This window comes from Loxodonta africana, chromosome 10 (genome assembly GCF_030014295.1).
Source record: "Loxodonta africana isolate mLoxAfr1 chromosome 10, mLoxAfr1.hap2, whole genome shotgun sequence".
Taxonomy (NCBI): Eukaryota; Metazoa; Chordata; class Mammalia; order Proboscidea; family Elephantidae; genus Loxodonta; species Loxodonta africana.
The window spans coordinates 107,039,753-107,109,986 of record NC_087351.1 but is presented as its reverse complement, the minus strand read 5'-3'; the positions used below and the strand labels follow the sequence as shown (position 1 = coordinate 107,109,986).

Below are 70,234 nucleotides of genomic sequence, written 5' to 3'. Positions count from 1 at the left end.
GCATCATCCATCATACACAAACAGGCCAGGCATGGGTGCCTCCCGGGGCTGTACCCTCCTTCTCCTCCCTGGGCTTAGGGCCTATCAGGCATCCACAGTGACTTGATAATAATCACAATCAGTAACAGTAAGCATTTACTGAACACATCCTACCAGCCAGGCGCTGAGGCCAAGGGCTGGGGGTGATGGCTCTCGTTGACTCTCCTCAAGGGACCAGGAGTTCAGGTGATTGTTACTCCCATTCCAGATGTGGAAACTGAGGGCCATAGAGAGAGGAGGTATTGGAAGAATCAGCCCCCGGCCTCTTGGCCTCCGTGCCCACATTGGTAGCTCCCAGGGGATGGGCTGTGGTAAACAGAGCCACCCATGTACCTGGGACAAATGTCCCCGGCATAGCCAAGGCATCACAGGGTGCTGGTATATCGTGGAGGGGCTAGATACAAGATAGTTTTCCTGAAGGAGGCACCAAAATGTCTCTGGGCTGCCCGAGTGTCCCTCCATCTCTAGGTCAGGCAGTGGGGGAGGTGGCGTCCCAGGAGAGGTTCATATCCTTGGCTCCTTTCTTTTGGAATAATCAATAACCAGGAGTATAAACTAGGTTTTGAAGACTCTGTGGTTGAGGGGAACGTGCTGGGGAGATGGTGGGGACGTATATATGAGTGGATTCATCGCCTCCCTGAGATGTTTAGAGACAGGGACATTGAGGAGAGGAGAAAGGAGAGAAAGACAGGGCAGATGGAGAGGAAAAGAGAAAAATTCAAATAAAGGTGGGAGAGAGGAAAAGAAAACAAATCCAGAGGGAGAGGGGAAAAGGCGGCAGGGAAGTCCTAGATGAAGTTAGTACGACCTGTTGTTGTTAGTTACCTCTGAGTCCATTCTGACTCAAGGCTGTGACCTTTTGGAAGCAGATCACCAGGCGAGTCTTCTGAGGCACCTTTTGGTAGATTGGAACCACCCACCTTTCAGCCAGTAGTCATGTGCTTAACCGTTTGCACCCCTCAGGGACTCCTTGTTGTGACCTAGGTGACAGGACTTCCAGAGAGCACTGAGAGCTGGATTTGGAGGGGCTGTAGGAGCTAGGAGCCCTGGTGGCACAGTGGTTAAGAGCTCGGCTGCTAACCAAAAGGTCTGCAGTTCAAATCCACCAGCTGCTCCTTGGAAACCCTATGGGGCAGTTCTACTCTGTCCTATAGGGTCACCATAAGTCGGAATTGACTCGACGGCAACAGGTTTGGGTTTTTTTTGGGTCTAGGAGGGCACTCCCTCTACCACTTGTGCCCTCCAGCTCCACAGCCTAGGGCCAGAACTTCCATAACCCCCTCTGTGTGTCCTGCCACCCAGGGACCAAGGTGTCCATGGCCCAGACCAGGGCTGTGCTGCAGAGAGGGCTGGGGAGGGACCAGGCTGCAGCTGTTGGAGACTGAGACCTCTTCAGAGAGCCCTGCTCCCACCCCCTCCCAGGCTGCTGGCATGGAAGGCAGAGCCTGGTATCACGGAGTGCTGGGCAAAAACTGGGTTGGGACCTGGGGTCTTGTGCCCCACCTGAATCTGGACTGGTCTCACTGATGGGCCTGGCTGCAGTGGAAAGGGGGCAGGGAGGTGGGCAAGGAGGGGAGTGGGAGGGGGCTGGCTGGGAGGCTGAAGGGAAAGTGACCCACAAGCCTGGGGACTCAGTAGTTTCAGGACCTGAAGAAATAAGATGGAAACTTGGCATTCGTTGGTGCTTTTCTTATTTGGTGGTGCTCATGGCACCGCCTCGGATGGTGGGCCTTCGGGCCTCTGCAGAATTTATGCTTCTCCTTGGAGCGGAATATTTTCCACGAAAACCAGGAAAGAGATTTTTTTCTTTGTTCTTCCTTATTCCCTTTCTCCGTGTTTCTTTTTTTTTTTTTTTTTGGAGTGGCTTCCTCAAAGTGCCTCGTGGCACAAATGGTTTGCACTTGACCACTAACCTAAAGGTTGGCAGTTTGAACCCACCCAGAAGCACCACAGAAGAGAAGCCTGGGAAGCTTCTGTAAAGATTACAGCCATTGAAAACCCTGTGGATCAGCTCTGCTGCGTAACACGTGGGGTGGCCATGAGTTGGTATCGACTCAAGAGCAACTCAGCTACTAACCAAAACATTGGCGGTTCAAATCCACCTAGAGGCACCTGGGAAGAAAGGCCTGGTGATCTGCTTCTGAAAGACCCTAGCCTTTGAAAACTCTATGGAGCACAGTTCTACTCTGACACACACATAGTTGCCATGAGTAAGAATCAACTTGATGGCAGCTGGTTTGGTTTCACCAATAAATACACCAATAAATAAATAAACTACCAAGATTGTCATCAGGGTTTCAGAACACTGGAGAAAAAGAGCCTCACCCAGATTCAGGCCAGAGTGGGGTGCCCACTTCCATTTTGGAGCCTTGGTCTTCTCTTCCATACAGTGGGCACAGAGTGCCAAGTGTAGAGGGAACAGTGCCAGCTTTGGGCAGATTCAAATCCCTTGTTGTCACCTCCTACCTGGTGGCCTCTGGCTGGTCCCACCCCCCTCAGTTCTCAGTTTTTGCTCCATAAAATGGGGAAAAGGGCCCTGCATGGTGGGCTCTGCCGAGGCCTGCAGCCTGAGCAGATCCCCTCAGTAACCTCCAGCATCCCTGGCTCAGCCTCAGAAGCCCTGAGGCCCTGACACCTGAGGGCGGCCAGGAGCCTCCAACCAGCATCAAAGGCAGAGCTGCGAGGGGCTTTGCAGAATCTTTAGTCAGGACAAAACTCAAACTCCCAGCCCCATTGCCAAAGGCATACCTGAGGCTTCTACCTTGTCCTCTCTTATGCGACAAGGGCAAGATGGCCTGGATTCTACCCACCCCTAGGGCTGCTCACTCTGTAGCCAGCAGAAAACTTCCTCAGGGGCAAAGTTTAGGGCCACAGAGTAACTTGCAGCTGCCCTAAATACAGTGTCAGAGAGTCTGATGAAAAGGGGAGAGACAGCCCTGGGCTAAACATGCTCTGCTGCTCGATAACTGGGCCTTGGTCTCTCCATCTGCTCAATGGGAAGAATAATCCTCACAACACCCAAGACGTACTACCAAGAAAGTCAAATACTGCAGTGAGTAAAAGTGGTTAGGGAACAGTACAGGGGCCCACAGCCATCAGTTGTTTGTATTGCTTGGGTTCGAAAGCGTTCCTGGTAAATGCAAAGAGGACTCTGGAAGGCAGAGGATACTTTAATGCCTGCCTTACAGACATAGACCCTCCAGCTGCAAGTGGCTTATGGGATTGTCCAAGAATCATCTAGAATCTGGGGGAATGGCTAATCAGAATAAGTTTTGACACAAGAAGGAGCTAAAGAGGGCATTGCAAGGAGTGGGGTTAAGGGCCCTGGGGGCCAAGGATCAGCCTGGGTTAATTTCCGACTTCCTCTGTGGCCCCAGGCATGTGATATTTGGAAGATCTTGAAAGCTTTGGAATGTAGATAGATAGATGGATGATGGATGGTTGGATAGACGAGTGATGGATGGATGGATGGATGGATGGATGGATGGATGGATGGATGGATGGATGATGGATGGATGATGGATGGATGGATGGATGGATGACGGATGGGAGATGGATGGATGGATGGATGGATGGAGGGATGGAGGGATGGAGGGATGGAGGGATGAAGGGAAGGATGGATGATGGATGGATGACGGATGAATGGATGGGTGGATAGATAGATGGAGTATTCACACACATATAACATATATATATACACATGTATAGTCTTTTTGATTGAATATGTATATATGTACATATGTATATATGTGGAAAACCTGGTGGCGTAGAGGTTAAGTGCCACGGCTGCTAACCGAAAGGTCGGCAGTTTGAATCCAGCCGGCGCTCCTTGGAGCTCTATGGAGCAGTTCAACTCTGTCCTACAGGGTCGCTATGAGTCGGAATCAACTCGGCGGCAGTGCGTTTTTTTTTTTTTGAAGGTGTATATGTACATATATATGCGCACATGTATGTATATATATACGTGTATATATATCTATATATCTATATCTATATATATCTATATATATATCTATATCTATCTATCTATCTATATATATCTATATATATATATCTATATCTATATATCTCCAGTGAAACCTGTGAGAGCCAGAACTGCCTTGTTTTTCCAGGTCTCGAAAGATTTCCGCCTTTGACAGTGTGTAGTCTTACCACTTTTCTATTACATGTTTTAGTGGAAAATATTTGAGTTTTCCTTCCCTGACAGGTTTCCGCCTTACACAAGTTCCGGCTTTCACAGATTGAACTCAGTCTTCAGTTTAACTCAGGCCTTTACTCAAAACTTAGAAAACAACTGGGTTGCTGTTAGTTACGTGGAATAGGAACAAGGTGTGATGTCAGGAGACATGGCCTCTAGTCCCTGGCTTCTCACTTTCTTCCCGGACGAGCCTCAGTTTCACCATCTGTAGAATGGGAACAATACCTTTTTATCACGCGGCTCAAACTAAAATCTTATGTGGGGGCATACACTAACCCCAAGGGCAGACCCCATGGTTATGATGCTGTAGGGGGCAGCAGGGATCTGAGAGGGGTGGATGGGTCTGAATCACAGGACTTCACTCAGGAGCTAGATTGGACAGTCATATTCCATTTCCTGCACTTGTAAGGTACAAGTTAACCCAAACTGAAATCTTTAATGTAGCACTTACTAAGTGCCAGCACTCTTAGATGACTTAGGTGCTCACTAAACACCCACTGGGGGCAGTGGTGGGGCAGTGGTAGAATTCTCACCTTCCATGAAGGAGACCTGGGTTCATTTCCTGGCCAAGGCACCCACCGCACACCCAGCCACCACCCGTCGGTCAGTGGAGGCTTGCCTGCTGCTATGATGCTGGCCGGGTTTCAGTGGACCTTCCAGACTAAGACAAATTCAGAAGAAAGGCCTGGTGATCTATTTCTGAAAATCAGCCAGTGAAAACCCTGTGGATCAAAAGGATCCAATCTGCGACCGTTCACGGGGATGGTACAGGACCGGGAGGGTTTTGTTCCATTACGCGTGGGGTCACTGTGAGTTGGGGGCGACTCAGTGGCAACTAACAACAGCAACAAATACCCACGGCTGTCACTTGAAGGCGGTTGCTCCGAACAGAAATTCCGGGCAGGATTAAATGGAATGGAATGGAATGGGCTGCGGGTCCTTCCAAACTGCCTGGGATGGCAGCTCCATCCTGTGAGTGGGAAAGGAGGAGGGCAGCAGGGCCCTGGGAGAATCCTGGGAGAGTCAGCCCCAAGGCTGGCTTGGGGAGGGGGTGGAGCTCTCCCTCCTTCCCAAGCTCTGATCCCTTTTCTGCCCCGGAGAAAACTTGAGCCGGGTGCTTGCGGGGGGTGGGGGGGGTCCCCCACAGGGCTGACCAGGACAGCCTGGGGAGCCAACAGCCACGGCTTTACCTTCGCCCACAGCTGTAGAGAGAAGGCCAGGCTCCTTAACTTGCTTTAGTCTTCGCTCATGCTCTTCCTAATAGGGTACAGTGTGTGTGGGGGGTTCACACCCCCAGACTGAGCCTGGCGAAAACTGCAAATAGGAATGAGTCCCAACAAGGATCCTGCAGGCAGGGGTGGGTCTAGGCTCCCTCGCCCACACTCTGGGGTCAGAGCAGAGGATCTCAGCTTCTTGGGGACCACAAAACAAGACCAGCAAATCTTTCCCAGCCACTTGCTGCATGCCAGGGGCTGTTCTCCACACTTTATGCACATTAAAAACCAGTTGCCATCGAGTCGACTCCAACTCATGGTGACCCTTGTGTGCCAGAGTACAACTGTGCTCCATAGGTGTTTCAGTGGTTGATTTTTCAGAGTTGGTTTTCCAGGCCTCTCTTCCAAGGTGCTTCTGGGTAGACTTGAACCCCCAACCTTTTGGTTAGTGGCCAAGTGTATTAACTAACCACTTAAACCACCCAGGAGTCAAGGTTTTGGATATGGCAAAGAAGGTAAGAAAGGAGCTCCTGGAGACTCCAGGGTGGCCCCACCTGCTCCAGGTGAGCCTTGGCTTGGTCAGCCCTTGAACACCACTTTCTCTGACAGTGTTGCAGGGTGAGACCCACCAGACTGCTGCTGTCCCTGGGAAAGAGCTGTTTTTTATCTGAGTCAGCCTTCCCAAGACCTCTTGGGGCTGCTGGCCTCCCTCCAGGACTCAGGCCCAGAAGGCAGCCCCGCTCCAGGCAGAGGCCTCAGAAATCAGTATGAGCAGCCCAGAGTCGAGGGGAAACTAAGACCCAGTGAAGGACATGGCCTCACCCAGGGTCAACCCCCAACCTCTATGAAATACGTACTTTTTTATCATCCCATCTTGTTGTTGTGAGTGCCGTTGAGTCGGTTCTGACTCACAGCAATCCTATGTACAACAGAACGAAACATTGCTATGTTTGAGCCGATTGTTGCAGCCACTGGGTCAATCCGTCTTCCCCTTTTTCGCTGACCCTCTACTTTACCAAACATGGTGTCCTTCTTCAGGGACTGGTCCCTACAGATAACATGTCCCTACAGATGGAGAAATGGAGATTCTGAGAGGTCACACAGCTAATAATTGGCAAAGCTGTGATGAAGCCCAGTCATGCTGACACCACCAGCTGCTTCATCCTGGCCGCCACCCCCTCGAGATGCCCCCACAGATCCTGGCAGGTATCACCAGCCTGTCATCTCCTCTCCTGAAGCAGCCCCGTATCCCACACTTGCTAGCAGCCAGGCCCAGAGGTCGGTCTGCACGTGCTTGAGCCCTTTGGATTCTACCCCCGACCCTTAATAATTGCAGCACTACTTACTGTACTTCACACGGGAGGAAACTAAAGATGGGTAACTTCCCAGAACCCTCATAGGCTGAGAGGACCTCAAGGGAATGCAAGAGATGTCTGGGCCCACAGGGAGTGGGGGTCCCTTCAAGGTCAGCCCCCCCTCATCTGCATGTGCCCTCCTCTCAGTGGGCTGAGAGTTTAGCCCAGATACAGGCCACTGGGCACAGGGGCCAGTGGACAGCTGGCTACAGTGGGGTCAGAAGAGGTAACACAGCTTTCCCCCCTCAGCACCCACACACATGCCAGCTACTTGGAGCAACGTTTCCAGAATTCCCGGAAGGTTGGAAGATTGGGGTTCACATTCCAACCTACAGCTCACATAGGCCCTCATCCCCTGCCCCTGCCCAAATCTTAATTTTCTGGTCTGTAGTATGGGCACAATGTAGCTGGATTAAGCTCCTTTGGGAAGATAACTGGGGTGTAGAAGGGGCCCTAGGGGCACAGTGGTTAAGAGCTATGGCTGCTAACTAAAAAAGTCGGCAGTCCGAATCCACCAGCCACTTCCTGGAAACCCTATGGGGCAGTTTTACTCTGTCCTATGGGGTTGCTATGAGTTGGAATTGACTCAACGGCAATTGGCTTGATTTGTTTTTAAGGCATGGAAGACTTAAAAAGTTAATTCAATGGACAGGATTTGTACCTCTCATGGCTGTCGGGAGAGTGATTACACGAAGGAGCTGACAATGTCAACGTGACTAGGCCAGTGACTGACCCACAAGGGGGTTCAGTAAGAGCCTGGTGAGTCTGGAATTAGCTGCAGGAGACCCGTGATTCCAGGAGGCTGTCCTTGGCTACCTTTGCCTCCTGTAAGGTGTGTGGCCAGGGAAGGGGCCTGTAGCCAGGTCCTGTGGACAAGCCTCTGAAGGGCCTACCTCCAACTGCAGAGCCAGCAGCTGCCTAGAGGTGAGAGGCTGGAGGGGTCCCCATTAGATACTTGTTCTACCCCTTATGAACTGCTGACCCGTGCCCCACCACAGTTACCCAGCGATGAGATAGACTGTCTCGTTCAATTTTTGCTGATAAGAAAACTGAGGTCCAGGAAGGGGAAGTGAGTTGCCCAAGGTCACACAGCTAGGAAGCTGCAGAATTGAAACTAGACCTAGGGCTCCTGACATCCAGACCTGAGGGTCTGAGGCAGAGAATGGAGCATGGCTCCCAAACACCCTAACAGTGCCAACATGCTATCTTCAAGGCCTACAGCCTCCTCTCACTGTGCTGGGATTACCCAGCTTTGCTTAGGAATCACAACTATCATTTGATAGAGCTTTGCAGAGCGATTCTTCTATACCATCTCTTAAGGCTGTTATAGGGACTAAACCAAACGATTTCAATAAAGGGCCCAGCACAGGTCCCGCCCTCAGGCTCCTATGGGTGTCCCACCTCTCAGCCCTCCGCCCACCTCCTACAGGTGTTCCACCCCTCACTCCCCTACCCCCCATGAGTGTCCCACTTCTCGTCCCCATCTCCCCAAGTGTATTCCACCTCCCACGTGTGTCTCACCCCTCGCCACCCCTCGCCTCTCAGGGTGTCCCACCTCCCCCTCTGGCTTGTCTTTCCCCAAAGCAGTGATTCCCAACCACCTGGGGAGCTCTCAAAATAAGTTTGATACTGGGACACACCCCCAGGGATTCTGATTTAATTGGTCTGAGATGGGACCCAAGCGCTGATACTTTTTTAAAACAGATTTTATATACTTTTTATTTTCAGTAAATATGTTACTACTTAAAATCCTGTGCCAAGGATGACACGCAAACTTGTGAAGCGTTCCATATTTTTTTTGGAGCCCTGGTGACGCAGTGGTTAAGAGCTCGTCTGCTGATATAAAGATCAACAGTTCGAATCTACCAGGCGCCCCTTGGAAACCCTATGGGACAGTTCTACTCTGTCCTCTATGATCGCTGTGAGTCAGAATGGACTTGATGGCAACAGGTTTGGTTTTGTTATGTTACTACAGTATAACATACTCACAGAGAAGTGTATAGATTCTGAGTGGACAGTTCCAGGAATCCTTAAGAAGGGCTCCTCACCTGAGGAAACCCTCAGATCAAGAAATATAACACTCCTGGCTCTCTGGAAGCCTCCCGTGTGGCCGTTCCCAGTGAGTAACCCCTCAAAAAAAAAAAAATTAAAAAAAAATTTTGTACCCCCATTCTGACTTCTATCACCACAGATCAGTTTTGCCTGTTTTCTTATTGTTGTAAAAATATACATAACACACAACATTTGCCAATTTAGTGTTTTTCACATGTACAAGTTAGTGACACCTATTACGTTAATGACATTGTAAACCACCACCACCAATATCCATTGCCAAATTTTCTATCACGGTAAACAGAAACACAATGCTTCCTTAAGCAATGACTCCCTCTTTCCCCCTCCTTCCTGCCCTTGGCAGCCACTGATAAGCTTTGGTCTCTATACCTTTGCCTATTCTAGCTATTTCATATGAGTGAGATCATACAATATTTGTCTTTTTGTGATTGACTTACTTCACTCAGTGTAATGTTTTCAGGGGGCATCTATGTTGCAGTATACATCAGGGCTTCATTTCTCTTTATGGTTGACTATTCTTGAACTTCATATAAATTGGATCATGTATCAAATAAACCCATTGCCATCAAGTTGATTCTGACTCATGGCGACCCTCCAGGACAGAGTAGAACTGCCCCATAGGATTTCCAAGGAGTGGGTGCTGGATTCGAACTGCAGATCTTTTTGGTAAGAAGATGAACGCTTAACCACTGCGCCACCAGGGCTCCGAATCATCTATAACCAAAAACCAAACCCAGTGCCATCGAGTTGATTCCGACTCATAGTGACCCTATAGGACAGAGTAGAACTGCCCCCTAGAGTTTCCAAGGAGCGCCTGGTGGATTTGAACTGCCGACCTCTTGGTTAGCAGCTGTAGCACTTAACCACTACACCACCAAAAAAAAAAAAAAACACCAGGGTTTCCCCAAATCATCTATATGTGTTCTGTATTATCTGTGAGGTTCATCCTGCTGGTGTGTGTAGGCAGAGTTTGTCCACTTCACTGGTACATGCTATCTACCCTGGGAACGTATTACAGTGAAGTCGTTCATTCCACTGGACATTCAAATGGGCCTTTGGGTAGTTTCCAGTTGGATTTATTATGAATAGCACTGCTATGAATATTCTTGTGCTTGTCTTTTGGTACAGATGTATCTTGGGCATATAGCTAGGAGTGGAATTTCTAGGTCATAGGGCATGTGTATTTCCCCTTTAGCAAATATCATCAATTTTCCAAAGCGGTTTTACCAATTTTACACTCCCACCAGGGGTGGTGAGAATTCTGGTCGCACCACATCCTCCCCAGAGCTAGATATTTTCCATCTTTTATTTGAGCCATCTGAAAGGTATAGAGGCCTTGCATTGGTGTTTTCGTTTGAATTTCCCCAAACACTAATGAAGTTCAGCACTTTTGTGCTTGTTTTTTGGCCATTTGGAGGCCCTCTTTGTGAAGTACCCACTTTGTGAAGTACCTGGCTTAGTCCTTTGGGGATCAGTTAACTAGAGAATGCTGCATTAAAACAAACACCCTAAATAAGCATTGATTCTCATGGTCAGGTTGATTGGAGGCCGATTTCAGACCAGCTGGTCCAGGCCAGCCCTGGCTGGGACACTCACATCCAGGCTGCAGGCCCTGCTGGGCTGGGCTCCTTCAGGCAGGGTGGGCTCAAGTTGCCCCTCTTGGGTTCACTCTGGGGCCCAGGCTGAAGGGGTAGTGACTCCAGAAGGGGAGGCTCCTCTCTTGGTGACGGCAGCAGAGTGAGAGCAAGCCCCATCTCACAAGCCCATGTCAAGTTCTGCCTGCATCATGTCCACCAACATCCATGGGCCAGGGCAAGTCACATGGCCAAGTTCAACATCAAGGGGGAGGAGGGGATACATTGCCTCCAGGGGATGGGGGTGGGGTGAATATATGCTGAACTAACTGAATGATAGCACTGTATTTGGGGTACTTATAAAAGACTTCACATGACAGAACCACCAGCCAGCAGTCACACCGCACACCAGTCAGTCAAAGCAAAAACCAGGCTTAGTTGGTTTTACTTCCTTTCCTAAAAGTAGTCAACTCAGCCAAAGTTCAGTTCTCCCTTCAGGCATTTTTTTTTAGAAGAAAGTCCCGGGAATTAATGTGGCAAATTATTTTAATGATTGATTTTACCATCTCAAGTGGTGGGCCTGCCTAATTCATCTCTAGTATTCTCAGCCCTAGCACAATGCAGAGAAATGGAGAAATGCCCGGATAGGGTGGTGTTGGATGACAGGAAGAAAAGAATGCAAACATTGCTTCTAAGCTCAAGAGGGCAGGGGTTTTTATGTGTTGAGATCATTGTCATATTCCCAGTGCTTAGAAGAGTGCCTGGCACAGAATAGGTGCTCAGCAAATAATTACCCAGCTAGTGGATGTATGCACAGGTGGGTGCACAGGTGGCTGTCTGGAGTGGAAAGGTGAGTGGGTGGATGGTTGGCTGAATGAATGGTGGGTGGATGAATGGATGGATGAGAGGATGAATATATGGATGGGTGGGTGTGTGGAGAGATGGATAGACGACAGGATGTATAAGTAAATGGATGGGTAGAGGCTGGAAGTTTGGATGGTTGGACAGATGGATGAATTGGTAGGTGGATGGACGGATGGATGGAAGGATGGATGAGTGGATGGAGAGGATGGTTAGATGGGGAATGGACTGGTGAGTAGGTGAGTAAATGGATGGAGAGTAAATAGGCAGATGAATGGACAGATAGATGAATGGGTGGGTGTTTGGGTGGATCATATGACCAAATGGATGAATGAAAGAATGAGTGTGTGACTGCTAAATGTACAAAATCTTTAGTGACCAGGATGGTTTTGATCTCCTCACAGGGTTTTCTGACTGCTGCTTCCTCCCCCCACTGAGTATCTCAGCTGGAGGCCGGGGTGGGAGGTAGAGGAGGATGGCCACGGAAATCAGTGCCCGGAATAGACAGCGTGTCATTGGGAATGAGGAGTACAGCCTGTACAGCAGCCTGAGCGAGGATGAGCTGGTCCAGATGGCCATCGAGCAGAGCCTGGCTGACAAAACACGGGGCCCCACCACTGCTGAGCCCACCGTACCTGCTGGTGCCACCAACCACCCACCCGCCCATTCCTACCCGTGGACCAGGTGAGCAAGGGGATCAATGAGGTGAGCTGGGCATTCCATAAGGTACAGATCCCAACCTTTGTCAATCCCACAGTAAATTACCCCCGTATCCAGGACCTTCTAAGCACCTTCATGATTTACATTTATTATCTAACTTTATTGAGCCCTGAGTGTGCCAAGTGCTGTTAGGTGCTGTGCGCACTTCGTCTCATTTAATCTTCTTCAGGATCCTCGAGGCAGGCTCTATGCTATATTGTCATTTCACAGATGAGGAAACTGAAGCTCAAAGAGGCTAAGCAACGTGTCCCAGATCACACAGCTAGTAGGTAGGCCTGCAGAGATTGGAACTGTCTGGCTCTGAAGGCCATGTTCTCACCTTGCACCATGGTTTTAGGTTTGAATGAGGTGGGACTGATGTTTTCAGTCCTATCAGCACTTCCAACCCTATCCATGCAGTCTCCCTGGGAAAACATGCCTGGAAAGCAAAGGACATCTGCCTAGCAATCATCTTGCCCCTGGCCAGGCTTCCCTGTCTTAGCACCCCCTCATATCCCAGCCCCAGGACTAGCTACAGCAGTGCCAACCAATAGAAATGACCCAAGCCAGAACTGCAGTCTACTTATGCAATTTTAAATTTCCTAGTCTACCATCACCAGTTGTCGTGGGGTCGATTCTGACTCATGGCGTGTGTCAGCGTAGAGCTGTGTGCCGTAGGGTTTTCAATGGCTGATTTTTAAGAAGGGGATCACCAGGCCTTTCTTCTGAGGCATGTCTGGTTGGACTCAAACCTCCAACCTTTCAATTAGCAGCTAAGCATATTAATCATTTACACCACCCACGGGCTTCAAAATTTTCTATTAGCCACATTAAAAAAAGTAAAAGTTAACAAGTGGAGTTAATTTCAATCATATATTGTATTTACTCCAATATGTCCAAATATTATCATTTCCACATGTGATCAACATAAAAATTAGTAATGAGATTTTTACAATTTTTTTCACATCATGTCATTGAAATCCAGTGTGTATTTTATGCTCACCTGAAAAAAACCAAACCCATAGCCGAGTGACCCTGTAGGACAAAGCAGAACTGCCCTGGAGGGTTCCCAAGGCTGCAATCTTTACAGAAGCCGACTGCCACATCTTTCTCCCGTGGAGCAGCTGGTGGATTCAAACTGCCCACCTTTCAGTTAGCAGCTGAGTGCTTAACCACTGTGCCACCAAGGCTCCTTTTTGTACTCATAGCACATCTCGGTTTAGACCAGTCACATTTCAAATGCTCACTAGTCACATGTGGCCTGTGGGTACCGTGCTGGACAGCTCAGGTCTAAAGGACATTTTCTTTGTTAGAAGTGGGAGCCAGAGAGGTAATTAATGTTTTATTCTAAAATGCTTTTCGAAAAGAAAGGCACGCATTTTTAAAAAATGCTTTTGCTCATGATTGAGCCAAGGTCAAGTGTAATTGCTGTTGCCCTGGGGTGTGGGCCAAAAATCTCACTGTCCCCAGCAGCCAGTTGACTCCTGTGCGACTTTGGGCAAGTCACTGAACCTCTCTGAGCCTCAGCTTCCTTCTCTGGAAACAATAACATCAATAAACACACTGTTTCCAACATCCAGTTACAGTTGACAGGGGATGAAGGTGGGTGATGGTACAGCCCAGCCCTGTCCCCTGATGGAACCTACCAGGGTTCTTCCCAAACGACTTTGCCTCTTGGTGAGGCTGGACCACCTCTGCCAGGTAGGCTAGGAAAAGGCCCGGGCTGCCCAGAGCTGAGGAGGCTCTTTTTGATGGTGAGGCAGCAGCAGCATCTTTGGGCAGCTGGAAGGAAGATGAGGCTCCAGGACCCTGAGCTGCCCCTGAGGACGTTCCATTCTCCAACCTAATCAGAAACCAGAACCCAGAGCCAAGGACTTCGTTCATGGTGGCCTGAGCTGGAAAGGCCCTGGTTCGTGTTCTGGCTGGTTCAGCGGAAGTCAGACCACAGGTTCCTCTTTCTCAGGAGGGGATCAGGTTGGGGTAAAGGCATCCTCCCTGGGAAGACAGACAGCCAGCACATCCCCCGAGGCATCTGAAGTCTGCTCCCCTGTGGGGGAGCCCACCCAGAGTTCCCAGGACCCTTAAAATCACCAGAGCTGAGTGTCCCAGAGGCCCAGCCCCTGGCCTCCTCCTCCATTTAGTGGGCAGCACATAGGGACCCCAAGTGGGGCATTTATCCAGACTCCTGGGAACAAAGGTCTCACAGAGGAGTGAAATGGCTTATCCAAGGTCATATCGTCCTCACGTTTTTCCTTTTCTTTTAAGACCCAGGCACAAGGAATGTGGCGGGGCGGGGGGGGGGGGGGGAGGTGGGGGGAGGAGGATTCAGTGTGCATCTTCTCACTCTTCATGTGACCCGAATCCCCCGCCAAGTCCGGTTCTGCCCCTTCATCTCTGGAAGCTGGCGGTGCTTAGGCCCTGCTAGGCAAGCCAACCCTGTTAATGGGATTTCGAAATGCAATTCTCCTCCTTGTCCTTTCTCCTCCTCCCCCAAGAGCACACAGAGCGCTTCCCCTGGGCTGTTGTTGTTAGGTGCCATCGAGTCAGTTCTGACTCATAGCGACCCTATGTAGAATAGAATGAAGCACTGCCCAGCCCTGCTCCATCCACACAATGGTTGCTATGCTTGAGCCCATTGTTGCAGCCACTGTGTCAGTCCATCTCGTTGAGGGTCTTCCTCTTTTTCGCTGACCCTCTGCTTTACCAGGCATGATGTCCTTCTCCATGGACTGATCCCTCTCGGCAACATGTCCTAAGTATGTAAGACGCAGTCTTGCCATCCTTGCTTCTAAGAAGCATTCTGGTTGTACTTCTTCCAAGACAGATTTGTTCGTTCTTTTGGCAGTCCATGGTATATTCAATATTCTTCTCCAACACCACAGTTCGAAGGTGTCCGTTCTTCTTCGGTCTTCCTTATTTGTTGTCTGGTTTTTGCATGCGTATGAAGTGATTGCAAACACCTGGGCTGGCAATCATCCATTTACTTTATGCTTGTAAGAGCCTCCCATTGAGAATGCACCCATTTTACGGATGATGAACCGTGCTCAGCAGAGTCAGGAAGTCTGGCCTGCTGTGAAGTTCAGACACTTAGCCAGGCTCTGCTGCTCAGCAAAGGCCCCTTTCTGTTTCCTCCTTCCCCCTTTAAGCAGGGTTTTGGTCTCATTACATCCACCTCCCACCCATGGAGATTTGGGGTCCCTGAAGATGTGTGGCACACACACTTGAGCTCTCACCTGCCCAGACATCACAGGAAGGACGGGTTCCTGGTTCAGCTTTATCCCTGAGTATCGCAGTTCCCATCCAAAGAGACACAGAGGAGGTCTAAGAAAAGGGCATTTATTCATGTCCCCGGGGCTCCACCTGGCCACCTCCTCATCCTGCAGGGTCCTGCCAGCTCCTCACAGTCCTGCCGGATCACCCTCCAGGCTAGGTGGGTCACTCCTGACTCACTCTTGCCTTATTGTTTCCTTCATGGCCCTGAGCCTGACAGCTCAGAATTTTTTATTCATTTCCACCTGTTCCCATCCTTAGGAAGCTCCCTGAGGGCAGGGACCTCATCTTTCTGCCTCCCTGTGTAGCTCGGTACCTAGCCCAGGGCCTGACCCATGGCAAAACCCGTAGAGAAATCTGTGAGTGAATAAATGGGTGAACAAAGGAATGAATGAAGAGGCAGCAGAGTCAAAGTGGAAGGAGAAGTGGGTTTGGGGTTTAAATCTTTCCTCTATCATTTACTGGCTGTGCAACCTTAGGCAAGTTACTTAATCTCTCTGAGCCCCCACAGCCTCATCTCTGAAATGGCAATAACAGACACTTGCCTTGCTCACCTTTCAGTATTCTTATGGAACTCAAACAAGATGAGGTAGGTGCTGGAGCCTTCCTCACCCGCTGCAGCTTGAGTGGGCTTCCCCCACCTCCTCCCTTGTGCCCACCTTTGTGGTACTCTCTGCTTCCCAGACAAGCTTACTTGCAACCCTGGGCAGGCATGGTCTGGCCTCCTGACGGTGTCCCCAGCTACACTGTGATCTCCCTGGGGACAATGAGCAGATATTATTCATTATTGTACCCTTCACGCCCAGCAAAGAGCCCCGATCATTCTAGGTGCCCAGTAAATGCTTGTAGGCAAATAAGTGCACTTGGAAGGAAACCTGGTGGCACAGTGGTTAAGAGCTTGGCTGGTAACCAAAAGGTCAGCAGTTTGAACCCACCAGCCACTCTTTGGAAATTGTATGGGACAGTTCTACTCTGTCCTATAGGTCCACTATGAGTCAGAATCCACTCGACAGCAAGGGTTTTTAAGTGTATTTGAAAGCCAATACAATGCTTTAGAAATGTAATTGATTGCTTTCATCTTGTAACCAAGATGGTGACAGTGGATGTAAAGATTCAACTGAGTCTTTGGGGTCCTAGAAACAAAAGCCAGATCAGCATCCCAGAGAAAACAGGATGTTCCCTCTTAAAGCCATTTTGCAACTGCTCCTCTCTCGCCACAATGTAAGGGACAACCTTGGAAATACGCGTGAGGACCACTTGTCAACACTGGCCCGCTGAGGGCTTCTCAAGGTAGACCTGGTTTTGTGTTCCGTGGAGAAGTAGGGCCCATGCATCTGCGAAGCAGGGAGCCCCCAGCTACCCTGGCTGGACCAATCAGAGCAGGCTCAGGAAGCTGGGTCTTCTCATCCTTTAAACTTCTGCATTTTATTTATGGTTACATTTCTAAGAAGACAAAGCAGGAAAAGATGAAGCAGGCACTTGCTTAGGCTAATGTTTGCACAGCTGCGAATCACTCCACCCTCAACACTATGCACTTGTAATGTGCCAGGTGCCTTCCTGGCACTTGGATGTGAATCACCTGGGCCCTGCCCTCCCCAGGCTCGCCGTTAGTGGGGATAAAGGCCCAGAGGCACATCATGACCCTCAAGAACGCAGCAATGGGCTCGATCCAGTTTCAGAGGAGAGACTCAGAAAGGGTTGATTCCCTTGATTGAGGAGATGGGTTTTGCAGAACAAACAGGAGTTTGCCACAGACTAGAAGAAGCGAGCTTCTTTGAGCCTCCTTCCCAGAGTGGATGAGAGGCTTTGTGCAATGAGCCTGCCATGTGGCTTGGCCAGTAGCAAGCACCTAGTGAACTGCGGCACGGGTGGGAAGGCAGAAGTTGCCGCAGCGTGGGAGTTGCATTTTTCTCACCAGGTGATGCCTCTCTGCACAGGCCTGGGGGGATGGATTGGCCAGTGGGTGAGAGGAAAACTGAACTCTTGTGGGTGGGGGGCTGAGCCCGGAGACCCTGCAGGAATGGGGATCTAGGTTCGTTATAAACTGTCAGCCTTTTCCCTCTCTACCCAAGAGGACAGGGCGCTGGTTCTCCAGCAATTGAGATCTTGGCACAAAACCACACAACACCAAGATTACCACATAGGGTTTTACCCCTTTGGCGGTTGTCTTCATTACAATTTATAGAGTTCCCACTGTGGGCCAGTCACTGTGCTGGTGACACCTGTGCACATCACAGGGTTGGTGTGAGGCTAGTGGAAGGAGCAGAGGTAAGGGTGCTGGCACACGGCGCTTGGAGCTGACGCTCCATATTTGCTAACTCCCCTCTCTGTTAAGACGCTTACTGCCGTCTGCATTCAGGCCAACTCTGCCCGTCCTGGGCTGGCCTGGGCTCCCGGTGAGCTCTGATGAGCAGCCCATTTGCTGGCTCACCCAGGATCTGGGGGCAATGGCACCTCAGCCCTGCTCACCACCCTCACTGAGCCTGACCTGGCTCTGAAGTTGGGATCAGCAGACTCCAGGATTGGGGTGATGGTGACGCTGGGGTGGGCTGCAGTCCCACCTCCAGACCTGCCTGCCGACACGAACAGCCCAGAGGCCATGGGCCCTATGGGGGCTGCTTCCAGGTCATGACCTTTGTCCGCATCCCGCCCCAGCCAGGCCTTCTCACCTCTGATGACTCAGCCTGCGGTTTGCTCTGCTGGGAATTCCCCTGCTCTTGGCCTCCAGGGGAAGTGGGGCCTCTAGCTTTGATCGGAAAGATGTTGGAGCCTGGCTCCCCACTCAGCTCAGAGACTCACAACTCAGTAACTCTGAGCAGTCATCCCTCTGGCCCCCAAAACCAAGTTAGTGCACCCCAGTTTCCATGCTCCCGGGAGGAGCCCCCCTGCCTCCACCCCAGCTCCTCCTCTGCAGCTCTGTGGTTGTGTGTGTCCTTGCACCTACCCCACTGGCCTCTGAGCACCTAGAGGACCAACAGAGAGAAGTACCTTATGGAGCTTCAGCCCCGGCCCCTGGCACAGGGCCTGGCACCCAGCAGTAGCTGGGATGCCTTTGCTGAATTGAACTCAGGGTCTCTGTTTCCTTATCTGCAAAACGGGAACAATACATCCGCTGCCTCCATCAGACAGCGGGGAGGATGGAAACGAGGCGAGGCCTGGACGGGCTTTGTGAACGTTGGCCGTGTACAGTCGGGCAGGGATGTGGTCGCGGCATCATCTCACCACCTCTATCAGCCTCACTGTTGCTGCTGCCGCTGTTGTTGTTATTATACCATCAGAAACAGGTCCTGGTTTGGGGTGGTGTGGTGGTTTTCACCAGTCCTTATTACCTCACTGGGGCAGCGGAGGTTCAGTGATAGGATTCTTGCCTTCCATGGGGGAGACCTGAGTTCAATTCCTGGCCAATGCACCTCACTTAAAGCCACCACCAGTCTGTTAGTGGAGCTTATGTGATGCTATGATGCTGAACAGGATTCAGGGCAGCCCTTTGTATTAAGACAGACCAGGAAGAAAGGCCTGGTGATCTACTTCTAAAAATCAGCCATGGAAACCCTATGGATCACAACAGTCTGACCCACACCTGATCATGGGGATGGCGCAGGACCAGGCAGTGTTTTGTCCTGTTGTGCATGGGGTCACCATGAGTCGGGGTCCATTTGATGTCAACTGACCACAAAATTACCTTACTGAAACTTTCTAACCACAGTAAACGATTGGGTTCCATGCATGGACAGTGATGAGGGTGGCCAAGACCCAGGGACCACAGGGGAAAAAACACCAAGGGCCTTGTTAAGGCAGCAGGGCTGGAGAGCTTGGAGGGTGGCTGGCCAGGGCCTGCACTCCACTCACCCCTGCCCGGCTGTCCCCTTTACTTGGGTAGAGCGAGCTCGGAGAACACTGAATTCAGCACTTCCAGGGCCTGGGGGAGCTCTGGCAGCCAGGCTTGCACCCTCCAACCCCCGACCAGGACAGCCCCACGGGGCCAGCTTTACACGCTGAGTTTCCCATACAGCTCATTTCTGCTAAGGCTCCACAGCTACGAACGCAGCAAGGAGCCCTCTGGCCGGGTCTTGCCCCTGTTTAGCAAATGAGGAAACTGAGGCCTGGAGTCGCAGGTCTGTGAGTGTGGAGGCTGCAGACCTGGGGAGAGGAATCTGAAGGAACCGGGAAGGCAGGAAGGTCTGCACCTTTGGAGGAGGGAGCTCGGCCAGGGCTCTGGCAGAGGCCAGCTCTGACTCTCGCTCACCCACCAGCTGCCTGGGGCCCTGGGCAGTTCCTTGGCCTCTCGGTGCCTCGTCTGCAGGAGGGCAGTGACCTGAGCATCACCTCCGGGGTGGCTGTGAGGATTAAAGCATTAACACACCCAAGGGCTGATGGTGGCATCTTGTCCTCCCCCCCCGAACGCTCAGTAGAAGGTAGCAGCAATGAGAGCATGATGGTGGAGGCAGGCAGGCCTGGAGCCAGCCCTGAGATGAGCTGAAGCAAGGACTCAGTGTGTCCTGCCTTCTCTCTCTGCCTCCCCACCCTGACCCTCCAAGGATGTCCATAAATCTGAGCGTCCTGGCCTGTCCTGGGAGAGTATGGGTCCTTCCAGGATCACAATCCCAGCACCCAATGCCCCAGGGTGCCTGTTGCCAGCAGTGATGCCCTCCAATCCCACAGGGTCTGCCAGGCCCAAGACTGTCTGAGCCTGCTGGGGTGTAGACAGTCGGGGCCTGTCCCTGCTGGGCCACAAGCCGGGTCTCATTCCAGGTTCTCGGTGTGGCTGCTGCACCCCCTTTAACCCCTCCATCCTCACAACAGCCCAGTGGGGTGGATGTGGGGCATCTAGGGCCAGAGAAGTGCAATGACAAATGAAAGGTCACAGGTGTTGTGTGTCCCCTCTTTGCCTGGTAGTCCACCGTGCACTCTCTACCACTCATTCACACAGGCCTCACCCAGGCCCACCAGGCAGGGCTGTTCTCAAGGCCATCTTCCAAGCGGGGAAACTAAGGCACAGAGTTTCAACCTGCCCAAGGTCACGTGGCTAGGAAGTGCCAGAGCCTGGATTTGAGGCTGTGTCCATGTGTAGCCCTAGCCCTGGGTGCCTTCCTCCTGACCTTCTTGCTGTGACCTATATACTGTTTGCTTCAAACTCTTGAGGTGGGGTGAGGGGCATGAGTCTCTCATGAGGAGTTGGTGAGGTGGGGCCGGGGGCACATACGTGGCTTGGTCTCTCTGCTCTGCTTCCTGTTACCCGCTCTCCATGAGTTCCTGGTCCAGCCCCGAGGCCTGTTCACCCTGGGCCCTGCAGCCCACCGCTTCTCATATCCTCCCGGGGTGAAGAATGTCACCTTGCTTCCTATCTGCCTCCTGTGTGGTTGGCTGGGGAAGGGGACTGAGAGGTGGGGGTGAGGTTAACCTCACTGTTGTCTTATATGGTCATTTAACTCTCCCAGGGCTTCCTCCAAGGGCCAAAAATAATCCAGAGACACAGCAGCTGTGTCCAGAGCACAGAGAGGACGTGGCCATCTGCTCTGGTGCAGAGCCCGCATCAGTCTGTCTGCCCCCTCTCGCCCTGGCGCTCCCCCTGCCTGCCTCCAGCCATGACCTGCTTCTCCTATGCAGAGTACTTCTCTCTCTTTCACTCCTGTTCTGCGCCCTCCAGGTCCGCTGCGCAGCCTGAGCGCCCGCCAACCTCAGCCCACTTGGGCTTGTTCCAAGGGGTCATGCAGAAATACAACAGCAGCTTGCTCAAGACATCCCAGCCAGTGTAAGTGACCCCCACCCCGGGACTGTCCGAGTGCACTCCCCCAGTTGGACTTGCAGGGGTGTAGGAAACAGCCCACGGCGTGCAGGAAAGCAGGGACACTGAGGGGGACCTCTCGGGCCAGTCCCTCCCAGGTGTGTCCCTCTCCAGCCCAGCTGCTCCTGGTGAGTTGGCACGGTGGCCACAGACCCTGTCCTCAATGAGTGCCAGTCAGCCTGGCGTGTGATTCTCTCTCCAATTCTCTGGGTGGGGCCTGGGGGCTGGAATAACCTCCTGTGAGGCTCTGCTTCTGGGGGTCAGCAAGAGGGAGGCCCAGCAGAGTTCAGAGAAGCTGACGAGTTGCTCCACCTCTGGTCTGTCCTCCTTGTCTCCCTGTCACCTATGCCACTCATAGTATATCTGAGCCCATGTTCTGTTTTGCTTTGTGGTCCTTCTGGGCTAAGTACCATGTGCTAGACCCAGAAAGAGCTACAGCAGGGATTCTGTTGGACTGGCCCTGGGGTCCTGGGCTAGCTGGGTTCTTGGAAAATAGCCCTGTCCTGTTCCCTTCTCCACTCCCCCATTTGACCCTAGAAGCAGCTAAGAGCAAAAGAGGGGTCCTGCCACTGGAACCCCTATTTCTTTGCTCAGTTATGTTGCAGCCAGGGCAGGAGGGACTTGGCCAATGTTTTGTTCTCCTTCCTAGCTCTTTTCATTCCTCCTGCCCCCAGCGCCTTGGTGCTGCTCTCCACACTGCTGCCACTTCCTGTGTGATGCCCAGTGAGCCACTACCTTCTCTGAGCCCCCCATTCTCTGTGAGGCAGGGCTGGAGTGGACCAACTGGCCTCCCGGGTCCTGGTCTCAGATGACCTGGGGTCCCCCGCAGCCTCCTCCAAGTGGGTGGGGACTTTGGCTGAGGCCACAGAGAAGCCGATAGTTTGGCTGAGGGCTCCTGGCTCCTGGCCCGGCAACTCAGACCCAAGCAAGGTGATGTTGTGTGTGTGTGGGGGGGGGATCCTGAAAGTGTTCCCGTGACACTTGTCCCTCCCCCAGCCCCCAAGACCATGAGAACAGCCTGCCCTCCCTCTTCACTGCAGCTGGGTCCCACAGGAGACTGGGGAGATGGGACACATACCCCACCGGCCTCTTCCTGATGCCAAAGGGACTGCACTGGCCACTCTTCAGAGGGCCTGGTCAAGGTGGCAGTGATGATGTTGACAGGATGTCAGGGCATATCTGGCCCAGTTCCCCATCGGCCTTGCTGCGTCTCTAACTCAACCGGCATCTTCTTTGCTCTGATGCTATTAATACCCGAAGAGGCTAAGAGTTGAGAGGAAGTGCCGCTCACGCTGGAGGAAGTTGCAGGGAGGGGGTAGGGGCTGGCTCTGGAGACCCTCAGATCCCACCCGGCCCCCTGACATGGGAGTCCCCGGCCTTGCCTTCTCCATCTGGGAAATGGGACCGTTTATGCAGACCCTCCCCAGGAGTGTGCCTGGGAGTCACAGCAGTTGTGGTCCTCACTGACTCTCCAAGGATGAGGATGGGGGCAGGGGAGCTCAGTAAATGAGTGAGTGAATAAATGAATGAATGAATGAACAAAGTGGCTTTAATTGAGCCAAGCAAAGAATGTGTCATTCGCATTAGCCTTGAAAGCTCTTTGACATTCAGAAGTTTTAAATTGTGAAGGGTTCATATTCAAGTACTGAAGTCTTTCAGCAGCTAAATATTCTGGGGGCAAGGATGGAGGGAGGGAGTGAGGGGAAGAGTTGGGAAGACAGGGGGAAGCACCCCCTAAATGTGCAGTGTGAACAGAGGCCTCACCTGAGGGTCTGGGCTTCGTCTGGGAGCTGCTGGTGAGCCCACCTGGGCCCACGAAGGTGGGTGCCTGTAACTGTGAAGGCATCACGCTCCAGGCAGACATCGGACAGCTGAAAAAGCCTCCTCTAGAGGGATTTGCACCTCCCTTCGGAGGGTGGCACTGTGTGCCTAATCCTCTTCGTCAGAAGTGGTCTCAGTATAATAGTAGCTGCAGTCACTGCAGGCCTGGCTCCCCAAATTCTCCTCCTGCCACCAAGGAGTTCTGTCTAGAAGCGAGCCTCAGTTCCACCTGCAGAAGGCGCCTGCCATGTTTCCGCCTGCTTCTAGCAGAGCTTTACTGAGCGTCCACTCTGTGCCCGATGTGAGCTCAACTCAGGGACACAGGTGTGGGAAAGCCCCGAGTCCAGCGACATGCACAGGGAGGGCGCTGCGATGGATAAGACTTGAGCCAGCGCCCCCACATTTACCTTCATGAACAACAAACGAACAAAAAAAGCCCCTTGCCGTTGAGTTGATTGCAACTCACGCGACCCTATAGGACAGAGTGGAACTGCCCCCTAGGGTTTCCAAGGCTGTAAATCTTTATGGGAGTAGACTGCCACATTTTTCTCCTGAGGAGCAGCTGGTGGGTTTGAATTGCCACTCACTGCTCGGTTAGCAGCTGAGCACTTAACTACTGCGCCATCAGGGCTCCTTCCCTCTTGAACAAGATCAAGTGTAAATAAACATAATTCACAAAGAAACAAGCACAACTCTATTAGGGGAAGAGGTGGTCTTTTTGGACATGGAAGGGAAAAGGAGTGAAATGTTGGAATTCCTATCACATGCCAGGGTCAGCATTCGTTCATTCACGCATTTAGTTTTCACACGACCAATATTTCTGAGCGCTCCCTGTGGACCAGCCACTGAGCCAGAGCCTGGGAATAAAATGGTGAGGGATACAGAAGAACACTGTGGCCTGGGGATGAAACGGTAAGGGATGAAGAGGGACATGTGCTGCCCTCAGGGAGCTCATAGTCAGTGGGGGGAGAAACATGAATTGTCAAGCCCAGTGGTCATCTGAGGCTCCTGGTCAGGGGGCTGACCTAGTCAGGGAGTTTGCGGTCCTCTGGACTGAGGAAGCCAAGGTAGGCTGAGGGCTGGAGGGGCTAGGTCAGGGCCAGTTCTGGGCAGAGGGGACAGTTTTCAGAGTGTACATTTGTGTGGGTCAGAAACAGTCATCCTCCCCCTTTCACCTTGAGGACACTGGGCTGCAGGGGGCCAAGGGACAGGCCGAGAATCCTGCACTGCGTGAGCCCACAGCCGGCCACACTCCTGGCCACCTCCAGTTCCCACTTTCTCTCTGGGGGAGAGTGACACCCCCCTCCCCACTGCTGTCACAGGGACCCAGTGATAAAGGCCATCAAGGACGGCGATGAGGAGGCTCTGAAGGCCATGATCCAGGCGGGGAAGAGCCTGGACGAGCCCAACAAGGAGGGCTGGATACCCCTGCATGAAGCAGCCTACTACGGCCAGCTGGGCTGCCTGAAGGTCCTGCTTCGAGGTGAGGGCAGCGAGCGTGGCTGGGGCCCCTGAGGTGGGGCTGGGATGCAGGAGGAGTGGGAGGGAACTCCTTCCTGCTAGAGCTCCGTGAGGCGGCCAAGACAAGACTGTTGCACCTGTTTGGCTGCTAAGGTCACTGTGATGGGAGAGATGAAGTGGCTTGTCCCCCACCCCCTCCAGCACACCCCCCCGCCCCGCCTCCTCTCCAGGCCTCCCAGGACAGGGGTGCCAGTTCCTAGAAAAGGAATGAGGGTGGCTGGCCTTTGGAGAGCCACTGCAGCTTGTTCCAGGATGAAGATTCCAGGGGCTGATGGATGTGGTGTGGAAGACACGCAGCTGTGCCTGTGCCCAGCCAAGGCCGCCCCACCTCTGGGGAACCCTAGGGTAGCCCTACCTCCTCCTGAGCCCCGAGGCAGATCCAAATGGGTAATACCTGCAGGCAGGGCCCCTAGCTTCCTGAATGACTGAAAAAGACATGCTTCTCCCCTCAAGGAGTCCCTGAGTGGAACAAATGGTTAAGTGCTAGATTACTAACCACAAAGGTTGGAGGTGCCTCGGAAGAAAGCCCTGGCAATCTACTTCTGAAAAATCAGTACAGTTCTACTCTGACACACGTGCGGTTGTCGTGAGTCAGAATTGACTCAATGGTAACTGTTTTTTTTTTTTTTTTTTCCTCTTTTTGTCCTCAAGCAGCACAGACCCCGAACAGCCCCCCAGGCTCTAGGGCAGAGACAGCTGCGTGAGACCGCAAGTTTCCAGTAGTGGCTAGAGGGATAGAAAAGGAAAGCAAGGGTCATTCAGAGAGAGAAGGGGGCCAACCAGCAAAGGCTTCCCAGAGGAGGTGGTGTGTGCGTGGACTTCTATGACTGGGCAGCAGAAATAGCCAGTGAGAGCGACAGCGTTGAGGACAAAGAGGATGAGGGCAGTCTGGGTTTGGTTAATGCCAGAGGATGCTGTACGCTTCTGTCCTCGGAACTGGGAGGGAATTGGGAATGCCTTGGGTTTGGGGGGCACAGTGGTCCTCCTAGTTCATGAATTCCCTGTTTGTTCTCTTCCCAGCATATCCGGGCACCGTGGACCAGCGCACCCTGCAGGAGGAAACGGCCCTCTACCTGGCGACATGCAGGGGACACCTGGACTGTCTCCTGTCTCTGCTGCAGGCTGGGGCGGAGCCTGACATCTCCAACAAGTCCCGAGAGACACCGCTCTATAAAGGTGAGCCCTGGGTGGACTTCCCCAAGGAAAAGCCCAGAGGCTAGGTGGCATCCCGTAAGCACGTAAGGCGAGAGGCTGGTTCGGATGCACAATTCATGTCATTGAATCATTCATTCGTGCACACAGTCAGCCAATATTTCCCAAGTGCCTACTAGTAGTGCTACTCACGCTGAGGGCGCCGAGGGTCCAAAGATGAAAAGATGTGGCCCCTGCCCGTGCAGCCGTCCAAGTCCAGCAGGCACAGACACGTGGACAATGTGACAGTCATCTAACAGCAATGAGCTTGCCTGGGGTGGCAGAGGGAGAGGTGCAGAGGAAAGATACCCAAGGAGGTGGTACCTGAGCTGAGCCTGAACAGGAAAGATTTACCAGCTGGACAAGCAGGGGGAACAGCATAGGCAAAGGCAAGGAGGTACGAGAGATGTTGTGCCTCTGGGATGTTTGTTTAAGAAAAATAAACAACTTGTGTCTTCCTCAGGACGTCATCCAAGGACATTCATTAGCTGCCTGAGCAAAGCCCAGACTCAAGGTCTGAATAATGTTAATAAAGAAAACCAGTTGCTGTTGAGTCGATTCCGACTCATGGCGATCCCACATGTGTCAGAGTACAGCTGTGTTCCATACGGTTTTCAATGGCTGATTTTTTTCAGACGTAGATCACCAGGCCTTTCTTCCAAGGTACCTCTGGGCTAATAGCTGGCTTTTATTGTGTGCTTACCATGTGCCAGGAACTCTTATTTCATTTAACTCTCATTTCCATCTACATAAGAGGTAGATACTGCTACTGTCTCCATTTTACAGATGAGGAACTGAGGCACAGAGATGGGAAATAAGTTGCCCAGGAACATACCACCAGCAAGGGTAGACCTAGGATAGAAACTCTACAGGGCAGTTCTACTCTGTCCTATTGAGTTGCTATGAGTTAGAATCAACTTGATGTGAACAGATTTGGCTTTTTTTTTCGGTCAGTCCTGCCTACACACATAAGCAATCAGCTTCGGGTCTTATACACTGATGCCTTTACGCTTCGAAAAACCATGGAAACCTCTAATTTCCCATGTGGGTCATCAGTATCTGGCACTGGGAACATTCAGTAGCAAGCAGGAACAGTGGCAGGTATCCGGGTCAACTGCAGACCCACAGTGGACGGGTCTCCCCAGAGTCCATGCCTGCCTGGGCACCAAAACCATTGCCTCCAGCCTCAGGTGTCCCAAAGAAAGCTCCGTGGAGCTAGACAAGTCACAGCCAAAAGCTTGGGCCCTGGTCGTGAGTGTGCTCCTGCCATGTGCCAAGCACCATGCTTGGGCCTCTCAGGCACCATCTCACCCAGAGCCTCCACAGGGTCCTCTAAGGAAGGTTTTATTATCTCCACGCTACAGGCGAGGAAACCCAGCCTCACAGAGGGTGAGGGCCTGCCTGTGGTCCAGTTTGAGACACTGCACAGTTAGCCTCCCTGGACTGACCCAGAGAAGCTTCCAAATGACTGACACCCCCTGCAGCTTCCCTGGTGATAACTCTGGGCCAGAGCCAAGGGTGCATTTGGGGTCTACAGAGAGATGGGGCTTAAAACGGAGGTTTGAGCACCTTGAGAAAGACTTGGCGAGCTGTGCTCAGCAAGATAAGTTTTACCCCAGATTATGAATAGTCTTTGAGGAGGGGTATTGAGCAGGAGTATACATAGTCTGCTCCTCATCTAGAAGATTCTTTTGGCCTTGGAAATGTGGAGGGCAGAAGTGGGTAACACTGGAAGAGGAGGCGAGTTAGGGAGATTCTGGAACATTCCAGGGGACAGAAGCCAGCCTCCTGGCAGGGAAGTGACAAATAACACAAATATCGTAAGAGGAAATGCCACAGGTGATTTAAAAGTGATCCTGACAAGATCTCAGTGGTACCTGTACCTTGCTTGAGACCCAAGGGTTTGGTGATTGGAAGGTAGACAAGTTGTCCATCTTGTTCTACATCACAACATAGTGATTACGAGCACAGACTCTGGAACCAACGACCCGGGTTTGAATCCTAGCTTTGCCACTTACAATCTGTGTGACCTCGGGCAAGTCACTTAATTTCCTCATCTGTAAAAAGGGGATAGTAAACACTACTGATAGTTCCAGACCTCTGACATATTTAAATTATGATGACCCACATTTACGACTGTCTAGTTTTTTTTGTACACCTTATCGTTAGTAATATGTACTGCATTTAATGTTGCAGTGTGTACTATGCTGATATTATCGTTCTCGGGTCTTCACTAGCAGACGTTCGAAGATTGGATTTGTAAACATACTGATAATAAAAGGAAATAATAATGAAAACTAAAAAAAAAAAGAAGTATTTGACTTCTGTTAGAATCCATTTAACGACAGAGTCATTCGAATGTAACCTGTCATAAGTGGGGGACTACCTGTACATACTTTAAAGGTAGTTGGGAGAATTAAATTGGTTAACTGATGTACAGTGCTTAGATCAGAGTACCTGGCACATAGCTAGCTTTACATACATGTCAGCGGGTATTATTACTAGTATTACCATTAGTATTACAATTAGTTTTATAGCCTAGGGGCATCATAGGGCCTGGTAGGTAGCAAAGACTCTGGATATTTGCTGAGTGAACGGCTGAAGAATGAGTGAACGAACTGATAGATGCAGTCTTGGACGGCCTGGTCCTGCCAGCCACCCTGCTGACAGTCTTGCTCTCTCCTGGGTGCAGCCTGTGAACGCAAGAATGTGGAGGCGGTAAGGATTCTGGTGCAATACAACTCAGACACCAACCATCGCTGCAACCGAGGCTGGACAGCTCTGCATGAGTCCGTCTCCCGCAATGACCTGGAGGCTATGGAGATCCTGGTGAGCGGAGGTGCCAAGGTGGAAGCCAAGAATGCCTACGGCATCACCCCTCTGTTTGTGGCTGCCCAAAGTGGGCAGCTGGAGGCCCTGAGGTTCCTGGCCAAGCACGGTGAGTGACTTAGAGTTCCTGGGTCATGGAGTCCCCAGGGCACAGCTGGGAAGGACCTCAGAGATCAGCTCTAAGATAGCATTTTCCTCAAGTGCTGGGTTAAGAATTCTGAGGTTGTGTCTGGGGTCAGTGGGAAATAATGCTAAGATCCATTAGTGATGTCTGCAGTTAGGACAGACATGGGGAGTGGGGGCACACATATCACGTAGTTACCACTTAAAGGACTAAGGTGCGCCTGACCCAAGCCGTGATGTTTTCAATTGCCCCATATGCATGCAAAAGTTGGACAATGTATAAGGAAGACTGAAGAAGAATTGAAGCCTTTGAGTTATGGTGTTGGTGAAGAACATTGGCTATTCCATGGACTGCCAAAAGAATGAACAAATCTGTCTTGGAAGAAGACAGCCAGAATGCTCCTTAGAAACGAGGATGATGAGACTTCGTCTCACATCCTTTGGACATGTTATCAGGAGGGACTAGTCCCTGGAGAAGGATATCATTCTTGGTAACATAGGCAGTCAGTGGAAAAGAATAAGACCCTCCATAGGATGGATTGATATGGTGGTTGCAACAATGGGCTCACGCATAAAAACAATCATGACGATGGCACAGGACTGGGCAGTGTTTTGTTCTGTTGTACATAGGGTGGCTATGAGTCAGAACTGACTCGACAGCACCTAACAACAACAACAACAATTTAGCCCAACATCCTCATTTTGCAAATGAGGACTCTGTGGTCCAGAAAGGGAAGTGACTTCTCTAAGGTCACGCAGCAAATTAGTGGCACGGCAAGGCAGACTCCAGGTCTCTTGACACCCCAACAACCACTTCTTTTTCCAGTATGTCACATTCAGAGCCAGAAGGAACTCAGACAACATTCACATCACCTCCTCATTTTGTAGGTGATGAAACCAAGGACCAGAATGGGAGAATGATTTGTTTTAGGTCACACAGCAAATTAGTGGCAGAGTTGGGATTTAAGCCCAGGTCTTTGGACTGTGCCTGTGAAATATCTTTACATATGTAACTGGGAAAGATAAAATAATATTGCCCGCATTATGGTGTCGCAGTAGCAGAAGACCCGAGGCAATGGTAGATGTTCCTTTGGTCATTGAGTATTACATTCTGTTCTCCTGAAGACCCCCTCTGATTTCTTCTTCCTCTTCATGGGAAGTAACCCTCCCTCTCTAGCAATAAAAAAAAAATTTTTTTTAGAGAGGCCAAAATAACTCAGACCTTGGGGCTGAATTGGCATTATTTACTGGAGACCTACTGTGTGTCAAACACTGTGCTAAGTATGAACACAGATTGGATGAATGGAGTTTTCCCCACAGGCTTACGAGGTAGATACTGTTCTCGTCCCATTTTGCAGATGAGGAGACTGAGGCTCAGAGAGGTTAATGACTGGCTAAAGTTCTCACACAGTCACAGGGATTGGATTCTAACCCATGTCCATCTTGGCTCCAAATTGCATGTTGGTTCTACTGCATCACCCTTCCTCGGGCCTTGAGAGTTACCAGAGCAGGGCTGTGCCCCAATGAGCAGACTTCTCAGCACATGCCTGAGCAGTTGGGAAAACGGACCCAAGGCACTGCTTTCAGCCAGGGACAAATGCAGACTGACCAGCTTGGGAACAAAGGGGCACGGGCAGGGTCCTGGGAACCCAGGCCAGGAGGCTGGATGCTCGGCGGGTGTGGGGGAAGCCAGCTAACTCTTAACATCTGACCTGGTCTCCTGCTGACGCTCTGAGTCAGGGTCTGTTCCCTCCGTGGGCCGAGTCCCTTTTAAAATCCAAATATTTTTCTTGTGTGGAGCAGGCGGCTTTGTTAGCGGGGTCCAGGCCTTCCAGGGAGCATGACTTTGAGAGCATGGTGGAATGTTAAAGTGCTTGTGGCCCCCTTCTGGGGTGGAGGGCAGAACTGGCCTCACGTGCTTGGTGCCTCCATCCTGGAGATTTACTGGCATTTTCTGAGCATCTGGGTGACACAAAAGTTAAGTGCTCAACTACTAGCTGGAAGCTTGGCTGTTCAAACCCACCCAGAGGTGCCTCAGAAGACAGGCCTGGTGATCTGCTTTTGAAAGGTCAGAGTTCTAAAAATCCTATGGAACAGTTTTCTTCTGTACACATGGGGTTGCTGGCAACTAACGACAACAAGAGCTGAACACCTGCTCTGTGTCAGGCACTCTGCAAGAGTTACCTACGTGGCCTTATTTACCCCTCCCAGTAACCCCCAGAGGTAGGTACTATTATTCCTGGTAGACAGATGGGGAAACTGAAGCTCCAAAAGGCTGCTCGAGCCACACAGCTTGTGAGCAGTGAAACGGAAACTTTAAGTGGTCCACGTCCTGTTGTCTTTCCATTAGGCCGGGAGCCAGTCCCACCATCCTCGAACATTTTAAAAATCACCAGAATGTCTGAGATAAGCAGAACGCTCAGGGGAGAGCAGCTGTGGTTAACAGAGGCTTTTGATTTCAGCCCTCACCAACTTTGAACTGCTTCAGTTCTATTTCCTTCCGGAGTCAGGAGGGCCCAGTGAGCAGGCTGTGCCCCTTTGCAGAGAAAACTGTGTGCGTGGCAGCTCTCTCCTTCACCCCCAGGAGATGGAGGAGGCGTAGAAGACTGGGCTGCTGGCAGGCTGGCATCAGGCTCCAGCCCTCCTCCCAGCAACGTGGTTTGAGCGTTTTCTTTAAAGGAGACAGAAAGCGAGTCCCCTCTTATTCTTTGAACCCCAAGGCAGAAGAGAACAAATCCCAATTAATAAACTTTTCCTCTACTGGGGGCTGCCCCGGTGTCCTAGGCCTGTCATAACAAAATAGCACAAGTGGGTGGTTTTAAAGAACAGAAATTGATTGTCTCACAGTTCTGGAGGCTAGACATCCAAACCAGGGTATCAGCCATGTCGATTCCTTCTGAGGGCTCTGAGAGAGGAACTGTCCCAGGCCTCTTTCCCAGCTTTGGGTGGTTGATAAAGCCCTTGACATTTCTTGGCCTGTAGATGCATTTTCACATGGCATCTCCCCCTGTGTGTCTCTCTGTGTCTGTCCTCTTTTATATGACACCACTGGATGGGATCAGAACCCACCCTACACCAGTCTGACTTTCTATTAACTGACAACATCTTCAAGGGACGTATTTCCAATCAAGGTCACGTTCAGCAGGGGTTAGGACTTCAACGTATCTTTTTGGAGGACACAATTCAACTTATTACGAAGGTTCTGCATTCCCCTGGGGCTGGGAAAGCCCCCATCTTACACACAGTGAAGGTTAAGAGCGTGTCCTCAGCCATCGGTCATCTGGTTCAAGTTCTAGCTCTTTGCTTATGATCTAGGTGGTCTAGGGGGTGGGAAGCGTTGTTTAGGTTATCTGTTTTAGAGTCCTCGTCTGCGACGTGGAGGTAAGAGAATCACCTTATCCTACCTGGCCTCACTAGCTAGCTTTTCACAGACAACACGTAGAAAACACAGTGCCTGGTGCACCGTGAGTGCCCGATATATGCCTGCATCATAGTGACACCTGTAAGACAGGCCTCTGTTCAGGCTGGTGGCCCCTGGGTCTCGATGTTGTGGGAGGGAGCTGGGGCCCTCAGGGTGTATGCCTCCCTACCAAGGGTCGTTGTTGTGTGTCATCAAGTCAATTCAGACTCATAGTGACTCTATAGGACAGAGTAGATATGCCTTTCTGGGGAGCAGATTGCCAGGTCTTTTTTCCCTCAGAGCCAACGGGTGGGCTCGAACCGTTGACCTTTAGGTTAACAGCCAAGTGCTTAACTGTTGTGGCACCAGGGCTCCTTCCAAGTGTTGTAATGTGGTTAAAATGATCTGATGCATCTTGGTGGTTAGCACGGGGTGCCCAGCCTGGGGTGGGCTCTGATCAGTCATGGTCCGCTTCTCCTTCACCAGGTGCGGACATCAACACACAGGCCAGCGACAGCGCGTCCGCCCTCTACGAGGCCTGCAAGAATGCGCATGAGGAGGTGGTGGAGTTTCTCCTGTCGCAGGGTGCCGACGCCAACAAGACCAACAAGGACGGCATGCTGCCCCTGCACGTGGCTGCCAAGAAGGGCAACAACAGGTCAGCTTGCCCTGCCCCCAGGGCACCTCTCCAACTGACCTGCCCACAGGATTCCCCTTGGGAGGCCCAGGGGCGCCATTAGGGTGGAAAAGGGGAAAATCTCTCAGCAGTTAGCAAGCGTGAAGTGAATGCCTACAAAAACAGCAACAGTCATAAAAAACAGCAAACAGTATAATAAGTAAGCAAACACTTACCAGTACTTTATGTTGTAAACGTCTTTGCTCCTTTCAACAACTCCGTAAGCCAGGTGCTGTTATTTTTTCCATTTTTCAGATGAGGACACTAAGACAGAGAGAGGTTGAGTGGCTTGCCCAAGGTCACAGTTTGTAGGTGGCAGGAGCTCAATTGCTCCAAATGCCACATCTATAGGAATCCCACTTAGGGGATCTGATATGAGTCTGGATTACAGAGAATTACACGAGATAAAGTCCTCAGCTCTTAGGGTCGTTTCCAGGATGAAATGAGTTAAACGTGTAAGCACTTGCTACGCACAGTGCCTGGGCACAGTCAATCACCAGCAGTGATATTATTGTAGCTATTATTTAGGAAGGCAAAGTGCTTACAACAACTTACAGAGCTCAATAAATGGTGGCTACAGTTATTGGGTGTCCCTGGTTAACGTGCTTGGTACCTTAGAAGAAAGACCTGGTTATCTATTTCTGAAAAATCAGTCACTGAAAGCCCTATGGAGGCTGTTCTACTCTGACACACAGGGGGTCGCCATGAGTTGGAATTGACTCATGACTTGCCTAGTTTATGTTGATGATGATCATAGCATCAGCATTACGACCATTATCATTAAGTACCCTTCTGTTAGAGATGAAGCAGGTGTGGTTCAGAGAGGTTAAGCCACATGCCTGAGATGGCCCAGCGCTGATGGGCAGATCTGGCTGTGTAACCCAGGTCCAGCTGACTCTGAGCCCCCATGCTGGGCCCTCAAGATGCTGAGGACAGCCTCTTTGGCTGGCAGCTCTCTGCTCTATTCCCTGCAGGGCTGGAGTTCATGCAGGACATCAAATCTGGAGACAGGGATCCTGGGTGGGGAGTCAGGGCCTGGATAATACTGGTGGGTCCTGGAACAAGGCAGGGGGCCAGTTACAGGCAAGGGGTCCAAGGTGCGAGCCAGCCCCGCAACCCCTGCATTGCAGGGGGGAACAGACAGGGAGCGAGGTCTCAGAGACACATAGGGTTCTATTGGGTAGTGGCTATCTTGGTTCCTCTTCATAAGGTGCAATTGGAGCCACAAAGCTCCGTGGGAGCAGTGGGGAGACCCCTGCCTGTGTCGACCACTCCCCTCAGTTAGGAGGAGTGGGGCACCGTGGGGAGGCCTTGCCCTAGGAGCCCAGAGACCAGCATTCTGCCCTGGCTTTACCTGTCCGACCTCACTCCCTTCCCCACCACACGCCTAGGCCTCAGTTTCACCCTCTATAAAATGGGAGGGCTGGCCACACTGATCTCCAGCCCCATCATCGTCACACATTCATCTCCAAGGGTTTGAAGCCCCTCCTGAATGGCGCAGTCTCACAAAGCAGGGGATAATAAGATGGCTGCACTGTGTTAACACGATGATGCTCGGGGGGCCCCAGGCAGTGGCCGGTCAGTTCCCACATTCCTGCCCCCTTCCTTTGGTTGGCCAGGGAAGTGCTGGAGACCAGCTGTGACCCACTGGAGATTCCAGCCCCATCTGGCCAGCTGTGACCTGCTGGAGATACCAGAGCCATCTGGCCAGCATCCCTGGGCGGCCCTGCCCACTCTTCTTTCCCGTGCTCAGGCACATTATGGCTGTTACGGAGCATTTGTTGGTGGTGGCTGAGGTCCAGGGCCAGGCCCCAGCCCTGCCTGTGACCAGCATGTCTGCAAAGCGAGGTCGGGCCTCCTGCACCGACACAAATAGAAGTTAGGAGGCAATTAGCCCCCCTGGGTGTGCAAATTTCCTTCTGAGGTTTTGGAGGCTGATTTTAGCCAAACACAGAGTCACTAACAATAATACTTTCCACTGAGATCCTAGCAGGAGGTCGCTGGCATCGGATTTCCAGGAAGCTGGCATGCCAGGAGGCGTGGGAACCAGCCTGGTGGCACCTGCTTCCCTCACCAAGGCCACGTCATCCTTGGAGCACCAGGCAGGGCTTTAAGGTGACCTGTCAGCAGGGATTAGACAGATTAGGGTGGCAGGGGCTTGTCCTCGTGGGCAGCAGGGAGCCTGGGGGAAGAGAGCAAAAACAAGGGGTCAAGGGCCCTAGGGTCGAGCCCAGAAGCTGCGTTGTGGTCTTGGATTAGTCACTCCAGGTCTCTGAGCCACACATGCTAAAATGAAGGCCACAGATCTGCTCTGGCTCCCCATGGGGCTGGAGGGATGGTAAGACGTGGCAGGCGCCTTACCGGGTTGTGAAGATTGCAAAGTCCCTGACATATCAGCTGTCACCCTGACTGCTACATGAGAAGTCAGACTGCCTAGCTGTGGTTCACTTACTGGCTGTGCATCCTTGGGCAAGTCACACACCCTCTCTGGGCTTCCATTTGCTCTTCTGTAAAATGAGGATAACACTAGTGCCCACATCATAGGGCTGTTGGGAGGTTTTAATGAACTAATATACATTAAGTGGTAGCCAAGTCAGCAGGAGAGCCCAGCTGCGGCTGCAGGGGGCTTCAGGCTGGGCAGTGGTTGTCCAGTGCTGTCCAGGCCAAAGGCAGGGAGAGGCAGAAAAAGCCTTCAGGGGAGGAGGCATTTAGGCCCACAGGAGAGGGGAGCAGGTGAGGTCATGGTCACGGACGGCGGTCCAGGGCTCGGGAGGAATGATTGGGCCAGACAAGTTTGTCCCCTCCTGTTCCCTAAAAGCTGGCTGCTCCACCGAGGCCACAAGGGTACAGGACAGCTCAGCCCTGGAGTCAGAGGTGGGTTCAGATCTCCTGACTGGGGCGAGTTTCTTAAGCTCTTTGACCCTTAATATTTCCCATCTGCAAAATGGAAATGATGAGACGGGTTCTGTGGGTTGTTGTAAGGATTAAAGTCTTTAGAAGGCTCCCGGCAGACTGAGCTCTCAGATATGGCTGAGTGTTCCCACGCCTTCTCCCTAACTGTCCCACCCTCCTGGGCAGAGTCTGCCTCCAAACTTCACCCAGATTCTACTGCAAGCTGCAGGGAGTAGCTTAGATACACCTTGAGTTTTGGGACCCTCCAGTCAATTCTCCAGATTATTGAGCTAGGAATGGGCAACACCCCTGAGCCTAAAACAAGTTGGTGGGAGACTCTTGATACCCCAGTCCACCCTGACTGAGGCGTATAAGAACTCAGACTTTGAAGGTTAAGTGTTCTGGGTCTGAAGCCCAGACCCATCCTTTACTGGCGACGTGACCTTGAGAAGGTTGTTGAAGTTCTCTGAGCCTCACTTTCCAGTAACGGGGAGGCAGCAACAGATCCCCTTCTCAATAAGGTCATCGTGAGAATGGCTGGCCCCACAGCGCCCCCTGCTGGTAGGATCATCACGCCCTCTTCCCCACACACGGCGATTAGAAAAGTGGCTGGGCTGAGCCCCTCGGCGCCCCCTGTCGGCGGCCGTCACAGGCCCTTCTCCACACACTGTAACTGGGGAAGTGGCTGGGCTGCGCCCCACAACGCCCCCTGCTGGCCGGCCGGCCCCATCGTGACGACAGCCCGGTGACCGCGCGTGCCCTGCTTGCCCGCAGGATCGTGCAGATGCTGCTGCCGGTGACGAGCCGCACGCGCGTGCGCCGCAGTGGCATCAGCCCGCTGCATCTGGCGGCCGAGCGCAACCACGACACGGTGCTTGAGGGGCTACTGAACGCCGGCTTCGACGTGAACGCGCCGCTGGCGCCCGAGCGCGCGCGCCTGTACGAGGACCGGCGCACCTCGGCGCTCTACTTCGCCGTGGTCAACAACAACGTGCACGCCACCGAGATGCTCCTGCTGGCCGGCGCCGACCCCAACCGCGACATTCTCAACCCGCTGCTCGTGGCCATCCGCCACGGCTGCCTGCGCACCATGCAGCTGCTGCTGGACCACGGCGCCAACATCGACGCCTACATCGCCACGCACCCCACCGCCTTCCCCGCCACCATCATGTTCGCCATGAAGTGCCTGACGCTGCTCAAGTTCCTCATGGACCTCGGCTGTGACGGCGAGCCCTGTTTCTCGTGCCTCTATGGCAACGGCCCGCACCCGCCAGCCCCCGCGCGCTCCAACCGCTTCAGCGACGCGCCCACCACTGACAAGGGGCCCAGCGTGGTGCAGGTGGGCGGGGGCGGGGCCCAGGTGGGGAAGGCGCGGGGGCGGGGCCTGGGTGGGCGGGGTGAGAGTGGGCGTGGTCTAGACCACAGGGCGCAGGAGCGGGTTGGACTGTTCTAAGTGGGTGGGCACGGGGGCCACGGGGTCTGTTGAACTCTTCTGGAGGTGTAAGGACCTCTGCGGTACTAGCTCAGGAAGCTGTGAAGACTAGTAGTGGTTAACGTCTTCAGAGGCAGTGTAGTCCAGTGGTTAGCTTGCTTTGGAGACAGCGCAGCCTTAGAACGAGCCTTAGAAGCAACATAGACTAGTGGTTAACCGGTTTAGGGGCAGTGTGGACTAGTAGTTAACATGCCTTGGAGAGAGTGTGAACTTGAAGAGGTAGCATACTTTGGTTAGTGTAGACCAGAGATTAACATACTTTGAAGGCAGTGTAGACTAGTGGTTAACCGTTTCTGAGGCGCCTAGGTTGGTGGTTAACCCACCTTGGAGGGAGTGTGGGCTAGTGGTTAAGTGCTTTGGAGTCAACGTAGGCAGAACTTACGGAGTCACATGAACAATTAAATCCTTTTCTTGGTCTTTGGTCTCTGAGAACTTAAGGCACCAACAGTGGGGCAAGGGATTAGCAGGGAACTCTGTGTAATTGAAGAGCTTGTTACCCCCAGCAACCTACAGCTTGAATAGGATGTTAAGTGACCGGGATCTGGAAGGGGAAGAGAGCAGGTAAGGATAAGATCTGAAGAGGTGCAGGAAGTCAGTGATCCAGAGACAGGACCAGTCCGTGGTGTTGACTTAAAAAGTCAGAACTAGGGATGAAGGGGAAGTTAGAAACCTCCTTCTATTGGAATAATTATAATGGCTAACGGCCATCATTTGTGGGTGCCTACTGCTATGAGTCAGAATTGACTCGACGGCACCGGGTTTGGTTTTTTTGTTCTTTACTGTGTGGAAACCCTGGTGGCATAGTGGTTAAGTGGCACAGCTGCTAACAAAAAGGTCGGCAGTTCAAATCCGCCAGGCGCTCCTAGTAAACTCTATGGTGCAGTTCTACTCTGCCCTATAGGGTTGCTATGAGTCGGAATCAGCTTGGCGGCACTGGGCTTGCTTTTTTTTTTTTTTTTGGTACTGTGTGCAAAGAAGTTTATCTTTGTATACCCATTTTATGGAGACGCTGGGTGGTGCAAACAGTTGACGCTCTCAGCTGCTAACCAAAAGGTTGGATGTTTGAGCCCACTCGGAGGCACCTTGGAAGACAGGCCTGTGGATCTATTTCTAAAAAATTGAAAACCCTATAGAGCACGGTTCCACTCTGAAACCCATGGGGTTGCCATGAATTGGAGTGGACTCAATGGCAATGGGTATTAGTATGCCCATTTTATAGACAAAGAAGTTGAGGCACAGAGAGGTCATTGATATGACTTGCCCAAGTTGCCCATCTCCCCTTTGGCAGCAGCAGCCTGTTTTGATTAGAGAGTGTGGAGGATTTCTAGAACTGGAGCCTATCTTGGATGTGCTCAGTGTCTGCCCTTGGACATGCCTTCTGCCCTCCCTGGCCTCGGTTTCCTCACCTGTAGGATGAGCTCCTGAAGCTGGTGCGTGTGCTCTCTCTCAGTTCTGCGAGATCCTCTCGGCCCCGGAGGTGAGCCGCTGGGCGGGGCCCATCATTGACGTGCTCCTGGACTACGTGGGCAATGTGCAGCTCTGCTCGCGGCTGAAGGAGCACATTGACAGCTTTGAGGACTGGGCGGTCATCAAGGAGAAGGCAGGTAGGGCTGCCACCGTGGCTGCTGGCAGGTCATCCCTGCTCGCTGGAGAAGCCCAGGACCCAGGGCCATGACTTACTAACATTTCATGAGCATCTATTATGTGCTCGGTCAGTGCTGTGTCATGTACAGTGTGTCAGTCTCTCCTTGATTTACAGACGGGGAAACTGACCCTCAGAGAGATTGAACCTCCAGGGCCAAGGTCACACAGCTAGTTAGTAGCAGAGCTGGGATTCAAGCCCAGGTTTCCCAATCCATGGTTTTTCCACTAACTCTTCCCACAGTGTTTTAAACAGTCCCAGCTCCATGAGGGGGATCAGAGCCCGGGGGTTACGTTGCCCATGTTTGTGGGTCCCAGGGGGTTAAGTTGCCTGTGTTTGTGGGTCACCAGGTGGCAGTGTGGTGGAGTAGAGGAGAGAGCAGTGGTCTCGGATGCCTCAAACCATAAAGTGCATATAAGGCACCCAGGCATCTTGTTAAAAATGGAGATTCTGATGCATCAGGTCTGGGGTGGGCCTGAGGGTCTGCATTTCAGCACGCTCCCAGGTGGTGCGTTGCTGCTGGTCCGTGGGCCACACTTGGAGCAGCCTGGATCTAGGAGCAGAATCCCTGAGCTTGGAGCCCAGCCTTGCCAGGGACTGTGTGACTGTAGGCCCGCCCCTGTCCGGGCCTCAGCATCCTCATCTACAGCAAGGAGGGTGGGCAGATCCAGCTTCCAGCTCCCTTCCTGCTCTGCCAGCCCGTGGTTGGGTCATAAGGTCTTGGTCTGGCACAGCTTCTCAGCTCTGGGTGTGTGCAGATGTGTGGGCCTGGCACAGTGAAGTAGGATTCGGCCAGGGTCCAGCTAATGTGTTCAGTGTAGATGCGGCAGCCTGGCTGAGTCAGACCGAGAAGGTGAGAAGGCATTGTGAGCACACCTGGGCAGGTGAGGTGTCAGAAACAGTTAAACTAGGCACCACAGCTGACGGTGGGAAGTAGGCACCTGCCCAGGGGAATTTCAGCTCCCCCAGGGCTTTCTCCGGCTCTGAGGGCACAGTCCTCTTTTCCAAAGTGTTTGTCAATCACGTGTCCCCCAGACCGACCTGAAGCACGTGGTTATATCCCAGTGCTGCGACGTTCTCTCAGGTGGCTGAAAGCACGCACCACTGTTGCCTGCCCATGTGTTCCACTCGCCAGGCCCTGATTCTGACTCACCGCAGCTCCTCCTTGATCCCCACGCCTCTTTGAGCCCGAAACTACCACAGGATTTTTCATTTGCCCAAAAGCTTGTAAAGAACTTGAACCGAGGCCTTTGATAAGGTTACAGGGGGCAGGGGCATTTACTTGCTTGTTCACATGGGGCACAGTTCTAGATGCTCAGTAAACATTACTGAACTAATGAGTAGCTGGTTGCTGTAACCATGACCCTTGGTCACTAGAGGGTGGAGCAGTCCACACTAGATGTTGGCTGCACCCCTCACTGTCCCCGTCCCCCTCTTCTCCCTAGGCAAGGGTTGTTGTTCGTTTCCGACTCACGGTGACCCCTTGTGTGCAGGGTAGAACTGCTCCTTAGGGTTTTCAAGGCTGTGACCTTGTGGGTGCAGATTGCCAAGACTTTTTTCCGAGGTGCTTCTGGGTGGGTTTGAACTGCCAACCATTTGGTTAGCAGTCGAGTACTTAACCATTTGCCCCACCCAGGGACTCCCTCTGCAGAAGGGTAATTTCTGAGAATGAAACAGTGTCCCAGGGAAAACTGTGGAGAATCCTCAGTGTGCTCTGAACATTTATTAACAAGCAGAACACGTAGCTCTTAACCAGTACCCACTTTGGTTACTTTATGCCCACCCTCCATCTGCAGACACCCTCCCACATGGTTTTCATTTAATGCAGTGAAGCTGACGTCATTATTCTGGGCAGAAGGGCTGACAGAGGCTCCGAGAGATGGCCTGATGAGCCCAGGACCACATGGAGAATCTGTAGCTAGCAGGAACACCTGCCGCCCCTGTGGCCCTGTCCCACCAGTGCAGTTTTAACTCAGCCAGGAAAGGTGCTGAGCTTCCCAGAGGGAAGGTCTGCCCTGAGGTATATTGAAGGGCAGAAGTGTCAGCAGCACAATAGTGGTGGGCACCGGCCCAGCCTGGAGTTCCCGGGCCCAGTGAACAGCGCAGATGATAGCTAGGCGGATGCTCAGCCACCTGGCCCCTCTACCTGCTCCACACACACCCTACGCCCAGTCTTCTCTTGGCTCTCGCTCCTTGGAAACCCTACGGGGCAGTTCTACCCTGTCCTATAGGGTCGCTGTGAGTCAGAATTGACTCAATGGGAATTGGTTTTAGGAGGCCTCAGGTTAGGCAGCCCAGTGGGAGCTGCCCAGCCCCTCACCCTGGCCCCTGAGCACCTTCTGAAAGCCCAGAGCTGAACTCCATGCTGTGGGGCACTTGGAGGTCCCACTCTCTGACCCCTTGCTAAGGCTATGTTTGGGGGTCCAGGCTGTGTGTAGAGGATAGGGCAGGGGGCGAGGAGCTGGGAGCTGGGAGATGCCGGCTCCCATCCCCGGTGCGATCCTGGACAAGGCCTGTCACCTTGCTAAGCCTCTGTTTCCCCACCTGTGAAGTGGGGTTTTGGTACCTACCCCATCTACTTCCGTGGGCTGTGGGGATATATGATGAGTGACAAGTTGGAAGGTGCTTTGCAAGTGTTTCCAGTTGGCAGGGACTGGGGTTCAGGGCTGGGGGGAGTCGAGGCACCCGCCCCACATGCCGGGGTGGTGAATGCACGCCGTTTGGTGATTGCAATCAACAAATCAGCATCTCTCTTTTCCTCCTTTTTCTAGAACCTCCGAGACCTCTGGCTCACCTTTGCCGGCTGCGGGTTCGAAAGGCCATTGGGAAGTATCGGATAAAACTCCTAGACACCTTGCCGCTGCCGGGCAGGCTGATTAGATACCTGAAGTATGAGAACACCCAGTAGCCGGCCGTAGGGACGATGGAGTGGCATCTCAGTTTGTGTTTGCTAAGTCTCAGGATGGTGGCATCCCCAAGTCTGAGGGGACCTGGATAGATGAGGCTGCAGGCCTCCTCCCCATCAGCTGGGGCTGCACCGTGGTCTCGGAAGGTCTCTGGGCCAGAGCTTTGCCCAGAGCAGAGGACAGACCATGTCAAGTAGAAGAAAAGTCATGTTTGTTCTCAAACCAGAGAGTAGATCCCAGACCTTCTCTGCTGTTGGGAATGGCAGAGACCTCTGATCCTGGGGCCAGAGAGGCCAGCTGAGGAAGGGGGACCATCAGGGGACCCCCCCAGCCCCCAACTCAGTTGGAGAACTTTTAGGGACAAGTCTGCTTTTCCTGGACAGCCTCACTGCAGATTTCCCGGTGCCTCTCCCACTTTGTGAAACCCTGCGCCTGTCTTCTGAGCTTTCGCCATGAAGACATAGCCCAGGGCCGGGAGGCCTTCGGTCCCTGAGGGCTGTGTTCAGTACAATAAACACTGCACGGGTGACACCCTGCCTGGCACAGTCCCCTCGCCAGACTCCCCCAAGGCCTGTGGTCCTCAGCACTGCCTCTGGCGGGAGTGGGGGCTGGGCGGGGTGAGGGCAGAGTTACGTGTCACCTTTGCTTGGCCTTCTGAAACAGCAAGAGGCTGTGTTCTTCACGCACCAGGAGAGACCGCTGGCTTGTGTTGGGGGTGGGCGTGGGGGGCTCTCTCTCCTGGTTCAGCCACCATGGAAACGGGAGCTTCGTCACAAGCAGGGTCTCCCGACACTGGGGTTGTCCTGCACACATGTGTTCCTTGGCACCCTGTCTTCACTTTCTGCTCCTCCTGTTTTGCTACAAAAGTGAGACATGGGGGGAGAAAAACAATAAAAATGATCTGGATGCTTCTGTGAGCAAAGGTGCTGAAATGATGGCCATCATTGCCCCGGCAAAGACTCTGAACTTGGGTGTGTGAGCAGCCTGTCCCCTCCCTCTGTGGGCACAGAGTGAGCTGGGGCAGAGCGAGGTCCCGGAGCTGGTGTGTCCGTTTCTAGGGAAACTACAGTGACTTATCTGCAGTCTTTGCAAGTGTGCTGAAAGCCCCCTGAGTCTGGGCTGCTCTGCACTGATGCTAGAGCCGGCCGCCTTGCTGAGTGCCATGTCAGGCCAGGACCTGGTAGAGCCTTAGGAGGTCAGATGCAGTTTCTGCTGACCACGTGGCCTCTTTCCGTGAGCATGGCCTGCAAGAGTGAGGGGCACTGGCTCCAGGCCCAGCTCTGCCGTTGGCCTGCCCCTCTAAGGCCTCAGTTTCCTCATCTGTACAGAGACGGCACTGGGTTGGTTTACAGCAGAGTGTGGTGCTGGGTGGCCCCTAGTGGCCTTGCTGGCTTTGACATTCTGGGTTTTCATGAAATCAATAAATCTCAGGGTCTGCGTGAAGAGGAAAACACCCATCAAGCAGTACTTCCCAGCCACGGGGACTTGGCCACGTCATACCCACTTCCTCACAGTACCTATGAGAAAAAGGCCCAGAGAGGGGAGGGAGCTTGCCTGGGCACACACAGCAGGCCCTGGGGATTCAGCCCACTAGTTCAGGGACATAATCTCAGGTGGCCTTGCTGCAGACCAGGCAGAGCCTGCAGGATCTCCCCCCGCTCCGCCACTGGGGGTGCTCAGCCCCGAGGGCTCAGGGGATGTTACCAAATAGGGTTCAGCGTGTGATTAGGAGGAAACTCTGACTGGAAAATGCCTTGCTGGCCCAGCAGTTCAGAGGGAGAGCATTTAATCTCAGACGTTGCAGCGGGGATGACAGGGTGCCAGAAAGGGATTGTTTGGGGGGCACTGGAGTGGGCTGGGTATCAGGTAAACCCTTAAACTAGGCATTTCACAGATCACTTATATGCTGGAGTCCTAACAGGCAGGGGCCAGGATCTCTCCCCATCTGAGGTCGGAGGGGGACGCTGCCCCAGGGAAATGCCCCCTGGAGGATGTGAGGCTGAAGAAGTAGGTGAGAGGGATAGTCCAGGCTCGGGCAGCACCTACAAAGCCCTGCCTCTCGGGAGCTGGGCTCCTTCCCTGGCAGTGTGGCTGGTTGGATGGTCTGAGCACCGTGTCTCTGTGGGCCACACTGTCTGCGAACATGATTGTGACAGTGTGTGGCAGGACCCCCAGACGCCACCAGGTCACTTGTGATTTGTGCAGGGTTTCCTCACACAGGTTAAGGAACTTGCCCACGATCACACAGCTTGTAGGTGGCAGGGCTGGGATGCGAGCCTAGATGATCTGGTCCAGGGTGTGTGCTCCTAACTCTGGGCATTAGGAGGGGCTGAGACACATCAGAATGGATCTGAAAGAGCCGCCATGGCGACAGCCTCTCATTGCTCCTTAAGACCAGAGCAGTTTGAGGCTGAGAGTCCCACCTGAGGACTCCCCAACCCGTGTGCCACACAATTGCTCAAAACAGCTCTGCCTTTGGTGCACCAGCTTCCATGGCTCCAGAGCATCTGAGGGCATGGGACAGAAACCACCAGAATCCGGCCACGCTGTGAGTGAGCACCCCTTCTATGGGGACTCCTTGCTCCAGAGGAGCCTGGAGCAAAAACAAGGCAGAGTAGGAAAGGCCTTTAGCCCTCACCAGCACCTGTGTTAGGAAGGATTCTGAGGCCACCTCGGGCCCCAGAGGAGTCCCGTGGGCAGTCAGTGATGCCTGTGGGGTGAAGTGGTAGATGCCTCTCTTTGCTCTCCCCTAGCTAGTCCCCCATTTTACACATGTGGAAACTGAGGTACAGAGGGGGGAATTGTCCAGCATCATACTGCTAGTTTGGGCACCACAGTCCCAGCCAGGGCTGGCCCCGTGCTGGGTGTGTCAGTTACGAGCAGTGTGTTGACACCATGAGCAGCCAGCGCCCCTGGCAGGCCCACACTTGGGCCCACGTGCAGGGAGAGGCCCTCTGTGGCTTGCTAGCTGAGCCCCCTCAGGGCAAACCCAGGCCCCTCCCTGCCACTGGGGCCTCCCTCTGAGCACTGTCCCAGGCACATCAGTGGAGTGCCTGGTGTGTGCCAGGTGCTGTACCAGGCCCTGGAGAGGGCGAGCCGTAGTTCATCCGGGAATCTGCATTCTCCACACAGTTTCACTTCCTTTTTCTTTTTTGGTCTGTGGACATAGAATCAAAGGCTACGCTTAAAAAAGGAATAATTCGGTCAAACGACCTGCTACTTTGTCCACAAGGGGCTGAAACTCTGTTTGAACTGATTCTCCCCTCTGACCAAGGGCCGGGCAGAACCACCTCGGCACTCCCTCTGCTCTGAGGCCATAAGCGGAGCCAGAAGACACTGCAGAGGGGACTGTTCTCATCCCACCTCCTCTTTCCTACGGATGGAGCGAGGGGCCCCCGAGAGGACAGCCCAGCCCCACGTCACATGAAAACCAGCCTCTGCATTTTCCAGGGCTTTTGGGAACCCTGGGGCCCAGGCTGGGGACCATTCAGCTTCGAGACACCCAAGATGTGGAAACTGCAAAAGAAACGTCTTTATTCTTTCAACTCTCTTAGTATTTACAAAGAACAAAAATGACAACTGAGGCTGGTTTGCACAGTGGTGGCAGATGAACAGATGTGGGAGTCTGGTTTCTAGGGCATCGGGCAGGCGAAGGCCCCTCCGGCCGTCCTGGTTTGCAGCAGGAACGCAAGGTCACCTGTTGGACTCTGGCATGAGGCAGGAGCCCAGCCCCTCGGCCCCCAGGGCTGCCAGGGCAGAGTCAGTGACCGCCTGAGGTGCCCTTGCCCCGTCCTGCCTCACCCCTCCCACACAATGGGGAGAGGCTGTACCGCTGAGCAGCTTAGAGCCCGCCGTCTGCACCTACCTCACTAGGGGAGCCTGAGGTGGGGGCCGAGGCTCTCCCAGCCAAGCTAGAGGTAGCCAAAAACATTGAAGATGGGTGGGGGCACAGCGGGCTTGGTGGGGATGGGCTTCAGGACCACTGGGCGGTACACCTTTTGCCCCGGGCCATCTGCGTCCTTGCAGAAGGGGGTCAGCTCCCCTGTGGAGGCCGGGCTTGTCCTCCACAGGCCCAGGTTGGGCACAGAGCCCTGTGGCAGTGCCCCTGGAGGGCCTGGGTATATGGGCTGTCCATGGTACTGGAAGGGGCAGCAGCTCCAGGCGTTGACTTGGCCCATCAGGGAGACCCCAGGCATTTTGAGTGGCTCCTTCTCCGCCAGTGCCCTTGGGGACATGGGAACCGGGGCCGTCTCAGGCCCCAAGGGCTCCAAGCCCTGGCACGTTTTCTTACCCTCGTAGGGAGGCCCCTCCCTGGCGCCCAGGCCCCCCTCCAGCCCCAAGGGGAAGCTGTGGGCGGGCCGAGGCTCCTCCCAGAAGGAAGCAGGCAGCTGTCTTTTCCTCATGGGCACCTGGCCAGGCTGGGCAGCTTCTGGGTTCTGCCCCTGCAGGGTCTGCTCCTGCTGCCTGGACAGACATTCCTCCCTTCCAGGGTTCCCCAGAGCCTTCTCCTTGCAGCCCCCAACCCCACTGGGGCTGGGATCATGGCTGTCAAGGGGCAGCCTTGAGAGCCGGTCCTCAGGCCCCCTTTTCAGGTGAGGCTCGGCAGCTCGGCCAGGGAGGCCACGCGGGAGGCGGGAATACTTCTGCGAGAAGCGTTTGAGCTGCTTCTGCAGGTATTTGCGGTGGTCCACGGAGCGGCGGCAGGGCGCGGACTTGTCCAGGGCTGCCTTGATGTCGCTTGACGCCAGATTCACGAAGTTCAGCAGCATCTTCACGTCACTGTCGGATGCCATCACCAGAGGGCCACTGCACAGGGCTGTCCATGAAGGGAGTGGGTCCTGCTGGTGGCAGTGGCTCCAGGGAAGGGCACCGAGCTGACCTGGGGACACAGCAGGTCGTAGGTGTCTCTGTGAGCAACCACACCCGACACTCCCCAAAGGCCACGTGGCTGCAAAAATGGTGCCCACCCCAGCATCCCGCAGGCCTAAACTGAGCCTTGGCAGCTTGGATGCCCACTCCAGCTGCTAAGCTTTTCCTGAGCACCTGCAATGAGCCAGGTGCACAGAGAGCCTCATTTAACCTTCTGCCATCTGAGGCTCAGAGAAGTCAGGCAGCCTGCCCAAGGTGGCCCAGCTACCCAGTGGCATTGCTGGCGGGAACACAGCCAATGTGTTTGACTTGTCAGCCAGGTCTTATTTCATGAGCAGAAGCAACTGCTCCACTTTCCAGCAAGGCCAAGCCACCTTCCTCCCCAGTAGTGCCCTCCTCCCTTCTACCCCGCCCCCCCAGCCCCCTGAGCACTGTCCCCCACCCCAGTCCCCACGCTCCACCCCCAGCTCTCACGCAGGACCAGGCGGGACCCCTCTCTGGCACTCAAGTCAAGACCTGCCTTGAGGGCTGGTCACAGGCTGCGGGCAGCGGGGCTCCCCCGTAGAAGCATCTGCAGCAATTTCACGCCTCCTCGGCCACCACCCACAGCACCTCGGCCCTCCCCTGGGGCCCCAGCCCACCCCTCACCCCCCACCCAGCCAGGCCGGCCCCCCACACTGACCGGAGGTGCGGGTCCCGGGCCCCCGCCCACGCGGCCCGGCAGGTTCCCCCGCAGACCTGGGCCGGCCCGCGCGGCCACCGAGCTCCGTCGCGGGAAGCAGTTGTGCAGGCCTTGAGTGGGCTGAATGGAGGACAAGTCCCCGGGGCTGGGGGGCCCTCAGGCCAATCAGGAGCGCCTCTCCAGATACAAAGCATCCCAATCAGGCGGCGGCGCCCCGTTCCCACATTCTTTGCCGTCACAAATTGTCACCATGGGGACCATCACAAAAAAGACAGCTCCCAAATGCAATCATTTCCCGGTAAATTTCTAGCCTTCAGCCCCACTCTCCCCCTCGGCCTCCATGCCCCTCCTCCCCTTGACCTCGGTTCCCTGGTTTCTCGAGGGCGTAGTGTGCGTGCGTGCCTGTGTATGAGTGTGCGTGCACGCCTGCGTGCGTGTTTAAAATGTCCAGGACTGAGGAGGGGCTGGGGCCCGGTGAAGCCGGGCTTGCAAACCTCCCCCAAAGACTGCCAGCCTCCACCTGCCATGCTCCAGTGCAGACGGACAATCAGATGGACAGGGTAAGCCGGGGCGGGCTCCTTTCCCTGTCCTTGAGTGTTGAGTGGCTCCCTCCCTCTCCCCCTTCTCTCTCTGTGGACTGGGCACTGGAGGGGTGGCCAGGGAGGCAGTCTGCAGTCGGGAAAGGTGGCCGCTGCAGGACTGACTAACGAGGGCCTGGGATATCCATGGGAAGGGAGCCGGAGCTCTCTGGAATCTTGTCTTTATGTTTGCTTCCTCAATTGAGCTGCACAAAGCCTGAATTGCCCATTCAGCGCGGCCGGACAAAAGGTTGGCGTTGCACGGTCCCCTTGCATTTGTAGTCAAACAGTTAGGAACTTAAATCGAGTCGTCATGATGGAGAAAGAGGTGGACAAAGCCCATAGAATTGCCATCAGCAAACATTTTCCTGTGTCATATTAGCCAGTCTCCATGGCTCCCCCTGGCCTGGGGACAATGGCACAAGTTTGCACACTTGGCTACTGTCACCGTGCCAACGCCGGCAGGGCCGCAAGCAGGGCCGCTCCGAGTGAGCAAGGAGTCGGAGCCGGTTGCTGTCCCTGCCCATGGCCAGGCCAGAAGGAAGGTGAGGCCGAGGCAGAGGAGCAGCCTGGGAAATACTTGTGGGCACTGTCCCCATGCCAGCCGGCAGGGGCGGGGGCTTTCACACCTTCCTCCTCCAGCTCTGTCTTCTCCCTTTCCTTTCCGCTCTCTTCTGCCACCTTCCTTCCCTTCCTGTCCCCTGACAGCTGAGTGGCAGGTGGACTACACATCCACCCACACCTTTGCTCCCAAACCTGTTCCTAAGTGCTGGGAGAAAGGGATGGCTCTCAGAAATGCCAGGGCCTCCTGTCTGAGGTCTCCCCACCCAGGGTGGCAGTACGGGATGGGCAGAGCCAAGAGCTCAGCCAGGAGTGGTGGGCCCACCCATCCTGCTGGCCAAAAGGCAGCTCTGCTGGCACCAGGCACCTGTCCCCAGTGGCCTGGCTCCAAGCCACCCTTGCTGGTCTGAGGGACCCTACAGGCAAAATGAAGGGTTCAGAGGAGTTGGCCCAGCGCTGACAAGGTGTAGCTCAGTTTAGGTGTTTAAGGGTTGGTGCAGAGCCCTGCTGCGGAATGGGGACACACAGGCTAAGGTGCAGGCTCTGTCAGACCAGAGCAGCCTGTGTGGGTAGTCTCAGCTGCCTGGGGAGGAGCCCACCCCTGCAGCCGACTCTGCATGGGGGAAAAACAGACCCTGGTCATTTCAAGCCCCTGAGACTGGGGGTGGTTTTCTTCTGCAGCATCACCCCGTCTACCCTTCACATGCTGCAGAAGAAATCACCCTGATGGGTCAAGGCCATCAGGTTAGCCTCCTGCACGACTCCAGCCGCGGCTCCCTGCTGCTACCACAGGGATGCCTGTGTCCACAGACTAGTGGTCGAATCCTCCAGAGCCCACTGAGCTAGATCCTCCGTTTTTCTCTGCTGGGAGACTGGCCCAGACCACCGCCGGCCCCACTCCCACCCTGGCCTCCTCACTCCCTGGGTCTGTGCCCATGCTGGCTGCCCCCTCTGAAAGACCTTCTCTCTTCTCAGGGCATTGAGACAACCTCCAGCCTCTCCACTCGGACCACAGAGTTTTCCGAGACGCCGTTGTAGCTGCAGTCATTTCCACCCATCCTGGCTTCGTCTGCTCGTAACGTCATTCCATTTCTTAGCCAAGGGAGAGGTCCCCCAGCAAGTTGGGGTGCTCCATGGGAGTCAAGTCTATATCTCTTAAAAAAGTCTTTCCATAACTCCTAACATAAGTCATTCTCACACCAAACGCTTTTGAGGAAAGAGAGACGGAAGGGAAGAAGAAAGGAGGGGAGGAGAGGAAGGGAGAGAGAAAAATGGAATGAAGGAAACTGATACTTGCTGGGTACCTACTATGTGCCAAGAGCTGTGATTGTGATTCCACATGGAAGATCGATCTCACTCGATGCCCAGGACAACTCCACGAGGAGGTTCCTTTTACAGGAAAACTGAGGCTAAGCTACTTTCCCAAGGACTCACAGCTAATAACTTGCAGAACTTCAACTTGAACCCAGGCCTGTCAGCATGGAAAACCGGTGATAGTCCCACCACAGGACATTGCTTCCCTGAGCTCCTACTAAGTGCCAGGCACTGTTTAAGTGCTGTTGGGTTTGAAGACCTTGGGGACCAGATTTTCTACGTAAGTCCTTTGTTCAACTCTCACTTCCCACCATCATAACTTGACTCCAAACTTCGACCCAGGACTATCACAGCCACAGCTATGGGAAATAGAGGAGAGAGGTGGCAGCTGTGTCTTGAAGGACGGTGGAATGGGACCTGATCCGTGGCCTTGCTCTGACCTGGCCTCTGGGGGCTGCCTCTGACTCGTGCTGGGGAAGGCTCCTGACATTTTCCTGCTAGGCCGTGTTGACAGTGGAAAGACAGCAGTGATAATATTTATGCCTCACTCTACAGAACCCTTCCACAGTCTTTCTCTCGTTATGGTCCTGTGTCTGAGCAGTTGGCGAAGTGGCACACCCAAAGGCAGGGCTCAAACCTCTGATCTTTGGGCCCAGTTAGGTCTTCTCAGCCAATTCTGTCCTCTCAGCATTCTACAAGGTCCTGCTTAAACACCCTGTACTCCAGAAAGACTTCTGTCAACTCCCAGCATTATTAAAACACCCTCTCTCGTACCTATGTTCATAGATTCAAAGAAGTCTAACCTCCTTAGCTTAGAGCGCAAGGCCCTTTGTAATCTGACCCCTACATATCTCTCTGTTCTTACCTCTCACCACTGCCCCTCATACCGCCTCTTTCTAGCCAAACCAAAATGTGTTTGTTGTTCTCTGGGCAAGTCATGTTATTTAATGTCGAAACCTGTATTAGAGTTCTTCAGAAAAACAGAGCCAATTATGTATATGTATATATATATATATATATATATATATATATATATATATATATATATATATATACATACACAGAGAGACATTGATAGATGGGTTGATTTTAAGGAATTGACTCATGCGATTGTGAGAGTGGGCAGGCCCAAAATCCATAGGCCAGGTGGCAGGCTGGGAACTCCAATGGAGTATCTGTGTTACAGTCTCGAGGCGGAATTCTTCTCTCTTGGGAAGCCTCGGTTTTTACTCTTAAGGCCTTCACCTGATTGGATGAGAACCACCCACGTTATAGAGGGTAATCTGCTTTAATTAAAGTCAAATGGCTGAAATGTTAATCACACATACGTCATAGCAACATCTAGGCTAGTGGTTGACCAAACAACCATAGCCTAGTTGACACATAAAATTAACCATCACAGTCCACCCCTTATCAGCGTGGCATCCGTACACATCTCCTTAAACCATACTTCATCTCTGAATAAAGACAGTGCCGAAGCCATACTTCCACCCAACATGAAACAATGATCCTGCGTACAACTGAAAACGCACTAACCCTTTCCCAGGAGAGGGTGCAAAGTCCTTGGGTGGTGTTCACTCTTCTCCTTGATTTCCTGTAACAGAAATACTACGATGCAAAGTTAAGACATCTTATGTTATATGATAAGGAAGAGCTAATAGAGGGAAGAAAACAAAGATGTTTGCTGTATATAAATGTGTGTGTGTATACATACATATATTCATAAGAAAATAATGAAGAAATACTCATAACAATTAAGCAATTACAGTCCTTATTTTTGCAACTGATTACAGGTCTTGTCTGGTATTAATAACTACATTCTTCTACTACCCATTCCATATTCCCTTTGCTCTCAGCAAGAGCCTCAGCTGGCTGTGGTTCTTTGCCAGGTGGGATGACCCAACCTTCACCCCTGAAAGGTCTGGGCCATTAGTAGTCCTGCCTGAATTGGGTTGTTACAGCTTTCCCTTGACTTTAATCACAGGGCATGTTAGGCCTAAGAGACGCCCGAAGGAATTGCCTGTATTCCAGATGTACTTTTCCTTACATCTGCTGTGTAGTGATAGCCCAGTTTCCCCTTGGTCCTCAGGATCAATCACCCTTGCTAGTACGCTACCTCCCTTCCTTGCCCCTTGATTCAGAGGCATGAGGAGCCCAGACGGGGCCAGCTAACAGTCCTAACTTGCCCTAGCACGTACTGTCCCACGCACCTCATCTTATTGCTGCATCCTTGCTCTTCAACCTGGCTGGGTTTGCCCCTAAGCCCACACATAACCCTGTGGTCTCTCACCTGCCTACCCACTACCTCTGCCCTGGATAAGGAGCAATTTGATGGAGACCTCTGTGTTCAGGGCCTGGCACAGAGTAGCTTCTCACTAAAAGTATCATGAATTAAGTGCTTTGCCCACTCCACTGAGTAGTATCTATCCTGTGGCCTGAAAGCAGCTGCTTCCGCCTTGTGTTTTTATGTTTTTCCCCCCACATCCTGCCCAGTGGGTCATCCCTGTCATCTGGTGACTGGACTGGTCTCGGCCCACGGCAAGCCTGGGTAAAGGACTCCTGTTGTTGCCATGGTTGTACTTGACCAAGAGTTGTCTCTGCTCCTTCTGGACTGTGGGGGCCTCGAAAGCAAGAAGCACCATCTCACACTCGTGCACCCTAAGCCAGGGCAGGGGTTCTGGAAAGTTCTTTTAAAGGCAAGTGAGTGGTGCCAACTTAAGCTGGATTGGACTCAGCCAAGCTGAGGTTGTAACCTCTCCTTTCCCTGACCGTCTGCTGCCGCTGCCATGGTCTCCGGCATCCCAGCTGTGCTGACCCCACCTCCCGCTTATCCACACCCTTCGTGTCAGGGACTCCCAGCTTCCAGTCAATTCCATTCACCACCTACTATGTGCCAGAGCCAAAGGGTGCGGAGGTGGAGTCCCTTGGGAAGTGTTCCGTAGGCATTTATTGGAGGAGAGAGATCGCTGTGTCTTTGATGGTTATTTTATGTGTCAGCTCAGCTAGGCTACCATAACCAAACCAGCTGCCATGGAGTCGACTCCGACTACCTATACCTCCAGGAAGACGCGATAATCACCAGTCTGTTGGTTAGCAGCTGAGTACGTTAACCATTTTGCGCCACTCAGGGACTTCGAGTTTGGCTTTGTCTTAAATGAACAGCTGTGTTCTTCCCACCCAGCAGTGAAAAGAGAACCATACCTGTGTTTTCCTTGGTTCCCCAATCTACCAGGAGCCACCCGTCCAGAATCTCTGATGTCATCTAACATTATCCACGTCTAGAATGTACTCAGCCTTTGTGTAGACTGCAAAGCCAGGGGAGGCAGTTGGCAATGGTCTGAGCAAGCCATGCCAAAGAGGGCAGGAGAGGTCACCTGGGGCAGTGGGTTTTCAAATGGCTTTGGAGTAGAGAAGCCCATTAAAATATATCCTGAGTCCTGGACACCCTGCTAACTCAGAACTGAAGCCACTTCCGAAATCCACCTTTCAGCCAAAGATTAGACAGGCCTATAAAACAAATAAAAATGCACATGAGGAACGTGCTTGTTAGTTCAATTAAGTGTACAAGACCAAATGGGCAAGAACTGCCCCACAGCAAAGACAAGAAGGCAGGAAAGGACAGGAAAACTGGACGAATGGACACGGGGAACCTGGGGTATGAAAGGAAAGGGGGAGAGTGCTGACGCGTTGAGAAGATTGCAACTAACATCACAAAATAATTTGTGTATCAATTTTTGAACGAGAAACTAATTTGGACTGTAAACATTCACCTAAAGCATAATAAAATTTATGTATATATATATATATCTCCTGTGGAAGTCCGAGGAGCCCTGGTGGCACAGTGGTTAAGCGTTCAGCTGCTAACCAAAAGGTTGGTGGTTTGAACCCACCAGCTGCTCCGCGGGAGTAAGATGTGGCAGTCTGCTTCCATAGAAATTACAGCCTTGTCAATCCTACGGGGCAGTTCTACTCTGTCCTACAGGGTCACCATGAGTCACAATCAACTTGACGGCAACAAGTTTGGGTTTTTTTGGGAGGGTGGTATGTAAAACAGTGAGAGCAATGGGTTAGGAATACAGATTTGTTTTACACACTCAACTGTATAATTTCCACTTATTTCGCAAACAGTGAATTAAACTGGGAGGCTGTTCAGATGACATAAAACTTGGAAATCAGGGGTCACGGATCAGCCTCATGACAGCCTTAGCACCCAATTTATTTCCATGTTTTTTTCGGTGGTAGAACTTAGAAAACCTCGATTTAGAGAGATAAGTAGCTGAATTTGGTTACTCGTTTTATAAACCTGTCTTGCAATATTGTCATCAAATGAAACTACCCTAGAAGCCTCGTTGCCTTGTCCCCGAAGGAGGTCACCTGCCTGGTTGGGTTAACCAGCTGGCAGCCTCACGTGTCAGCCTTTGAGCTGACGTGCATTTGAGCCTGTGTTTATTTGTAAACACAGGTTTTTGGACTTAAAGTTTAAAATTGCCAAAAATAAATTTTAAAGGGAATTTTACGCCTCTAAATGTAGAGGAAGCTTCCTTTTTGAGGAAATTTCTGCGCCTCTGCAGAAACCTCGGTTCCAAGAAACGGGCCACCTTGTCGTTTCAGAGGCATCCCTGGGTGGTGCAAACGGCTGAGTGCTTGGCTACTCACCTAAAGGTTGGCGGTTCAAACCCACCCAGACGTGCCTCAGAAGAAAGGCCTGGAGATCTGCTTCTGAAAGACCACAGCCACGAAAACCCCACCGAGCAGTTCTATTCTGCAGCACGTGGGGTCGCCACGAGTCAGAGTCAGGTGGAAGGCAACTGTTTTTGTTTTTGGCATTTCAGAGACGAAGAAAGTGAGGGCCCAGGAGGGGAGAGCGGTTCCCCTGAGGGGGCCGAGCCCGGTGGACGCAGGACCAAGCCTGGGGTGCCGTTCTCCTCGCGGCTGCCCGTGCTCGTTCTTACCCCTGAGCCTCGTAACGCGGCACTCGGAGCTCAGCCTGTGGGGCGCTCACCTCTAGATCGAGGTACGTACCACGGATTAAGTCGTTTGTTCTTCCCAGGTGCCACGGCTGCTCCCTTTTGTGGATGAGGAAACTGAGGCACAGATCAGCGGGGAGACTTGGGCACACAGTCAGTGATGATGGGCTGGGATTGGACGGGTGCAGCCAGATTCAGACCTGGTCACGAGCACCACGCAATGCTGCCCCCTCCTGGCAACTGCTCACCAAGGACCGGACCTCGCTCCTTCCGCTGCCCCAGCCCTGGCGAGGTAGGTGGACCACAAAGGCCACGCGGGGCACAACGGCCTGGCCGCGCTCCGTGGACGCGGGACGCACTGGACATCGCAGGGCGATTTATGTAACCCTTTACATAACGGGTGTGTTCATCTCAGAGCTGGCCTAAGGCGTTCTGTCACCAGTGATCAGAGCAGACACGGTTTACGCTCAGCGGGTTGGAGGCATCGGGTTGAAATAAACCCCTCTGGCTGCTGGGCCACCTTGGAAACTCTATGGGGGCAGTTCTACTCTGTCCTGTAGGATCACTATGAGTCGGAATCGACTCGACGGCACTGGGTTTGGTTTTTTTTTGGTTTTGGCTGCTGAGCGGAGGGCTTCCTGCCCTGATGGCCCTGCTTCAGAACGCCCTCAGAGCTGCCAGAGACCTCATGATGCCCTGGACAAGGTATATCCCGGTTCAGTCCCTCAGCCCCTGGCTGCATCCCGGCTTTGGTGACAGAGACGACAGTCTGCGTGTTCAAGCCCCACATGGGATATGGTTTCGGCCACAGGAGAGACACTAGCTTTAGAGATGAGATCTCTGAGCTCTAGGCCCATCTCTGCTTTTACCTAGCTGTGTGATCTCGGATCAGTCACTTGCCCTCTCTGGGCCTCAGTTTCCTGGTTGGATTAGATCAGCAGTTTTCAGCCTCCATGTTGCACACATGGACATTTGTGTGGAGCTGGTGTGTCACAAGCCAGTGTCACTTATAAGAGCGAAAGTCCCAAACCTGGCAAATGATTTGCTTTTCCAAATATAAATTAGAGCAGATTCAATATAATAAAACAGGTGAACCTACTCACACACCCTGTGCTTTCTAGAAAGGGATATGGATGAGTAGGGTTATAGTGGTGAGTAGTGGGAAGACCCAACCCTCCAGGAAGTGAGGATAGCTCCGCTGAACATCATACAGGATCTCGGCTCAGGGGAAGGATTTCATGTTGAATAAAAGTGGTGAGAGCAACCTTGTTCCTGATCTCAGGGGGAAAGCATTCAGTCTTTTACCATTACGTATGATGTTTTTTTTTTAAATGATGTTAGCTCTCGGGTTTTTGTGGATGCTGTTTATCAAATTGAAGAACTTCCCCTCTGTTCTTAATTTGCTGAGAATTTTTACGATGAGCAGGTATTGAATTGCGTCAAACGGTTTTTCTGCATCAGTTTTATATGACCATGTGGTTTTCTTCTTTAGCCTACTCAATATGATTAATTACATTGATTTTGAAACACCGAACCAGCTTCATATTCCTGGAATAAACCCTCTTGGTATTGGCATATAATTCTTTTTATATATTGCTGAATTCAACTTGCTAATATTTTGTTGAGGATTTTTGCTATGTTTCCCTGGGTTTGTGAGGGATATTATATGTTTGTTTTGGGTACTGTACTTTTTTGTCTGTTAATGGCATCAGGGTAATATTAGCCTCTGAATAAATTGGGATGTATTCCCTTTTTTTCCCAAAGAGATTGCAGACAATTGGTGCTAATTCTTCTGTAAGTATTTAGAATTCTCCAGTAAAACCATCTGGGCCTGGAGATTTCTTTTTTCTTGAGGTTTTCATCACAAATTTAATTTCTCTTACAGTTATAGGACTACTCAGATTATCTATTTTGTAATTGGATGAGTTTTGGTAGTTTGTGATTTTTAAGGAATTTGTCCGTATCATTTAAGTCGTTGAACTTACATGTGTAGAGTTGTGCTATTTCTTATTGTCCTTTTCATGTCTGCTTGATCTATAGTGATGTCTCATTCCATTCCTGATGTTGGTAACCCAGGTCTTATCTGTTTTTTTGTCAGTCTTGGTAGAGGTTTATCAATCTTATTCGTCTTTTCAAAGAACCACCTTTTCATTTCCTTAATTTTCTCTATTATCTTTTTTTTTTTCTTCAGTCACATTAATTTCTGCTCTTTATTCTTTCCTCCTCTTGCTTTGGGTTTATTTCACTTTTCTTTTTCTAGTTTCCTGAGGTGGGAGTTTAGATGATTGACTTGAGACCTTTCTTCTTTTCTAAAGTAGCCATTCAGTGCTATAAAAATTTCCTCTCTGCATTTCTTTAACTGCATCTCATGAGTTTTGATATATTGTACTTTCATTCACCTGGATATATCTTTTGTTATTTCCCCTGAGACATCCTCTTTGACTCATGGATTACTCACAGATTAATTTCTAAGTGTTTGGAGAGTTTCAAGTTATCTTTTTGTCACCGATTTCCAGTTTGATTCCATTACGGTCAGGGAACATGCTGAGGTCTATTCTGTGATCCACAATATGGTCTATCTTGGTGAATGTTCACGAATGCTTGAAAATAATGCGCATTCTGCTGTGGTTGGCTGGAGCGTTCTGCATACGTCAGTTAGATCCTGTCGGTTGATGGGACTCTTCAGTTCTTCTACATCTTTGCTGATTTTCTGTCTAGTAGTTCTGTCAATTGCTAGAGAGGGTGTTGACATACCACGCTATAATTGAGGATTTGTCTACTTCTTCTTTCTTTTTGTCATGTATTTGCTTCCTGTATCTTGAAGCTCTGTTGTTTGATGCATAAACATTTAAGACTGCTATGATTTCTTGGTAGACTGACCCCTTTAGCATTCTGTGATGCATCTCTTTGTTTCTTTGCTCCAAAGTCTAGTTTATCTGATATTAATATAGCCACTTGTGCTTTTTAAAATTGTTCACATGACGTATCTTTTTCTCATCCTTTTACTTTCAGCCTGCCTCTATAGTTATATTTAAAGTGAATTTCTTGTGGACAGTATGTAGTTGGGTCTTTTTTTTTTTTTTTTAATCCACTCTGACAGTCTCTTTTAATTGGTATATTCAGACCATTTAGGTTATTACTGATATGTCGGAGCTTAAGTCTGCCATTTTATCCTTTGCTTTCTGTTTGTTCCCTTTGTTTTTCTCTTCTTGCATTCCTGTGAGTTACTTGAATTTTTTTTTAGAATTCAATATTGATTTATTGATAGTATTTTTGCACATATCTCTTTGTATAATTTTTTAGTGGTTGCTGTACATACTGCAATATACATGCATAACTTGTCACGGTCTGCTGGCATTGGCATCTTACCACCATTTTGCTGTTGTACTAGACCACTGCTTCTCTGCCTGATGCCTAGGCCCCTCCCCAGATCAACAGGCTTGGAATCTTTGGGGGAGAGAAGGGCAGACATTGGTGTTTGTAAAATCTCCCCCAGGTGATTCTAATGTGCAGCCAGGATGGAAGACCACTGGCCTGAGTGCTGTCTTGAGACTCCTTCCAGCTCAGGTAAGCTGGGCAGGTAGAGATTTTCATAGCACCTTGAAAAAAGTCCAAAATTGAAACCTCACTATAATTTCAAGACTAAAAGTCACTTTAGTACAGTGACATCTCTCTGAAGAAGACCTGAGGAGGGAGCTAGGAAGCCTGAAACTGAAGAGTGGCCAACTTGCAGAAGAGGCTCTGCTCTTAGCCATTGCTCAGTTTCTCTGGAAGTTGTGTTTCTGCTGGCCATTCACTGTTGAGACCTGAGTCACTGGGTGGGCATCAGAGGATGTCCCACCATACCTGGGGTCAGGTCCCAACCAGGGAACCAGCATCTTATCATTTCCCTCACAGATGGCCCTTGGATGACCGTTGCTCATATCCATCCCTGTGGCAGTTATCACTAATAGATCACAGCCCTCCTTCCAGTGGCTCAGTATCTTTTAGTGGCTCCATCAACCAAGTAAGGTAAAACCCATGTTCAATACTGCCCAGCTTATGGGTTCCTTGAACTCATCTCCACCTGCTCACCTTCACTTCCAGAACCTTCCAGGTTGGCTTGGAACCTCCCTATCAAACATCTGTGTCGGCCCTTCTCAAGGACATGTGTTTTTCCTTAATAAATAAACCTAGCTTTCAGATTTCCTTGGTTAACTCATTCCTTCTGGTCTGAATCAACGTCTCCTCTCCCATTCTTCCATTCACATGTATTGTATATCCTTTTCTTGGGCAGAAAGGCAGTGTGGATCTCTGAAATAGCCGTAGACTCTGGTGACAGACAGATCTGGGTTCAAATCTCAGCACTGCCTCTGACTGGCTGTGTGAACTTGAGGAAGTCACATTGTCCCTCAGAGCCTCAGAGTTCTCATTTGTCTGATGGGGATGGCAGTGCTCACTGGACGAGCTTGTAAGTTGATTGGGTGCAGCTGGTGCCCACCACAGAGGAGAAGGACTCATGATGCCAACCCACTCTTCCCTCAAGGAGAATTCCTTGCTCCTGGCCAGGCCGTCTATAGCCTGACTGGCCCCTCTCTCCTCTTCTCCACTGGCACTTTGCTTCTATCTTGGCTACCAACCTACTTACAGGCTACTTGTTGGTGAGGGGAGCACAGAACCCCATTCTATTCCTTTCTGGTCCCTCACAGGTCCTTGCACAAAGCCAGTCCTCAAAGTGCCCCTCCAGTGCAATCAAATAGGATTTCTGTGGATGCATGTGTGCGGTGACAGGCAGAAGCCCACCCTCGTTTCTCCTGGGACCTAGCAGGGGTGAGACTTGGAAGCAGTGTGGGGGGATGGGCAGAACTCTGGGGTCAGGCACGCCTGGGCCGGAAACTGGCTCCGCTTTATCCCAGCTTTGGGACATTGCGCAGGTCACCTAATCTCACTATGCTTCAGTTCCTCCTTCTGTGAAATGGGCACAGGAAGAACTATGCAGGACCCTCCTGAGTAGATAACATTCAACGGTTCAGTTCCAAAGCATCTGACAAGCACCTAGTACGTGTAAGACATGCTGTGGGGTGCTGGGGATAGCAAAATGAGCAAGACACCTGTGCTAACAGCCTAGCAAATAGTTTATCCACCTCTTACTCTATGCCAGATACTGCTCCCCAAACTTCACCTGTATTAACTCCTTCAGAATGGAGTTGGGTCAATATTGCTATTATGGTGTCTCTGGGTGGTGCAAGTGGTTTGCGTGCTTGGCTACCAACCAAAAGGTTGGCAGTTCAAATCTACCCAGAGGTACCCCAGAAGAAAGCCCTGGCAATCTACTTCTGAATAACCAGCCACTGAAAAATCCTATGGGGCCCAGTTCTGCTCTGACACACACGGAGAACGCCGTGAATTGACATCGACTTGATGGCAACTGGTTTGGTTTTTTGGTTATTGTTATTATCACTACCCTACAGATGAGGAGACAAAAGCGCTGGTTGCCTGAGTGACTTGCCAAGACCCCACAGCCAGAAGGGGTGAAGTTACAGTCAGCCTGTGCGGTTTGTTGCAGTTTACTGTTACTCACCATGGTCACTGAGCTCCAAGCCTCAGCTTCTTGTCTCTAACGGGGAGCTGATAGTATTCCCTGGCTGGGTTGTTAATGCAGACTAAGAGAATTCATTTGTGAAAAAGAAACTAACCTGTGCTGGGCTCACAGCAGCTGCCCCATCCCCTCACCTCCTTTTCCCCTCTGGGCTGGATCTAAAAGCTGCCCAGGTGGGGCCTGTCCTGAGCTCACCTTGCCCTGTAAAGAGTGACTGATGTGACAAGGATAACATGGCAGTAGTGTCTTTGTGCCCTGGTGGATGTCCCTAAAGGATCCTGCCCTACATTCACACCACAGCCCTGTACCTCTAACCCTGCTACATGTCCATCACCTTGACAGTGTCCTCTGGTGTCTTCCTGATGTGTCTCTTCACCCCACCCAGGGCACTGGCCAGGAATAAAATGTCTGTTTAATCTCAACTGCCAACTCGGGTTTGATTGGTGATGGCTGGCTGGTGCCCTGTGGAAAGATTCCGAAGTTCCATCACAGCTTGGCAGTTAGGAATGCCCTGATCGACTAGTAATGCCTTCTGTGGGCGGGGAGGGAGATGAGGCTGGCTGTGCCCTAGGCTGTGCTGAACTTGACTTCAGTTCAAAATCACAAATGTATATCTAGGGACGTGGGCCTAGCGTTCCAGCGACCTAAACTGTAGTAGGATCTTAGGGCTGCTGCCACGAAGCAGGTGGCTTAAAACAACAGAAATGTATTCTTTCACAGTTCTGGAGGCTGGGAGTCTGAAATCAAAGCTTTGGCAGTGTTGGTTCCTTCTGGAAGCTCTGAGGGAATATCTGTTCCGTGCCTCTCTCTTAGCTTGTGGTAGTTGCCAGCGATCCTGGGCATTCCTTGGCTTGTGGGCACACCACACCGTTCTCTGCCTCCACCATCACGTGGCGTTCTCCCTGTGTGTCTTCATGCGACCTTCTTAAAAAGGCATCTGAATCCAATATGACTTCATCGCAACTAATTATATCTGCAAAGACCCTATTTTCATATAGGGTCACATTATGAGGTTCTGGGTGGGCATTAATTTGGGGGGACACTATTAAATCCAGTACACATCCCTGCAATTTTAATCATGGGACCAGTGCCCCAGAGAAGAAGGATGACTTATCCAAGTAAATATACCTATGACCAGGACCCAAGTCTCCCTCAGACCAGAGTCCGTCAAGTCAATTCAACAAACATTTATGAAGCTGTGAATCTGGGCCAGGCACTCACCATTCTAGATGTCTTACATGTCTAATCACATTTTATTCTCACAACAATCCTCGGTGATAAGACACTAATATTCTCCCCATTTGACAGATGAGAACTCCAAGGCTTAGGGAGATTCAATGACTTACCAGCTAGTGAGAGGCAGAGCCAAGGCTCAAATCCATACCTCCTGGCTCTAGACCCTGGAATCTTTCTAACATGTGGCTTTGTTTCAGGGACAAGAGGTGGCAGTGATGGCAGGAGTCACAGCCTGAGCACAGGTACTGAGACAGAGTGTCGACATTTTGAGGAATGGAAGCAGATAAAATTCCAGTGTGATGGATATTCCCTACAGGAGAGGTCCCTGCAGGAAATGGGTTAAAATAAGGTTAAGAAGCAGGTTGAATTCCCCATGCATTTTTGTATGCAGTAGGCACATATAAGTGCTTGTTGAATGAATGAACGAACGAACGAACGAACCAGAACTTGGAGCAAAATGGTTGGTTGGCTTCTGAGCCATCTCGAGAGATGCAATAGCTGAACAACCTGTAAACAGCAGGTGCAGCCCCCATGCTTGGCCACGGCCCTCCTGGCCATGCCTGGCCCCTTGGCTTCATTGCACAAACAACACTGTCATCATCAGAGACAAGTCCTTGCCTCTTGGGAATGAGATTTCCTAAGAGAGAGGCGGGGTTGGGGCAGGGGACTGATGCCCTTTGAACACCACAGTGTGCCAAGAGTTTTATATTTGCCATCTTGTTAATCCAATAAATAAGTAAATAAATAAATGAGACATACCTGCTGAAGAGGGCAATGTTCTTCCCATTTGCTGGATTAGGAAACCGAGGCTTGGGGAGGTAGAGGAATTCCACCCTAGTCACTGAGCCAGGTGGCAGAGGAGCTGGGGTTTAGGCTCAGTCTGTGTGTACACCACAGCGCCACTCAGAGAAGGCGGGAGTCGGGGTGGGAGGCATTGTCCCCTCTTGTCTGTCTTCTTGCCTCAAGGACTCCCAGCCCTCCCCTCCTGCCAGGGACGCCTGCCCCATTTCTGTAACATACAGGGGCTCTGTTTTGTCATCCCACACTTATTTCCTGACCTCTGATCAGAACTCTGTCTCCAGCTCAAATCCAGCCCAAAACTCACTTAAAATTCTTTTATTAAACAGTCTTGCCACGGGGAAAATGTGATTGCATAGAACTAATCAGACGTGTACACACACACACACACACACACACACACACACACACACACACACGAGTGCATGTAAAACTGATGGAATCTAAACAAGGTTAGTAGATTAGTTTCAAAGTCAATTTCCTGGCTGTTTTATTGTATTATAAGGAGCCCTGGTGGTGCAGTGGCTAAAGCACTTGGCTGCTAACTGAAAGGTCAGCGGTTCGAACCCACCAGTCACTCTTAGGGAGAAAGATGTGGCAGTCTGCTTCTGTAAAGATTTACAGCTTTGGAAACCTTATGGGGCAGTTCTACCCTGTCCCATGGGGTCACTGTGAGTTAGGATCAACTCACCAGCAGTGGGTTGTATTGTATTATAGTTAGACAAGTTGTTACCATTGGGGAAAGCTGGGTGAAGGGTATATGGATTTCTCTGTATTATTTCTTACAATATCATATGAATCTACAATTTATCTCAAAATAAAAACTTTAAACTATCTCAGTCACTGGAGCCCAACCCTGGTCCCAGCGAGCATGAAACCTGCTGGGAACCCCACCTGGGATGCTGAGTTCTACCATAGCTCCTTTCCGACAGCATCCTGCGACTGGAAGCTCATGGGCACCGGAGATACTTGAGCTGGGTTTGACTCCCACATCTGTGACCATGGTAAGTCACTACACCTCTCTGAGCCTCAACTCTCTTATCTGTCAGTGAGGGTAAAGGCACCCCCTTGGCGGTATCCCCGTGAGACTTAAACATCCAGGCAAACATTTAACCTCAACACGCGACTCAGGGCAAGCTTTTAATAAATGTCTCTCATTTTCCTCTGAGAAGCACACAGCCACACCTTTGCTCCAGCTGTTTTCCCCCCGGGAGTCTCACCGCCTTATTCACTCAAAACCAAAACCACACCTCCTGACTCTCTGGGCAGCACCATGGCGGTTGGCAAGAACAAGCCCCTTACAAAAGGTGGCAAAAGAGGAGCCAAGAAGAAAGTGATTGAACCATCTTCTAAGGAAGACTGGTCTTATGTGTAGGCATCAGCTTTGTCCAATGTAAGAAATATTGGGAAAACAGTGGTCACAACTCAAGGAACCAGAATTGCATCTGATGGCCTCAAGGGTCATGTTTTTGAAATGAGCCTTGCTGATCTGGGGAGCGATGACGTTGCATTTAGAAAATTCAGGCTAATTACTGAGGGTGTTCAGGGTAAAAACTGCCTGACCGACTTCTGTGGCATGGATCTCACCCATGACAGAACGTGCTCCATGATCGAAGCTCATGTTGCTGCCAAGATGACCAACAGTTATTTGCTTCATCTATTCTGTGTTGGTTTTACTAAAAAACACAACAATCAGATTCAGAAGACTCTCATGCTCTGTACCAATAAACCCAAACCAAACCCATTGCCACTGAGTCGATTCCAATTCATAGCAAACCTGTAGGACAGAGTAGAACAGGCCCTTAGGGTTTCCAAGGAGTTGTTGGTGGATTTGAACTGCTGACCTTTTGGTTTAGCAGCCAAACACTTAACCACTGTGCCACCAGGGCTCCCTTAGTACCATCAGGTCTTCCAGATCCTAAGACAAATGCCTTGAAAGAAGTGGTCAATAAACTGATTCCAGACAGCCCCAGGGAAGACATAGAAAAGACTTGCCAGTCTACTTATCCTCTCCACCGTGCATTCCTTAGAAAAATAAAAATGTGGAAGAAGCCCAATTTCAGTTGGGAAAACTCATGGAGCTTCATGGTGAAGGCAGTGATTCTGGAAAAAGCTACTGGAGGTGAGACAGGTGCTGAAATTGAACGAGCTGATGCATATGACCCACCAGTTCAAGAATCTGCTTAGACTTTCAATGGTGGCAACTAAAAGAGCTAATTTGTGGGAAAACGAACAAAAAAACCCAAACCCACACTTCAAGGCCTAGTTTAACATCAGCCTTCTTCACAAGGGCTGCTCCTGAAAAAACAAAAACAAGACAGAATTTTCCTCCAAGCAAACTCTTATGCCAAAGGCCAATACCTAAGATAAGTCTAAGCTTCTGGGTCACATAGGATTAGGGGACTCCATGAGGAGGAGGGTCCCTTAGAGTGCACTCACATGTCTCTCTCTCAACTCTACTTGCCTCTGGCTTGGCAGCCGCTGACCGGCCCATCCTTTCTCCATCCAGCACATCTCCATCACTGTCCACCTCATTTCCAGGGGGAGAATCCAGCTTTCTAGAATGTCAGGGCTGGGTTGGACCTCAAAGCCGAGTGAACCAACCCCTACATTTTCCAGAGGAAGACCCTAAGAGACTGAATATACAAAATGACAATAAACTCTAACCCCTAACCTCTGCAGCTACCACCACGGGACGCCGATCCACAACCTCTGCAGCGCTGGGCCCAGAATGGTCAGGATTTGGTCAATGACAGCCAGCTTCCAACTCAGGACCTACCAGAGAAAGTCAAATGTGCTCCCCAAACCAATCGCCCTCACATGCCCGCCTCTAGGTAGCCTGCTGCCAGCTTCCCCACGCCACACCCTCCAATCAGGGCACACGTGTAGCCCTCTCTTCTTTCTGCTATAAAGCTTCCTACTCCCCTGCCCCCATTTGGTCTCTGCCAAATGCAGGTGATGGGGGCCATCTCCCTTGCTAGAGCAAGATCTCAATGAATAGCCTCTGTTTGATCTCATCTGGGTGGTCTTCATTTATTTCCAGTGTCCCTGGATGGAGCAAGTGGTTAACTACTTTACTAACAGAAATGTTGGCAGTTCCCAGAGGTGCCTCAGAAGACAGACTTGGCGATTTGCTTCTGAAAAGTCACAGCCTTGAAAACCGTTTGGAGCAGTTTTACTCTGCACACACGGGATCAACTCGACGGCAACCAGCAACAACAACTTACATAACACAGAGACCCAGAGAGGGGCAGGGACTTGTTCGAGGTCACAGTGCAGGTCAGGGGTACAGCCTAGCCCCTATAAAGGCCCCTATAAAGCCTTCCCTGAACCCCCTACTCTTCTTGGAAGAACCGACCACGCTCCCTACCCCCGGTCTTCTCAGCACCCTGCACACTTCTGTCTCGGCACTGACCGCACATGCGGTGGTTTTAAAATATATCCAAAAATTCTTTTATACTCAACCCTTCAAGAAGAGGAGCCTAATTCCCCTCCCCTTGGGTAAATAGAATAAAGCAAAAGTGATGGTGCAACTTCAGAGACATGTAAGAGGCATGGAGGCTCCTCCTTGCTCCCTTGGATCACTCGCTCTGGGGGAAGCCGGCTGCCATGTTGTGAGGATACTCAAGCAGCCCTGTCGGGAGAACCCTGTGATGAGGAACCTAGAGGACTTCTGCCAACAACCAGTGAAGAACTGAGGTCTCCTGTTGACAGCCATGTGAGGGAGCCATCTTGGAAGCTCATCTTCCAGCCCCAGTCAAGCCTTCAGGTGACTGTAGCCCAGGTGACATCTTAACTGTAACCTCATGAAAGACCCTGAGCCGGTTGCCCAGCTAAGCTGCTCCCATGTTGATGACCCTCAGACTCTGTGTGACATGATAAATACTTGTTGCTTTAGCTGCTAAAGAGTGTGTAGCCATAGATAACTGATGCAAAACCTTTTTGTTTATTGGGTTACATGCTTGAGAATCATAATAGCTAATTTGAAGCTCCTGAGGATAAAGCACCAGTAGCTCAGGGCTCGGTAATTTTTCTTATGGTAGATGGGTGAAAGGATGGGTGGGTGGGTAAGTGAGTAGGTGCTGTGCATGGATGTATGGGTGGGTGGGTGGGTGGAAGGTGGATGCGTATGTGGGTGGATAGGTAGATGAGTAGATAGATGGATAAGTTGATGGGTGATTGATGGGTGGGTGGGCGAATGGGTGGGTTGGTGGATGGATGGGTGTGTGGGTAGGTGAATGGATGAATGGTGGATGGGTGAGTGGGTGGACATATAGATATTCAAGAACTGCTGGGCTACTCAGAGGCAGCAAACTTGGTGTGGGCAGATGTGAGATTAATAAACAAGTTCACAGAAGACAGATGATGCTTCCGTTGAATATGTTTTCAAACAATTTTCTGGGTGGGCAGAGAACATTGCTTTGATGGCTAATTGAGCGGTGCCATAATTTCTTCCCCTGCAAAGACTATGCATTCTGCTACGAGGTCTCTCTAAGCCTGAATCTCCCATCAACTGGGTCTTCAACCCCTCCCTTGGCACCCTGCCAGGACCCCAACGCCTCCTGTCAATCTTTTTTCTCCCACAGAGCCCTTGGACCACGGACAGTCAAAGACCATGAGAAACACTGGGCTTCAAGTCCCAACTCTGCCACTGAGCAGCTGGGTGGCCATGGGTAAGTCACTTAACCTCTCTGAGCCTCAGTGTCCTCCTCTGTCAGCTAGCACCTTCCCTCCATGTCCTCAGTTGGCTAAGGTAGCGCACGCAGAGTGCTTAGTTCAGGACCTGGCCTGGGCTTAGTTCAGGATCAGTGCTCCATCAGTGACAGGTGTCTGAGGCTCAGAGAGGAAAAAGGGCTTGCCCAAAGAAACCTGGCGACTTAGTGGCACGGTTGGGACTGGTATCCTGACTCCAAGACCAGTGGTCCTTTCCTCCTCTTCCTGAACCCATTTTTTGCCCCCTTACCTGAAAGAGAGCCCCTGGGTGGAACGAATGGGTTAAGCACTTGGCTACTAACCAAAAGGCTGGGGGTTCAAACCCACCCAGAGGCACCTCAGAAGAAAGACCTGGTGATCTGCTTCCAGAAGGTCACAGCCATGAAAACCCTATGCAGTGCATTTCTACTCTGCACACAGTTGGCTGCCAGGAGTTGGAACAGACGGCAACGGGCTACCGAAAGACGAAAATGCAGGATTCTTCTCTGAGCTCCAGGCTTGGCCTCAAGCGACCACGAGGGGGCGCACTTGGCATCGCTCAGGGCCTCCTGCGTTTCTGGGCAATGGAGCCTTTCCCATCTGCCCCGTGGTCACTGTTCTGCTCCTTCAGAATCCTGACGAGAGCCCCACCCTCAGCACCTTCGGGGGGCTTCGGAGCCCCTGCTGATTCTTCTCCTTTCTCCACCTGCCCTCAGGATTGTCTGTTCTTTTCCTAAGTAGAGCTGGGCTCCTCCAAAACCTCACGCTCTTTCAGCTAAGAGGGTGGTTCACGGTGGCAGGCGTTCTCCCTGCCTTTGCTTCAGGAGTGCAGTGAGCTCTGCGGGTCGTTTCTTTGCACCCACCTACACCCCCAATCATCCGTTCCACAAACATCTGCTCAGCACGGGCTGGGGGGAGAGGCTTCAGGGTGATGGGGGAGGGAGGCGGAGGTGTGAAGACTCATCAGACACGGCCTCTGTCTTCCAGGAGTGCACCAGCCAGTGGGGAGAGAGACACGATCATGACAGGTAGTGACACGTCATGTGTATCTGTGTGTTCGTTGGGAAGCAAACAGGGGGGCTGAGGACAGGAGGCTCAGGGACATCTTCTGGCCATCGCACCTGATTGGGGTCCTAAGGAATGCGTAGGAGTTGGCCAGGCAACGAAGGCCTGCTGGTTCTCATGAGCCACAGGGAAACCCACGCTTCTGGGGTAGGGGTGCAACCTGGGGTAAGGCATCCCCTTCACTAGACACAGATGCCTCAGTAGTAAATGGGAACGATAATACCCACTCTGCTACCGTTGGAGGATGAAGAATGCATGAAGGACTAAAGACGGAAGCTGGTGGAAACTCTGAGGTATCATGTTGACACTGAGGATACATGTTAGCTCCAGTATTCCCATCTTTCCAAAGCCATTGGTCTTTGGCTCTGTCCAGTGAGTGTTCAATTCTCATTCTCCAGCACACGCTCCCTGCCTGACCTTCTTGCTGATGCATTTTCAAGACCCATCAGGTTCCTGGTCAATAATGAGAGTCCCCATGGGACCCCCACTGCCCTCCACTTGGTGGTTGACCCTGCCAAGGCCTGCCTGCCCCCTCCCTTGCCTTGGCTTTTCCGTAAGTCATTTTAAGACCCTTGTTTAAGGCCTATTAGCATAAACACAGGAAGACAACCAAGCCAGCAAACCCTGGTTGCTACCCTGGGCTTCTAGAAGATTAAAGTCTGAAGAATGATCCAAGCACCGTGGCCCTGCTGTTTGCTTCTCCCTGAGGTCGCAGGCCAAGAATGTCTCTGGATCTGGGATGAGTGTGGCTCTGCATCGAGGTTGGGATTGTGCTGTCTCCCTTCTCCAGATTTTTCTAGATACATAAATGACAAGCTATTTCTACATTTGATTCTCCAAACAGAATGCACCTGGTCCAGGTGAGGTTTGCGGGGAGATGGTATGGAATAAGAGGTTAGGTCCCAGGGCACTCCAGCCATCCACCTCTGCAGGCCCTGTGGATCCCTGAAGACACCTTCCCCTAGTTGCTGTTGAGTCAGCTCCAAGTCATGACGCCCCCATGTGTGTCAGAGTAGAATTGTCCTCCATAGTGTTTCCAATAGTTGATTTTTCAGAAGTAGATCTCCAGGCCTTTGTCCGACGCACCTCTGGGTGGACTGGAAGCTAGCAGCTGAGTGCGTCAACCACCTGCACCATCTGGAGATGCCTCAAACCTTCTCAGAAGGCATTTTTATGCACCGTGGACATTGGTTCTTTCAGGACATGCCATTTTGCTTCCTATTCCCTTCACCATGCTGTGCCTAGCCAAGGATGTAACTCTCCGGTACTCCCCAATGCATGGTCTCCCTCACCGAAAGTCTCAGAGCAGGACAGAGCTGCTTCCTTAAAAATTCCCCGGCATTTCACCAGGGCTGGAAATGTTGCCAGAGGCAAATCAGCCCCCCAAGCTTCTCGGGGCTCTGGTCCTCTGCCCCTAGGGAATCTGCTGAGAGGCCTAGGCTCTGGGCCAGGGACCGAGGGCTTAGAGGGACTTCAGGGAGGGCCCCTCCCTTCCCTGCCAAGGAGAAGGAAGTTGCTCTGCTGGCTCCTTTTATAAGGGCACCATGTGCCCTTCCCAAACCTCCCTTCTCTGAAATCCGTTTTACCAGATTTCAGGTTCAGATGATCAAATATGTCAAAATAAAAAAAAAGTCTAATAACACCCAGTGCTGCCAAAGATGCGGAGAAATTGTTATACATTGATAACAGCTTTTTGGAGGATATTTTGACAGAAGCTATTAAACCATAAAATGGATATGCCCTTAGACTCAGCAATTTCTACTTCTAAGAGTCACTTCTACAAAAATATGTGCACGTGGGCACAAAGAGGTGTGCACGAGGATGCCTGCAGAAATCTCGGCAGCTGCAAACACACACACACACCCCTAGGATTTATGCAATGCAGTAGTGCTATGGTATGGAACGCTTTGCAGCCATAAAAAAGAATGATAGAGACCTGCTGGAGCTGACTTAGAGGGTCCTCAAGATGGATTATTTCCTTAAAAAAAAAAAAGGTACAGAATTATGGGAACAGTATGGCCCATTTATGTTGAACACAACAAAGAGAAAAGGGAAAATATGGCCCATTTATCTTAAACACAACAAAGAGAAAAGGGAAAATAAAGTAACAGGGAATACCTGGACAAAGTCCGGAAGGAACACATTCCAAAGTAATAGTATGATCTATGGGAAGTCCCTGAGTGGCGCCAAGGGTTAATGCGCTCCGCTGCTAACCAAGAGACTGGAGGCAGGTCTCAGCTCCCTGCTGAGCTCTCTGAGGTGCAGGACCCAAAGCGGCCAGTAGAGGGCACTTCAGCCTCGCCAAACTGCACATCCTGGAGCCGGCGGGAAGA

General features: G+C 51.7%; 2 protein-coding genes and 1 pseudogene across 3 annotated transcripts; 2 read left to right on the top strand and 1 right to left on the bottom strand.

Moving 5' to 3' along the window:
- Positions 1-10,736: 10,736 nt before the first annotated feature.
- ASB2 (ankyrin repeat and SOCS box containing 2) lies at positions 10,737-45,191 on the top strand. Of its 2 annotated transcripts, XM_003408844.3 has the most exons (9): positions 10,737-11,998; positions 20,931-21,035; positions 24,212-24,372; positions 25,431-25,586; positions 28,294-28,539; positions 32,440-32,611; positions 36,296-36,860; positions 38,464-38,617; positions 41,427-45,191. In XM_003408844.3, exons 1-9 carry the CDS (start codon positions 11,790-11,792, stop codon positions 41,561-41,563), a joined length of 1,905 nt encoding a protein of 634 aa, XP_003408892.1. In that variant the 5' UTR covers positions 10,737-11,789; the 3' UTR covers positions 41,564-45,191. The 2 variants fall into 2 exon arrangements, with proteins under 2 accessions (XP_003408892.1, XP_023402295.1); XM_023546527.2 differs by lacking the exon at positions 10,737-11,998 and having other exon boundaries at positions 20,612-21,035.
- Positions 45,192-45,472: 281 nt separating this feature from the next.
- FAM181A (family with sequence similarity 181 member A) lies at positions 45,473-46,437 on the bottom strand. The gene has a single exon (XM_010588820.2). The coding sequence runs from the start codon at positions 46,352-46,354 to the stop codon at positions 45,473-45,475; it is 882 nt and encodes a 293-aa protein (XP_010587122.1). The 5' UTR covers positions 46,355-46,437.
- A 16,946-nt stretch (positions 46,438-63,383) lies between these two features.
- LOC100662466 (small ribosomal subunit protein eS1-like) lies at positions 63,384-64,331 on the top strand (annotated as a pseudogene).
- Positions 64,332-70,234: the final 5,903 nt, after the last annotated feature.

What these genes read in the sequence shown, in the direction of transcription:
- ASB2 (XM_003408844.3), top strand. Translation starts at nt 11,790, where the DNA reads ATGGCCACGGAAATCAGTGCCCGGAATAGACAGCGTGTCATTGGGAAT. An exon ending in GAGGTTCCTGGCCAAGCACG is followed by an intron (nt 28,540 to 32,439) that starts GTGAGTGACTTA and finishes CTCCTTCACCAG; the next exon opens with GTGCGGACATCAACACACAG. An exon ending in GCCAAGAAGGGCAACAACAG is followed by an intron (nt 32,612 to 36,295) that starts GTCAGCTTGCCC and finishes GCTTGCCCGCAG; the next exon opens with GATCGTGCAGATGCTGCTGC.
- FAM181A (XM_010588820.2), bottom strand. Translation starts at nt 46,354, where the DNA reads ATGGCATCCGACAGTGACGTGAAGATGCTGCTGAACTTCGTGAATCTG.